The sequence below is a fragment of the Bufo bufo genome, chromosome 4 (assembly GCF_905171765.1).
Source record: "Bufo bufo chromosome 4, aBufBuf1.1, whole genome shotgun sequence".
Lineage (NCBI taxonomy): Eukaryota > Metazoa > Chordata > Amphibia > Anura > Bufonidae > Bufo > Bufo bufo.
The window spans coordinates 520,288,983-520,361,071 of NC_053392.1; positions in this window are offsets into that span (position 1 = coordinate 520,288,983).

Consider the following 72,089-nt stretch of genomic DNA (forward strand, 5'->3'; position numbering starts at 1 on the left):
TATTTCTGTCAGTCTGTAAAAGTGGCGTACAACTCGGACAACATGGTTCCCAGCAGCGACCTGGAAGTCCAAGATGCATCCAGACATGATCCCCATGCTGTTCCTGATCCATTTCGGTGGTGTTTCTGTCACTTTCTGACCTTTTCCAATGGATCAGGCACCCTCCCCTCTTCAGAGCAGGGGGTGCCTGGTTGTCTCCCATTGACTTCTATTATACTCGGGTGCTCAGCCGAGCACACGAATATAGCAATGTGTTCGGGCCGAACACCCGAATACTTTGGTGCTTGATCATCACTAGTAGTTACCCAGAAAGAGCTGGGTTCCTGGTATTAGACAGTTTTATCTAAAAGGCAACTAGCTTATGCATTTCTTTTCCAGAGAAGCATTATGTGGAGATGGAAGCACGGTAATAGATCCAAATTTTATTATGAAGAAAAATTGATTGAACAGCTAGAGCCTACCACCAAAAACTTACTGGAAAAAAATTAGGCACAATTGATAAAACACAAGGACATATATATTAATAGATATGCTAAATATTTTAGCAAATCAATTTGTAATTCACCCTGAATTTTCATATTACAGGTCAAAAGAGCAGAAGAGAAAACTTAACTGTAATATGAATGCATGAATTGTTCTAAAAAGCCACACCAAATAAACATGAATCTAGAAGTAAGACCCACTCCATTGAAACAGTCAATACCATTTTTCATCCAAATCACCTAAAACATCCCACCCAGGATGACACATCTCTCAATAAAACATATAAGTTTGTTTTCTTTCCTGAAAAATGAAAACTAGAATGTTTCAGGATAAAAATCAGCTTGCCTAGCTGACTGGCCTTGGGGAGTACTCATTGTGGTACTCTTTATCATCAGGGAGACAAAAAAATATTCATGATGAGTATTGTATGCCAGCAACACTGCTCTCATTAATTATGTTGGCATTAGAAAGGCTATCCCCCCTTTTTGTTTTGTGAGGTAAGCTAATTTGCATCCCTCTGGGTTCCTGGAAAAGATATTTAATTTATCTTTTCTTCCAAAAAAACGAATCTTCTCTCATTCCAGACAAATTAAGATAAGCAAATTTGCATATATTCTTCCTAGAAGATATGATATTGATGACTTATTCTATGGACTAATCTATCTTTTCATTTAAAAAAAATCTGATTTCTGACTAGAATTGGAGCCACTTCAGTTTGTGCACAATTGATTCGGATACAAATAGAATTTTTGAAAAAAAAATTGGATTTAGACAATAAAAAAATTCAAGAAATTCACTCACTACTATATATGTGTGTATGTATGCAGGGCCGGCGCCACCAGTAAGGCGACTTAGGCAGTCGCCTAGAGCGCCATTTAGCAGGGGGCGCCCGTTGCGGTGTGGTTATATAAGTTCGGCCGGCCGGCGGCGCCCCTCATGCTGCTCCTCTAAAGAATCTCCAGCCGCTGGCTCAGTGCTGGGCAGCCTGCCTGCGCCTGCTGTGTCTGCTCTGTGCTGTTAATGTAGTGTGGCCGAGCTCTGTTCGGTCCGCGATACAGGAGCTTTTGTTTCCTGTACCCGGCCGGACTAACAGGAAGTGCTCACTTAGTGTGCACTTCCTTTCAGTCCGGCCGGGTACAGGAAACAAATGCTCCTGTACTGCGGACCGAACAGAGCTCGGCCACGCTACACTAGAGGTGACAGGGGGGGGGGGAATGTAAATGAGAGTGACAAGGGGGGGGAAATGAGAGTGACAAGGGAGGGGGTGTAGAATGAGAGTGACAAGGGAGGGAGGGGGGGGTAGAATGAGAGTGACAAGAGAGGGGGGTAGAATGAGAGTGACAAGGGAGGGGGGGTAGAATGAGAGTGATAAGGGAGGAAGGGGGGGTAGAATGAGAGTGACAAGGGAGGGAGGGGGGGAAGAGAGTGACAAGGGAGTCCCCAGAGCCAGACCAAGAGCCAGACTGCAGCCAGAGACCAGATCATCTTATTGTCCTGGTGGTAAGTAGACAATGCAATATGTTTATTATGTAATTGTTTAGTTATTAATACTACATTGGAAACAAATTTACCTCACATTTAGGGTCCATTCACACATCCTTTTGTGTTTTGTGGATCCACAAAACACGGACAGCGGCAATGTACGTTCCGCATTTTGCGGGCCGCACATTGCCGGAACTAAGAATATGCCTATTCTTGTCCACTATTGTATGGGTCCGCAATTCCGTTCCACAAAAAGAGACGGCTACAAGAAGCTTGATTAACCGTAAGGGAAGCATAGCAGTTCTTTTAATTTAAAAGCTGAGAAAGGGGTGGAACATATGTGATGTCTGATAGGGGGGGGGGCGGCAATTTTTATCTTGCCTAGGGCGGCAAAAATCCTTACACCGGCGCTGTATGTATATATATATATATATATATATATATATACAGTACAGACCAAAAGTTTGGACACACATTCTCATTCAAAGAGTTTTCTTTATTTTCATGACTATGAAGGCATCAAAACTATGAATTAACACATGTGGAATTATATACATAACAAACAAGTGTGAAACAACTGAAAATATGTCATATTCTAGGTTTTTCAAAGTAGCCACCTTTTGCTTTGATTACTGCTTTGAACACTCTTGGCATTCTCTTGATGAGCTTCAAGAGGTAGTCCCCTGAAATGGTTTTCACTTCACAGGTGTGCCCTGTCAGGTTTCATAAGTGGGATTTCTTGCCTTATAAATGGGGTTGGGACCATCAGTTGCGTTGAGGAGAAGTCAGATGGATACACAGCTGGTAGTCCTACTGAATAGACTGTTAGAATATGTATTATGTCAAGAAAAAAGCAGCTAAGTAAAGAAAAACGAGTGGCCAACATTACTTTAAGAAATTTAGGTCAGTCAGTCAGCCGAAAAATTGGGAAAACTTTGAAAGTAAGGGCTATTTGACCATGAAGGAGAGTGATGGGGTGCTGCGCCAGATGACCTGGCCTCCACAGTCACCGGACCTGAACCCAATCGAGATGGTTTGGGGTGAGCTTGACCGCAGAGTGAAGGCAAAAGGGCCAACAAGTGCTAAGCATCTCTGGGAACTCCTTCAAGACTTTTGGGAGACCATTTCAGGGGACTTCCTCTTGAAGCTCATCAAGAGAATGCCAAGAGTGTGCAAAGCAGTAATCAAAGCAAAAGGTGGCTACTTTGAAGAACCTAGAATATGACATATTTTCTGTTGTTTCACACTTTTTTGTTATGTATATAATTCCACATGTGTTAATTCATAGTTTTGATGCCTTCATAGTCATGAAAATAAAGAAAACTCTTTGAATGAGAAGGTGTGTCCAAACTTTTGGTCTGTACTGTATATATATTTACAGTACATCCATTTTGCACAGTAACCTGAAAATCCATGCACTGTATCAACATATGGCAATACAATTATATTATTATTATTTATTTGAAAGTTCAATTAATTCTATGGCACTGTACATCTAGGAGGAGGTATATATGCATAATATAAAACAGACTGGTACCAGAGCTTACAATGTACAATTAAAACTACTATATAGATGGGGGGAAAAAAATCATGGAATCAAAACAGTGGGACAAATAAGGAACACTTGAGATATAAGTCTAAATATACAATTGAGTAAAATATAAATTTCACACAGTGTCAAAATGTGAAATGTCAAAAGTCAGCAAATTATTATAACTGATTAAAACCTAAAAAAACAACAAGGAAAAAAATTATCTAAAATTCCATCCTTGCCATAAGAAACACAATAAACACCAATTTCTATTGCATTTTCATTTGGCACAGCAGGTGTCAGTACATGTTTAGAAAATCAATAGAGATGCAGTAGCAGAAAACTGCAAACAAGATCTTACACTGTTAAGTCCTATTTGGTCAGTACTATAGGCAGAATTGGTACAAGAAAATCAAATGTTATCAAAATGTTAAAGCAAAGCAATGCAAAAATAGTATATTTGACAGAAACATTTTATGTCTAAGGGTACTTTCACACTTACGGCAGGACGGATCCGACAGGCTGTTCACCCTGTCGGATCCGTCCTTCTGCTATTTCGCTGTGCTGCCGGACTGCCGCTCCATCCCCATTGACTATAATGGGGACGGGGGTGGAGCTACGGCGCAGCACGGCAGTGCACAGCGAAAGGCCGCCGGACAAAAAGTCCTGCATGTCCGACTTTTTAGTCCGGCGGCTCTCGCCGTGCACTGCCGTTCTGCGCCGGAGCTCCGCCCCGTCCCCATTATAGTCAATGGGGACGGAGCGACGGCACGGCGAAATAGCGGAAGGATGGATCCGACAGGGTGAACAGCCTGTCGAATCCGTCCTGCTGCAAGTGTGAAAGTAGCCTAAGACATATGTTTTAATGTTTTCAGAAACATTTTAAAAAATGTCGTTTTTGTAAAAAATTATAATGATACTTATTATTAGTGATGGCCGAATATCGGCCAGGACGGTTCGCAAACACGCGTTTGAGATCAAATTTTCACGAACTGCGCATTTGCGCAGGGCCCCATTGACTTTAATGGCAGGCGAACCTGAAAAACCTTCAGGTCATATTTGTAGCCACTAAATACTTACTAGAAGTGCACAAATAGTCCCACAACATGGACAGTGACATACCAGAGGGGGATCATTGGCAAAAATTCCCACAAAAAATATGTATTTTAATCAGGGGCCATTTTTATGCGTCTTAAAGGTAAACTCTCAAAAAAGTGCCCTGCTAAAGCCAATTTTTTATTTATTTTAGGCCACGGGAGTAAAGGCCCCCAAAATTAGGCAGTCACCTGACAGAATATAACTTCTGATGATGTGGCTGGAGGTACATTAGGCGGTCACTGGATAAAAATTTTACAGTAGGCCAGTACAGGCCCCAAAAATTAGGCATTCACCTGACAGAAATGGCCTTTTATGCTGCTGTATATACATAAGACAAGGACTAGAGATGTCGCAAACACAAATTTACGTAAATGTTCACGAACAGGCGAACCGGGGCGAACCGCCTTAGACTTCAATAGGCAGGCGAATTTTAAAACCCACAGGGACTCTTTCTGGCCACAATAGTGATGGAAAAGTATTTTCAAGGGGACTAACACCTGGAACTGAGGGGGGTCCATGGCAAAACTTCCATGGAAAATTACGTAGTTGACGCAGAGTCAGGTTTTAATCCATAAAGGGCATAAATCACCTAACATTTCTAAATTGTTTGGAATAACGTGCTTTAAAACATCCAGTGTGTGTATACGATCAGGTATGATGTTGTATCGATCAGGTAGTGTAAGGGTTACGCCCGCTTCACAGTGACAGACCAAACTCTGACAGACCAAACTCCCCGTTTAACGCACCGCAAACAACCGCAAAGAGTTGTTAATAGTTGACACACTCATGACATAAATTTTATTCCTCTATGCGTCAATCTTGGTGTAGTGATGACTGTGCTCGTGCGCACGTTCGGGAGATTGCAGGCGATGGCGGTTTTTCAAGGCCTATGGTCATGCTGAGGTAGTTCAGTGACAGTTAAGTGACCCAGAAAACAATGATTCTGCAGTGTGGGCCCATTGTTGGCCTAGTAGGCTTTAATGGTCACCTTAGATGATCACAAAGAAAATGAATGTTTTTTCTATGAAAAATTATCCAGCCGATCGCTTTTGGTCTGTTCACAATTAAGCAACGACCTTATCATCTGGGGTGTGCCAACATTGCCAACACACTCATAGAGGTGATTGCTTCATTGTGATACGCAAGCCCCTTCACCACAACAAGGTAACGATCACGAAGGAGAATTGACACATGTATGTGCCTTTTTTTTTGTTTGGTTTTTGCAGCCACAGTGCAGCACCAGAGGCCAGAAAAATTAGGCATGTACACATGCCTGAAAAATTTGGTATTGTTGCAGCAGAAAGTGTACTAAAACATTGCAGCTTGAACCCTAGTTGGTGGCGGATAAGTCACGCAAGTCATCTGGCATGCAGAGATTAAATACAGCAGCGTGGGGACCATTTTTAGCCCAAGGCATCTCATCAGGTCTTTTTTAGTCAAATGCATCCCCCACTGTCAATCCCTTCGGGATCCATGCCTCATTCATCTTAATAAAGGTGAGATAATCTAGACTTTTTTGAACTAGGCGACTTCTCTTCTCAGTGACAATACCTCCTGCTGCGCTGAAGGTCCTTTCTGACAGGACACTTGAAGCGGGTCAGGCCAGAAGTTCTATCGCAAATTGGGATAGCTCAGGCCACAGGTCAAGCCTGCACACCCAGTAGTCAAGGGGTTCATCGCTCCTCAGAGTGTCGATATCTGCAGTTAAGGCGAGGTAGTCTGCTACCTGTCGGTCGAGTTGTTCTTTGAGGGTGGATCCCGAAGGGCTGTGGCGTTGCGTAGGACTTAAAAAGCTCCATCAACAACACGTCTGTAAAGCGTCCTGTCCTTGCTGGCGTGGTCGTGGTAGAAGGAGGTTTACTTTCACCTCTTCCCCTGTTAGATTCCCGTTGTGCTGTGACATCACCCTTATACGCTGTGTAAAGCATACTTTTTAACTTGTTTTGGAACTGCTGCATCCTTTCCGACTTCCGGTAATTGGGTAACATTTCAGCCACTTTCTGCTTATACCGGGGGTCTAGTAGCGTGGCCAAACAGTACAGGTCGTTCTTCTTCAGCCTTTTTATACGAGGGTCCCTCAACAGGCATGACAGCATGAAAGACCCCATTTGCACAAGGTTGGATGCCGAGCTACTCATGTCCCGTTCCTCATCCTCACTGATCTCATTGAAGGTCTGTTCTTCCCCCCAGCCACGTACAACACCACGGGTCCCAGATAGGTGACAACGAGCACCCTGGGATGCCTGCTGTGGTTGGTCTTCCTCCTCCTCAAAGCCACATTACTCCTCTGACTCCTCTTTCTCAGACTCCTCTTCCAGCGTTGCCGCAGGTCCAGCAAGCGATGCTGATAAGGCTGTTTCTGGTGGTGATGGTGACCACAACTCTTCCTCTTCACACTCATCTACGGCCTGATCCAGCACTCTTCGCAGGGCACGCTCCAGGAAGAAAACAAATGGGATGATGTCGCTGATGGTGCCTTCGGTGCGACTGACTAGGTTTGTCACCTCTTCAAAAGGACGCATGAGCCTACAGGCATTGCGCATGAGCGTCCAGTAACGTGGCAAAAAAATACCCAGCTCCGCAGAGGCTGTCCTAGCACCCCGGTCATAAGGCCCAGCTGCAAGCGCATAGTGTCACTTCAGCGCCATTCATATCTGGTGTCACATTCGATTCTATTTAAAGAAAAACAACAATTTTGACTGTGAATAAATAGCAGTCAGTTGCACACTCGTGTTTGTGTGTTTAAGGCCCAGCTGCAAGTGCATAGTGTCACCAGCGCAACTCATATCTGGTGTCACAGTAGCTTGCACGCATAGTACAACCTAACGAATCTAAAAAAAATGACAGGCAGAGGCAGGCCACCCCGCAGCGGCCGTCGTGGTCGTGGTGCTGTGATTCCCTTTGGCCCTAGAATAATGCCCAGTGTTCAGAGGCCACGTACCCTGAACTCTAAAGGTTTTGAGGACATAGTTGACTGGCTAACACAGGACACCCAATCTTCTACAGCTTCCTCTCGGAACCTTGACGCACCATCCTCCTCCAGCTCAGCTTTGGGCACCTCTCAAGTTACCACTTGCCCGCCTGCCGCCACCACCAACACTAGTACCACAGCCGCTTCACTTGATCTGTCAGAGGAGTTATTTACACATCAGTTGGAAGAAATGAGTGATGCACAACCATTATTGCCAGAGGATGTAGATAACAGGGATATGTCTCAGTCAGGCAGCATTACGCACATGGACGTACAGTTTGATGATGATGATGATGTTGTACCCGCTGCTGCTTCCTTTGCTGATTTGTCAGATACAAGTGAAGCGGTTGATGATGACGATGTGTCCGTGGATGCCACGTGGGTGCCCGCTCGAAGAGAAGAAGAACAGGTGGAAAGTTCTAATGGGGAGACAGATAGGCGGAGGAGACGAGTTGGAAGCAGAGGGAGGTCGTCGCAAGGAGCTAGTGGCACAGTCAGACAGCATGCATCGGCACCCGGGGTCAGCCAGACAGCACGCTAATCAACACATGCTTTTGACACCACCAGAATGCCGTCATTGCAGAGCTCAGTAGTGTGGCATTTTTTTTGTGTGTCTGCCTCTGACAACAGCGATGCCATTTGCAACCTGTGCCAAAAGAAACTGAGTCGTGGGAAGTCCAACACCCACCTAGGTACAACTGCTTTGCGAAGGCACATGATCGCACATCACAAACGCCTATGGGATCAACACATGAGTACAAGCAGCACACAAACTCAAAGCCGCCATCCTCCTCCTGGTCCAGCATCTTCAGCCACGTCAACCACTGCTGTCCTCCTTGCCCCCGCTTAACCATCCGCCACTCCGTCTCTCGCCTTGAGCAGTTCCTGCTCATCTGCCCACAGTCAGGTGTCTGTCAAGGACATGTTTGAGTGTAAGAAGCCAATGTCACAAAGTCACCCCCTTGCCCGGCGTCTGACAGCTGGTTTGTCTGAACTCTTAGCCCGCCAGCTTTTACCATACAAGCTGGTGGAGTCTGAGTAAAAATTTGTAGCTATTTAGACACCACAGTGGAAGGTACCCGGCCGAAATTTCTTTGCACAAATGGCAATCCCCAACCTGTACTCGATTGTGCAAAAGGAAGTAATGGCATGTCTGGCACACACAGTGTTGGGGCAAGGGTCCATCTGACCACTGATACCTGGTCTGCAAAGCATGGGCAGTGCAGGTATATCACCTACATAAAGTACCTGCACATAAAGTAAACCTGCTGACGGCTGCCAAGCATGGAATGCGTGGCTCTGCAGAGGAGTTGGTGACACCGCCACGACTTGCAGGCAGGCCTGCTGCCACCTCCTCTACTCCTCCTACTCCATCCTCTTCCATAACCTCCTCGGCTGAGTCCTCTTCTGCTGCTGCGTCTTGATCCACATAAACAGCACCCCCCAGCTCCCCAGGGGCTAATTCACATCCTGGATATGACAGTGTCACGCCGTCTTTGGGTTGACTTGCCAGAAAGCAGAGAGTCACATCGGACCAGCACTCCTGTTTGCCCTGAACGCACAGGTGGATCAGTGGCTGACTCTGCACCAACTGGAGATCAGCAAAGTGGTGTGTGACAACGGAAGCAATTTGTTGGCGGCATTGAATTTGGGCAAGTTGACACATGTGCCGTGCATGGCACATGTGTGTAATCTGATCGTACAACGCTTTGTGCATAAGTACCGAGGCTTACAAGAGGTCCTGAAGCAGGCCAGGAAGGTGTGTGGCCATTTCAGGCGTTCCTACACGGCCATGGTGCACTTTTCAGATATCCAGCGGTGAAACAACATGCCAGTGAGGCGCTTGATTTGTGACAGCCCGAGACATTGGAATTCAACACTTCTAATGTTCGACCGCCTGCTCCAACAAGAAAAAGCAGTCAACGAGTATTTGTATGACAGGGGTGCTAGGACAGCCTCTGTGGAGCTGGGAATTTTTTTGCCACGTTACTGGATGCTCATGAGCAATGCCTGTAGGCTCATGCGTCCTTTTGAATAGGTGACAAACCTAGTCAGTCGCACCGAAGGCACCATCAGCCACATCATACCATTTGCTTTCTTCCTGGAGTGTGCCCTGCGAAGAGTGCTTGATCAGGCTGTAGATGAGCGTGAAGAGGAAGAGTTGTGGTCACCATCACCACCAGAAACAGACTTATCAGCATAGTTTGCTGGACCTGCGGCAACGCTGGAAGAGGATTGTGAGGAAGGGGAGTCAGAGGAGGAATGTGGCTTTGAGGAGGAGGAGGAAGACCAACCACAACCAGCATCCCAGGGTGCTCGTTGTCACCTATCTGGTACTCGTGGTGTTGTACGTGGCTGGGGGGAAGAACATACCTTCAGTGAGATCAGTGAGGACGAGGAACGGGACATGAGTAGCTCGGCATCCAACCTTGTGCAAATGGGGTCTTTCATGCTGTCATGCCTGTTGAGGGACCCTCGTATAAAAAGGCTGAAGGAGAACGACCTGTACTGGGTGTCCACGCTACTAGACCCCCGGTATAAGCAGAAAGTGCCTGAAATGTTACCGAATTACCGCAAGTCGGAAAGGATGCAGCAGTTCCAAAATAAATTAAAAAGTATGCTTCACACAGCGTATAAGGGTGATGTCACAGCACAACGGGAATCTAACAGGGGAAGAGGTGAAAGTAATCCTCCTCCTCCCACGATCACGCCGGCAAGGACAGGACGCTTTACAGACGTGTTGTTGATGGAGGACATGCAGAGCTTTTTAAGTCCGCCGCATCACCACAGCCCTTCAGGGTCCACCCTCAGAGAATGATTCGACCGACAGTCAGCAGACTACATTGCCTTAACTGAAGATATCGACACTCTTAGGAGCGATGAACCCCTTGACTTCTGGGTGTGCAGGCTTGACCTGTGGCCTGAGCTATCCCAATTTGCGATAGAACTTCTGGCCTGCCCCGCTTCAAGTGTCCTGTCAGAAAGGACCTTCAGTGCAGCAGGAGGTATTGTCAATGAGAAGAGAAGTCGCCTAGGTCAAAAAAGTCTAGATTACCTCACCTTTATTAAGATGAATTAGGGATGGATCCCGAAGGGACTGACAGTGGGCGATGCATTCGACTAAAAAAGGCCTGATAAGATGAGCTGCCTTGGGCTAAAAATGGTCCACACGCTGCTGTATTTTATCTCTGAATGCCGGGTGACTTGCGTGACTTATCCGCCACCAACTAGGGTTCAAGCCGCAATATTTTAGGGCACTTTCTGCCTGGGAAACATAAATTTTCTGGCCGCTGCTACAGCAGCGGCTGCAACAATACCAAATTTTTCACGCATGTGTACATGCCTAATTTTTCTGGCCTCTGGTGCTGCACTGTGGCTTCAAAAACCAAGCAAAAAAAAAAAGGCACATACATGTGTCAATTCCCCTTCGTGATCGTTAACTTGTTGTGGTGAAGGGGCTTGCGTATCACAATGAAGCGACCACCTCTATGAGTGTTTTGGCAATGGCAATGTTGGCACACCCCAGATAATAAGGTCGTTGCTTCATTGTGAACAGACCAAAAGCGATTGGCTGGATAATTTTGCATAGAAAAACATTCATTTTCTTTGTGATCATCTAAGGTGATCATTAAAGCCTACTAGGCCAACAATGGGCCCACACTGCAGAATCATTGTTTTCTGGGTCACTTAACTGTCACTGAACTACCTCAGCACAACCATAGGCTTTGAAAAACCCCCATCGCCTGCAATCTCCCAAACGTGCGCACGAGCACAGTCATCACTACACCAAGATTGACGCATAGAGGAATAAAATTTATGTCATGAGTGTGTCAACTATTGACAACTCTTTGCGGTTGTCTAAAATCTATTCCATACACGTCCCCTGATAGGGAACGTAACAGGGATTAAACTGATAGGAATAGAACTACTTAACACACCACTCCTATCTGGTGGCACAGTAGATTGCACGCGCAGTGCCCCAAATTGGACGTAGGAGGACCGACCAAGCATCTTTTTCCATCTCCCGGTTCCTAAAAAGAGTTTGGTCTGTCACTGTGAAGCGTGCGTAACCCTTACACTACCTGATCGATACAACATCATACCTGATGTTTTAAAGCATGTTATTACAAACAATTTAGGAATGTTAGGTGATTTATGCCCTTTATGGATTAAAACCAGACTCTGCGTCAACTATGTAATTTTCCATGGGAGTTTTGCCATGGATCCCCCCCCCCCGGACTGCCACAGTCCAGGTGTTAGTCCCCTTGAAACAACTTTTCCATCACTATTGTGGCCAGAAAGAGTCTCTGTGGGTTTTAAAATTCGCCTGCCTATTGAAGTCTATGGCGGTTCGCCCGTTCGCGAACATTTGCAAAAATGTTATGTTCGCGACATCTCTAGTGGTGGCACTGGGCACTGGCAGTAGTGGTCACAGTACACTCTGTGGGCCTGACACACACGCTGGCAGGCAACTGCAATTAGATTACAGTGAAAAAATTGTTAGTTTTTTTTATTTTATGCAAGCTACTGTGACACCAGATATGAGTGGTGGCACTGGGCACTGGCAGTAGTTGGCACAGTACAATACAGATGTTGTAGATTGCCAAAAAAGTGTTTTTTTGGTAACAGAATATGAAAGCTGTATATATTAAACTTGAATTTAACATTTGCAGATCAGGAAAATACAGTTTTTTGGCAAGAAAAAGTGTGTTTTTAAAACCCCAGAAAATGATGGGTATATTTCTAGCTTAAATTACACACTGACTAATCCAGATGTTGTAATTTGCCAAAAAAAATTGTGATTTGCAATGTCCCAAAAGCTCAGATGCAGTGCTGGTGCACTGAGCTTGCATAAAATGGCTGCCGCCGCCACCCACCTATCTAACAGAATTATAAAAGTTAGTTTTTTCTTGTCAATGAGCTCAGCGCAGGGTAAAACGATTGTGCCCTGCACCCACACAACTATTTCTCTGTAGATCGCTGAGTTAGATTCTCTCCTATTCTCTCCTGAGCAAGGTCACTTGGGCAGCTGCAGCCATGCCCGCTGCTGTCACTCAGGAGGAGATAAGGCTGTGAAGGTGCTGTGAGCGGGCAGAGAGGGGCAGGAGCAGGGACAGGAGGGAAAGAGACGGGGGCAGGCGGGACAGGAGCAGGTGGATGAGGAGGACCCTGGAGCCTCCTCACTGCAGTCACCTCACCACTGGCCACTACTGCTGAGCAGTGAGCACGTCACTTCTCATTTCTCACCACACCGTGACGTCACGGGGTTGTAGTCATACCTGCAGCAGTAAGGTCATTGTGCTGAAGAGGCTGAGGGTTCCGCTCAGTGACCGCTATCTGCCTGGAGATTGTGCATGTAACCTGCCCAAATGATGGTGGTGTTGTCTGTATGGACAGAAACAGATGAGACACAGAGAGTGGAAATGGGAAGAGATAGACAGATAAAGGGATGTATTAGATGAATAAGCAGTAATAGACAGACCGATGTAAATCGATAGGTGATAGATATAGAAAGAGAGATAATAGCTAGACAGAGATAGATAGATAGCTAAATTTGAAATTTAACACTTTACATATACAGACTGCTGTGTATTGGGGTCACTATTTACACAGGGACACTGTTATGGGGGGGATCTGTGGATGACACATGTATAGCATAAGATTCTATGTGTCATCCACAGATCCCCTCCATAACAGTGTCATCCACAGATCCCCCATAACAGTGTGTCATCCACAGATCCCCATAACAGTACGTCATCCACAGATCCTCCATAACAGTGTGTCATCCACAGATCCTCCATTACAGTTTCATTCACAGATCCCCCATAACAATGTGTCATCCACAGATCCTCCATAACAGTGTCAACCACAGATTCCCTATAACAGTGTGTCATCCACAGATCTTCCATAACAGTGTCATCCACAGATTCCCCATAACAGAGTGTCATCCACAGATCCCCCATAACAGTGTCATCCACAGATGCCCCCATAACAGTGTCATCCACAGATGCCCCCATAACAGTGTCATCCACAGATGCCCCCATAACAGTGTGTCATCCACAGATCCCCTATAACAGTGTGTCATCCACAGATCCCCCGTAACAGTGTGACTGCGCACTGATGAGAGACAGAAAGGGGGAGGGGGGGTAGAATCCATGCAGGCAAGCAGAGGAAGGCACAGCAGATGACTGAATACAGTAGCTTCTTTTGTAAGTAAATTGTTTTATTATAAATGTAGTTAAGTTTAACCCCTTAAGGATCCATGTACCCCTTAAGGATCCAGCACACCATGTCCCATTTGAAGCCCCCCTGATGCACCCCTAGAGTAGAAACTCCATAAAAGTGACCCCATCTAAGAAACTACACCCCTCAAGGTATTCAAAACTGATTTACAAACGTCTTTAACCCTTTAGGTGTTCCACAAGAGTTACTGGCAAATAGAGATGAAATTTCAGAATTTCAATTTTTGGGCAAATTTTCCATTTTAATAATTTTTTTCCAGTAACAAAGCAAGGGTTAACAGCAAAATAAAACTCAATATTTATGGCCCTGATTCTGTAGTTTACAGAAACACCCCATATGTGGTCGTAAACTGCTGTACGGGCACACGGCAGGGCGCAGAAGGAAAGGAATGCCATACGGTTTTTGGAAGGCAGATTTTGCTAGACTGTTATTTTTGGACACCATGTCCCATTTGAAGCCCCCCTGATGCACCCCTAGAGTAGAAACTCCAAAAAAGTGACCCTATTTTAGAAACTAAGGGATAGGGTGGAAGTTTTGTTGGTACTAGTTTAGGGTACATATGATTTTTGGTTGCTCTATATTACACTTTTTGTGAGGCAAGGTAACAAGAAATAGCTTTTTTGGCACCGTTTTTTTTTTGTTATTTACAACATTCATCTGACAGGTTAGATCATGTGGTATTTTTATAGAGCAGGTTGTCACGGACGCGGCGATACCAAATATGTATACAATTTTTTTTATTTATGTAAGTTTTACACAATGATTTCATTTTTGAAACAAAAAAAATCATGTTTTAGTGTTTCCATAGTCTAAGAGCAATAGTTTTTTTCAGTTTTGGGGCGATTATCTTAAGTAGGGTATGATTTTTGCGGGATGAGATGACGGTTTGATTGGCACTATTTTGGGGTGCATATGACTTTTTGATCGCTTGCTATTACACTTTTTTTGATGTAACTTAACAAAAAATTGTTTATTTAGCACAGTTTTTATTTTTCATTTTTTAAGGTGTTCATCTGAGGGGTTAGGTCATATGATATTTTTATAGAGCCGGTCGATACAGACGCGGCGATACCTAATATGTATACTTTTTTTTATTTATGTAAGTTTTACACAATAATATCATTTTTGAAACTAAAAGAAATCATGTTTTAGTGTCTCCATATTCTGAGAGCCATAGTTTTTGAGTTTTTGGGCGATTATCTTAGGTAGGGTCTAATTTTTTGTGGGATGAGATGACGGTTTAATTGGCACTATTTTGGGGTGCATATGACTTTTTGATCGCTTGCTATTACACTTTTTGTGATGTAAGGTGAACAAAAATGGTTTATTTAGCACAGTTTTTATTTTTTACGGTGTTCACATGAGGGGTTAGGTCATGTGATATCTTTATAGAGCCAGTCGATACGGATTCGGCGATGCCTAATATGTATACTTTTTTTTATTTATGTAAGTTTTACACAATAACAGCTTTTTTAAAACAAAAAAAATGATGTTTTAGTGTCTCCAAATTCTGAGCCATATTTTTTATTTTTTTTTGGGCGATTGTCTCAAGTAGGTGCTCATTTTTTGCGGGATGAGGTAATGGTTATATTGGTACTATTTTGGTGGGCGTACGCCTTTTTGATCGCTTGCTGTTGTACTTTTTGTGATGTAAGGGGCCATTATTTTTTTTTATTTAGCACAGTTGTTATTTTTTACGGTGTTCATCTGAGTGGTTAGGTCATGTGATATGTTTATAGAGCTGGTCGATACGGACGCGACGATACCTAATGTCTATATGTCTTTTCCCTATTTTTTTTAATATTTTTTTTTTACTTTATTTCTGGAAAAGGACGCCTTTTTTTAATTTACTTTTAACTTTTCTTTTTTTTTGTAAAACTTTACTTTTTTTTCCCACTTTATTTTTTGTCCCACTATGGGACAGGGTCTGATCCTTGTTTCAATACAGCACAATACATCTGTATTGTGCTGTATTGAACTGTTAGTGTCTTACACTGTAAGACGCTAACAGTTGCCTAGGAGACCAAGCCTGGGGGCTGGGCCTCTTAGGCTTCCGTACATGACAGGCCCCAAGCCTTGGAATGGCTTGGGGCTGCCATGGCAACCATTGAGTCCCCGCCACAGCAGCGCGGGGACCCGATGAATGAGGTGAGGGAGCGCAAACCTCCCATATGCTGCAGTCAGCGCTGACCGCGGCATATGAGGGGTTAATCTACCGGCATCGCCGTTATCGCCGATGATGGTGGATGCAGCAGGGATCCGGCTGTCAGTAACCACCGGATCTCTGATGCTGATCGGGGAAACCGCACACGGGGGGAGGAACGACTGCAGGACGAGAGTGCTCGTCCTCGAGCGCTAAGTGCCGGCGATTGAGGAAGAGCATTCTCGTCCTGGGTCGTTAAGGAGTTAATCTCTGTTTTTGTCTTTTATTATATTCTGGCTTTTTCTTATTTTTTTTTTGTTATGTATAATGCTTTTTGATAATAAATAAATGTAAATGTAGTGGTACTATAATGTGGACCCCAGGCCTCTCTGAAGTCCTGCAGGCTGTTCTGGCTCTGTGGCAGCATACGGTTGGCCAGGCAGCAGAAAGGTGATGTGGGCGGCGCGGTATGTGGGTGGGGCTGTGCTTGGATGTGGCTTGAGGGTGTGCGGGCACAATCTGATAGACCAAGCGTACAGTATCTGGCTCAGCCGGTACCTCCCAGGATTCAAAATACAATAGACTGATCCCCTATAGGGGAGAGAGGGGGATAAAACTTAACATTTAATGAATGCGTTTAAAATATGTGACCGCGCTAGCCATGGATAGATACCCTCAATATGAAACAATAGACAAGCCCTTCAAGGGCCAAAACAAACACACACTGAATGGTAATAGTAACACCTTAAAAAAGGAACACTCTCACCCATCCATGGATGTAGATGTTGGTAGTCTGAACTTTCACGGTTGGGTGGGCTTCCAGGCAGAGAATTCTCAGGTCAGGTGCAGATGGAGAGATCAAGTAGACTGAAGTACCATTCAGAGAGATTGCCAACATATAGCTTTAATGTAGATATGAGTCAGGAGCGTAAGTCCCTAATTCACCCTATCAGGGAGGTAAGGACTGATGTCACTCTACCTATCTATACAAAGTACTTGCCCCGCAAGGGGCAACCCCGTCCGGATACCTTTCCCTGGTAACTGGCAGTATCCCTAGTACACCCTAGTAAAGTTAGGCTCCCGACGTGTCACGTTTCGTTCCACATGAACTCACCAGGGGAGATGTACGATTAGGGTAGCAAGCTTGCATTAAAAGGGGTAAATATAAACAGAAAATTGGCAGTGGCTGGGGCTTTCAAACTAAAAGAAAAGAAATACACCAGGGGAGAAGCCAGGCCAGTGGGACCATGGCCACCCAACAACCACAGGGGACCCTTACACCAGCGCACTAGTAGGTGAGGCCGGCTTGAAGTATCTATGGGTCCAGGTGAGGCCCAAGGTATAGGGTCAAAATATCAGGGCTGTCAGCAAACAATGCCTACCTGCAAGCACTTTTTAAAGGCATCGATGAGCGTGCCATGATCCAGGACCGCCCTCAGCGGTCACGTGATGCAGGGTAATGCAGACCACCTGACCCGTGGAACGCATGACAGACGTGGCACACATCGGCGCGGCGCCCCAATGGCTGATGAGAGGAACGCAGCGCAAGAAGCCGCCGTGCTCCACGTGACAAGGGTCACGTGATGGTAGCTAAAGAGCCATGGAGCGCAGCACCAGAAGACGCCGCGCTCCAGCACATGCAGCCCACAGAAGGGGCAGATACATTTACAATCTGGAGGCAGTACAGGTGCCTAGCAAACAGGACGCCACGTAGCGGCAGCCCGAGTATCGTAGATTGCAGTGGAGGCTCACAATAACTTGAGCTTCTAGTAACCATCAATATTAGAACAGAGCTTAGTCTTACAGGCCGAGGAGCAACAGGCCCTATCCAAGCTGCAACAGGCTGGTTATTATGTCAAAGACGGAAATATTATCAAAGTCACGGGCATGATTGTCAGATGAAGCAGCCAAAATGTACCGGCATGATTGTCAAATGAAGCAGCCAAAATTTAGCTGCTCATTCAAACCCGATGGGGCCATGGTTTTGAGATAATAAATCCAGTGAGTTTCACGCGGGAGAATAACTTGGTCCCAGTCCCCCCCACGCCGTGGAGGAAGGACTCTGTCTATACCCATGAAGGACACCCAGGCTTTACCATTATGGTGATGGTGAATGTGATTGGCCACTGGTGTGTCTTTGGCCTTAGAGATATCATTCAAATGTTCACCAATTCTTCTGCGGAACTAGCGGATGGTCTTACCAACATACTCCTTACCACACTCGCATGTAAGGCGGTAGATCATTCCACGAGTTCGGCAATTGATGTAATGATGAATAGTATATTTCTTACCAGTGATATTACTTTGGAACGTTTTCCCAATTTGCAAGCAATGCAGCCACTGAACCTATAACAGCCCTTGAAATTTGCTTGTAACCATGAGGAGCCAGTATGGGACGGGGGTATGTATTGGAAACAAGTCTGTCATGTAGGTTGCATCCACGACAATAGGTAAGGTGCGGGTATTCGCCCACAACTTCACTCAGATCTGGTTCCATCAGAAGAGTGCCCTAATTCCTACAAAAGACATAACAAATCTCAGGCGCCACCCTATCATATGTAGTGATTAGGTGGATGAGCTTCAGGGTCTGTACCTGATGGGATCTTAGGGTGAGGAAATTAGTTCTATTTTCCTGTAGTGCTGACTTAAAGGCTCCCCTCAGAACCCTATCTGGATACCCTCACTGACAAAATCTGAGACGTAAGTCATCTGCGTGTCTAAATAATTCACGTTTGGTGGAGCAATTCCTCCTAAGATGGAGGTATTGCCCCTTGGGAATACCCCTCTTAAGGGGAAGAGGATGACTACTCTCCAATCGAAGTAAAGTGTTAGTGGATGTGGGTTTTCTATATACAGACGTGTCAAGCTCACCTCCTTCAGTTTTAAAGATGAGAACATCAAGAAAAGTCAGGTGTTCACTGTCCACTTCACACATAAAACGTAATCCAATGGTATTCTTATTGAGTGCCTCAACCAGGGAACGGAATGAAGCATCATTACCATTCCAGATGATAAAAATTTCATCAATGTAACACGCCCACAGTCCTACAGGATCCATAATACTGGATTGTTCCTCCGTAAAGACCAGGGTCTCCTCCCACCAACCCAGAAACAGGCTAGCATACGATGGGGCACAGGGACTCCCCATCGCTGTGCCCCTGAGCTGGTGGTAGACTCTGCCATTAAAGGAAAACACGTTGAGGGTGTGCAATTGCCCGGGGGCCCCATGAGTTGTCAGTCCGCCCCTGAACCTACACTACACCCTGCACTGGACCCTATCAGCTAAACTACAGTATTCCTTACTAACCTACACTATCTAGTACTAACTATCTGGATTATATATTTCATCTAACTAACTCTATAACCTACACTATACGCTGCACTGGATCCATCTGCTACAATATGCCCTAACTAACCTCCACTATCTAGCACTAACTATCTGGATTATATATTTCAGCTAACTATCTCTATAACCTACACTACACCCTGCACTGGACCCTATCAGCTATTCAGCTACACAATTCCCTATTAGAGATGGCCTTGCGGTTCACCCGGTGGTCGTTTCACGGCAAACTTTGCGTGTTTGCGAATTCGCAGAACATGCGAATATATGGAGATATTCGCGCCTGCCATATTCTTTTACATTGTGAAGAACTTTGACCCATGACACATCCATCAGGTGGTACAGGACAGCCGATTGAGACGTTTCAGCATATGACATACCCCTTACCTTATAAATAAACCTGATCTGGCCGCCATTTTACATTCAGTGTTTTGCCAGTGTAGGGAGAGGTTGCTGTGTGGAGCAGGGACAGGCTATGAGGGACACCAAACGCTATCAAATAGGTCCACAAAAGTCCTTTTAAGGACTGGTATAGGTGTGCTATCGATAGGTGTGATACACAGAGGGGTGCGATATACTTATGATATACTTTTATAATGAGTCAAAAACAAATAGATCTATATTGTGATCACCTGGAAGTCAGGGGCCTAGGGGCTAGGGGCTTACTAGGGCCATTTTTATATAAGGTAAGGTTCCGGACGGGGTCGCTCTTATCAGGGCGGGTGGTCTGTGGTTAGGCTATCAGTGCCAGAATAGCACCCCCCTGTAGGGCAATATCAGGGATAGTTCTTTGCCCACCCTGTCCTTCAATACCACATCATCATCTAGCCCAGGGATAGATGTTTTTTGCTTTCCCTCCGGGATTCATGGATGTACACTGGAACCCCCCGGATTGTGGTAGGACATATGGTTTCTGATTTGGTGCCGCCGAGCACTTGTTATTGCCTACCACATCTATGCTTTTTGCTTAACTTTAATAATTAAATTTATTTTCATTTTGAGGGATATCTTTTCCATTCACACTTCCGCAAAATGGGTCCACATCCGTTCCGCAATTTTGCGGAAAGGGTGCAGATCGATTCATTTTAAATGGGGCCGGAATGTGCTGCCCGCATCCGCATTCACGGATCCACATCATTTGCGGATCCTCACTTCAGCATCCGTGCTTCCGTTTCCGCAAAAAATAGAACATGTCCTATTCTTGTCTGCAATTGCAGACAAGATTAGGCATTTTCTATTATAGTGCCGGCGATGTTTTGATTTGGTGCCGCCGAGCACCTGATTTAGTGCCGCCGAGCACTTGTTATTGCCTACCACATCTATGCTTTTTGCTTAACTTTAATAATTTCATTTATTTTCATTTTGAGGGATATCTTTTCCATTCACACGTCCGCAAAATGGGTCCGCATCCATTCCGCAATTTTGCGGAACGGGTGCAGACCTATTCATTTTCAATGGGGCTGGAATTTGCTGTCCGCATCTGCATTTGCGGACCCGCACTTCCGCATCCATGCTTCCATTTCCACAAAAAAATAGAACATGTCCTATTCTTGTCCACAATTGCAGACTAGATTAGGTATTTTCTAATATAGTGCCGGCGTTGTGCGGTCCACAAATTGCAGAATGCACATTGCCGGTGTCAGTGTTTTGCGGATCCCCATAACACTTACGGACGTGTGAATGGACCCTCATTGTAACATTATTAAAGGTTACGTTTTATCTTTATGTATATTCTAATGGATTGCCTTCCTTGCACAATGTTATAATATATTTTCTATGTTAGAAAGTATATTATAGTGCATTTGTATTGTGCGGCAGTTGTGTGCAGTTCTGCTGCGATACTGCAGGTATATAGAGGGACAAGCGTTATTGGAACAAATAATTTCTACTGGTGTGATATACCAGTCGCCCCCCCAAAACACTGATTGAAGCGGGGTGTTATATATCAATATTCTTTCTTTATAGTTCATTTGGGTACTGTACAGTCGTGGCCAAAAGTTTTGAGAATGACACAAATATTCGTTTTCACAGAGTTTGCTGCTAAACTGCTTTTAGATCTTTGTTTCAGTTGTTTCTGTGATGTAGTAAAATATAATTACACGCACTTCATACGTTTCAAAGGCTGTTATCGACAATTACATGACATTTATGCAAAGAGTCAGTATTTGCAGTGTTGGCCCTTCTTTTTCAGGACCTCTGCAATTCGACTGGGCATGCTCTCAATCAACTTCTGGGCGAATTCCTGACTGATAGCAACCCATTCTTTCATAATCACTTCTTGGAGTTTGTCAGAATTAGTGGGTTTTTGTTTGTCCACCCGCCTCTTGAGGATTGACCACAAGTTCTCAATGGGATTAAGATCTGGGGAGTTTCCAGGCCATGGACCCAAAATGTCAACGTTTTGGTCCCCGAGCCACTTAGCACTTTTGCCTTATGGCACGGTGCTCCATCGTGCTGGAAAATGCATTGTTCTTCACCAAACTGTTGTTGGATTGTTGGAAGAAGTTGCTGTTGGAGGGTGTTTGGGTACCATTCTTTATTCATGGCTGTGTTTTTGGGCAAAATTGTGAGTGAGCCCACTCCCTTGGATGAGAAGCAACCCCACACATGAATGGTCTCAGGATGCTTTACTGTTGGCATGACACAGGACTGATGGTAGCGCTCACCTTTTCTTCTCCGGACAAGCCTTTTTCCAGAGGCCCCAAACAATCAGAAAGAGGCTTCATCGGAGAATATGACTTTGCCCCAGTCCTCAGCAGTCCATTCACCATACTTTCTGCAGAAGATCAATCTGTCCCTGATGTTTTTTTTGGAGAGAAGTGGCTTCTTTGCTGCCCTCCTTGACACCAGGCCATCTTCCAAAAGTCTTCGCCTCACTGTGCGTGCAGATGCGCTCACACCTGCCTGCTGCCATTCCTGAGCAAGCTCTGCACTGGTGGCACTCCGATCCCGCAGCTGAATCCTCTTTAGGAGACGATCCTGGCGCTTGTTGGACTTTCTTGGACGCCCTGAAGCCTTCTTAACAAGAATTGAACCTCTTTCCTTTAAATTCTTGATGATCCTATAAATTGTTGATTGAGGTGCAATCTTAGTAGCCACAATATCCCTGCCTGTGAAGCCATTTTTATGCAACGCAATGATGGCTGCACGCGTTTCTTTGCAAGTCACCATGGTTAACAATGGAAGAACAATGATTTCAAGCATCACCGTCCTTTTAACATGTCAAGTCTGCCATTTTAACCCAATCAGCCTGACATAATGATCTCCAGCCTTGTGCTCGTCAACATTCTCACCTGAGTTAACAAGACGATTACTGAAATGATCTCAGCAGGTCCTTTAATGACAGCAATGAAATTCAGTGGAAAGTTTTTTTTGGGATTAAGTTAATTTTCATGGCAAAGAAGGACTATGCAATTCATCTGATCACTCTTCATAACATTCTGGAGTATATGCAAATTGCTATTATAAAAACTTAATCAGCAACTTTCCCAATTTCCAATATTTATGTAATTCTCAAAACTTTTGGCCACGACTGTATAGTGCATTTGCGCATGCGCGTACGCGAAAATTATATTGCCGATATTTCGCATTGAAAAAATTTATGAATGGAGATCGCAAATTCGAATAATACATCTGGTATGTCACTGTCCATGTTGTGAGACTATTTGTGCACTTCTAGTAATTATTTCTTGGCTGCAAATATGAGCTGAAGGTTTTTCAGGTTCGCCTGCCATTAAAAATGAAGGGGACCCGCCGCAAACTTGCGGTTCACGAACATTTGATCACGTTCGCGCGATCGCATTCGTGAACCGTCCCGGCAGATGTTCGTCCATCACTATTCCCTATTACTATCTAACACTATCAAGATTATTTATATGTGATTTGGAATGTAATTTGAAAAAGCACAGCACAGTATTCAAGCTCCTGTCTCTCTCACATGAAAATCCTCAAAATGGCTGCTGGGGAGTGTCTTAATTTATATAGTGAAGGGGTAGGCAACTTTTCTATTGGTTGCTAGGGTGTTGCTAAGCTGTGACAAAGCCTTCTCATTGGCCCACAAGCTAGAAGAAGGGAGGGATGATCACCTACCTTGTAAAAAAAATTATATGAATATTCGTCATTACGAGTATACTATATTCTAAATATTCACGAATTATCGAAGTGCCGATATTCGCGATAAAAATTTGTATTATGAATATTCGCGCTCAACACTATTGGAGACAAACAAAGTGAATCTGCCATGGAAGAGAAGGATGAGGAAGATGAGGATGAGGATCTGCTACTGAAATAGGAGGAGGTGGAGGAGGACGATGATGAGGATGGCACCAGCCAAGATACCCAGTCGTCTCAGTGGGGAGCAGAGATGGAAAAAAATGGCTTCTCAGGACGCTGGCTTGAATAGTGACCTGTATTCTCGCTTGCTTACACAGTGACAGGCATATCGTTGATCAAGCAGTGTGATGATTACTGGATATCCATGCTTTTAGACCTTCACTACCAAGGCAAAATGGGGGAATGATTTCCTCTGGCAGAAAGGGAGGGCAAAATACATATATACTGTGTACTCAGATTGCTGCAGCTTATAGCGAGCAGATGCCTTCCACCAGCATGTCTAAAATGGAGGCCCTCTCCACCCCCCCGCCCCCACAGAGTCACCCCCCCTCCCGCTGCCACGAGCAGTAAAAGCTGCAGCAGCCATTTCAATCTCCTCAACACGATGAAGCAGTTTTTACACGTGCAGCGCCCAGCTGAGGCCACTCAGTAGGTCGCCAGCAAAACTCAAAAGTTCAGGCCTACCTAAACTATGGTCAGTCTCTGTCACATACCCAGTTCCTTAACCACATGGATGAATGCAATCAACAGACCTCTCCTTGTTGCTGGTGCCCCATCTTGCCACTCTTTCTGTCTGTCTGCCTTCCTACCATTACGTCCTGTACGACTGCTGCTGCAGCCTGCAACATGCCACTTATGCCCCTTTCACACCATCCCATTTCCCAAAGACACCTTTTTATTTATTTATTTTTCTCATAACACAGTGTGTTCACACATCATCTGCCTGATAAGGGACAATTTTTGAAAAATTTGGAATATGAAAAAGTATGAGACATGCGCCGACGCAGTGTATTTTTTAAACATGCTGTATGATAACACTGTCAAATGTGCATTTACTCACAGATATGTATGTCAGTGTCACTCAGACATAATTTAGTATTGATGCCATTGTGTTCCAGAGCTTGGGGAGGGGAGGTAAAAACATTTATAAAAAAATAAACGAAAACAGATACAGTAAGTGTTCCTACAAATTCCCAGGGGTCTAAAGGGGGTTATATTCCAAACTTTAAACCAATTGGAGCAACTTCAGTCTGCCCAGTGATTAGCCACTATAATTATATTAAAAAAAATCACATTACATTTTATAGAATATTTTTTCTTTTTAAGGCAATAAATAGCAGTTCCCTTTAAACTTCAAGCTTACCTTATTAAATATATAATAAACCATATTTTATCTGTGTTCTTTCCTGTACTATCGATATATTTAAACTATAAGTGGTTTAGTCGATATTAAAAACAGAATCATTTAAGTAGTCAGTTTTATGTCTAGAATACTTTCACGTTCTTTTGCCTGCATGTAGAAACTATTCAATTATTTATATTTTGCAGAATGTATTGACTGTAATCACAGTTCACCGAATTTTGTCTTATTTCTTAAAAAGTTATGTTGTCTTATTGTTTATTGCTTTTTTCACTTACAAAATAGATTTTGAGATTTGTACAGATACATCAGTCGTACATTTAACTTTATTTTCCCATGAAACTGATTTGCATTTGAATAAGTCATTATTTAATATAACTGCAGATGCATCATTTCTGCTTTAGTAATGCTAGAAACTACATTTACCGGCTAAAACATTTTGATTTGTTTTCACATACTCACCTTGAGGCTGAGATACTACTGTAATCTGTCTATAATAGTGCAGTTAGGCTTTAACTACCTGCTGTGGCGCTGTGGTGCGACATTAGCACCCTGATTGTGCTTCACCTTCTGCCCACATATCCTGCATACCATCACGCTAATGTCCTCACACACTGATTTCCACACTGCCAAGTATGGAATTTTATCCTCACCACTCCATGCTGACTGCCTGTTGCTGCCTTTATAAACCTGTGTACCACTAGTTGATTCCTGACAGCTAGGCTTATGAGTAGCAGACGGTCTACTCCAGTCGTGTTTGACTCCAGATCTCCCAATGCGTTCACCCTGCTGGCTCACTAGCATGCTGCCACCCTGCTGCCGTCTCACAGGCCTGCTGCCACCCTCACCCCCGATGATAACGATGATGATGCCCCCTCTTCAACCGTCTCCCACATTCGATTGGCTACATCATCATCCACTAATGTCTGTTCATCACTTATGTCACCCTCATCAGTCTCGTGGCCATGTTCCTTACCGCTCACAACACACGCTCCCACCCAACTGTCATCATTGCTAGTTGTACACCTAAGGGAAAATGCAACAGACCTCTCCTCCAAGTCTGTGCTGGCCTGTAGCTGCTGAGTGTCTTTACTAAGCTCGTCCTCTCTGAGAAACGTAGCAGAGCGGTGCATGCATTAATTCCCAAGCAAAAGGAGAAGCCCAAAAAAAAACAGAAGTTGTTCCTGGGCCATGCCAACTAAATGTGATGTCAGAGGAACCCACTAATTCCTGGCTTTCTGTACCTGTTGCAACCTGAGATGATGTTGAAGAGCGAGTCAACCATTCCAGTACAGCTAGATTGTTGGTCAAAACACGACAGCTGTATTACAGTGGCAGCTCTGGCCTGTTGCTGTGGCTGCTGCTACCACTGCCCCTTCTTCTGCTGCTACTTGTGCCAGCTATAGAAACTGTCTGCTGGCCATAGTGTACAGTAACTGAATCAATAATGTAACAGATAAAATATGAATGGAGCAGCAGATAGACTAGAAAAATGCACTTATACATTACACCGCCTGTTGACAATGAGTCTGATGCACCGTAATTATTAATGGCACAGCAGATTAACTAGGTACACGTGCAAATATATTAGACCGGATGTTAATTCTGATGCACAGTCAGTCTAAGTATAACAGAACAGATTAAGTGTAACAGTGGCTGCTGTACGCCACTGTTCCCCCTTTTATTGCCACGGTCCTGTGGTCGGTGCTTCCCATTTCACCACTGCGGTCCTGGGCTTTATGTCTGTAGGTGTATTCCGCTCTGCAGCTTCCACTCAGGCCTGGACACATCATGAGGTCGGCAGGTTTCATGTTACACTGCTATAAGGGTGGAGTGCATCACTCCCTGGGCTGTGTGGGTTAGGTCAGGTAACCTCGCTGACCAACCATGGCTCTCCTACAGGTTTTTAAGTAGCTCAGTCTTCTTCCCAGATGCCTCAGTGTCAAGGTTCTTGAGTTTTCTGGTATCGATACTCTCGTGTGCTCCTGATTTATACTTTGTTCCTGGACTCTGCTTATTATCTGATCCCTGCCTGCTAGCCTTATCTCTCCTGTTACCAACCCGGATTGGCTGACCTGTACCTCTGCCGCTTGCCCTGGCCCTGTTGCTCCTGGTAACGACCCCGCCTGCCTGACTACGTGCGTACTTCTGGTACCTACCCAGGTATCTCCTGGTCCACCTGGACCAGCTGCCACTGACTCGGGATTGCTCTGGAGTAGCCCCTGGCAACTACCCTAACGGCTCAAGTCTATCCTCACCATCTGAGGCTCTAGTGAAAACTGCTTAGACACGCCCCTCCAGAGGATAGCCAGTCAGTGGCACAGTGGGTTCACACCCACTAATCCGTGACATTAAGCATAAACATAATCTGCTGACTGGCTGGCTGCACTGTATTATGGGTCATATCTCCTTCCTGGGCTTCTTACTTTCACTTTGTAACACGTGTAGCCACCATTTGAGGAAAAAATTGATTTGTTACAATGAGGAAATTATTATTCGTTGCATATTAAAATTTTCTTGAAATTCAGATTGAATATACATAAAATATGTAAATGGATGACTGAGGCATGATGCTCAATTTCAATTTAACACACATATAGGTGAAACTTGAAAAATAAGAATATTGAGCAAAAGTTCATTTATTTCAATCAGTTATTGGAAGCCAAAACCAGGTGTGGGTCAAAAACACAGAACAGGTGAATATCTTTCCATTAGACCTTATGTCTGAGTAGCCTCTACTCCTTGTTTTGGCTCAAAAAAACTGATGGAAATAACTGACCAAATAACAAATGTGTAAACTGGACCTTAGCTGTAAGCCATAATCATCCAAATTATGACAAATAAAGGCTTGAAATATCTCGCTTTGCATGTAATCTCATATGTTAGTTTTACCTTTTAAGTTGCATTACTGAAATAAATGAACTTTGCACAATATTAAAAATTTTCGAGTTTCACCTGTAGGTAGATTTATGCCACACAGTGAATATTTCTGCAGTAATCATGTACATATGCTACTTAATTAAATTGAAATATCCCTCCTAAAACAATTTAATAACCATGCGGAAACTGAATATACATAAATAGACGATTGAGACATGACACTTAATTTCAACTTAACACACACAGGTAGATTGCTGCCAAAATTTGGGTATTGCTGGTGTAATCACAGATATATGCTGCTTTATTAAATTGAAAAACCCTCCCAAAAAAATAATCATAAATTGAGACCTTATGGAAATTGACACAGACAGGTAGATTGTTGCCACGCCATGAGTATTGGTGCAGTAATCATGTAAATATAGTGCTTAAGTAAACTGAAAGCACCCTCCAAAAAAATAAACACTGGTATTTTGCTGCCGCAATGTGGGTATTGCTGCTAAAATCATGTATATGTGCTGCTTATTTAAATGAAAAGCCCCCCAAAACAATAAAATAAAATAAAATATGACCTTGTAGAAACTCAAAATACATAAATGAACGAATGAGGCTTGACATTCAATTTAAAATTGACACAGACAGGTAGATTGCTTCCACACCATGGGTATTGCTGAAATAATCATGTGTATTCTGCTTAATTAAATTGAACGCACCCCCCAAAAACAAAAAATAAATAAATTGTGACCATGTGGAAACTGAAAATACGGATGACTGTGCAATCTCCCTTCTCTCTTCTCTCCGCTGTATGTCTATAGAACAGCAGCAGCAAGCAGGAAGAGAGAAGGGAGACGTCACGTGCACACTGCATGTGCCGTTTCATCAAACAGCTGATATTAATGACCTATCCCGAGTATAGGTCATTAACATAAAAAAGGCTGGACCAACCCCTTTAATACAAACAGGTAGATTTCTGCCACATCATGTGTATTGCTGCAGTAATTATGTGTGTATAATATATATATATATATATATATATATGTATGTATAATAGGATAGGAGGGGCACACCTACATCTAATTCACATCGATCACTAGGCGATAATATATTTGTAAAAGAATTTATTAAATATACATATGGTACCTGATGAATCTAAAATACATAAAACTATGCTATAAATTAATATCAATACAGATAAAATGTGGTAATACTAAGGGTTAATAACGTCATGCACTAGATATATTATAATAAATGTCTCTAGTGAGATTGTTATAACTCGATCTAGTAATTGAAATGCAGTCACTATATTGGTCCGTGATATGGAATTCTTCCAAGAGAGAAGAAATATATAAATGCGTTAATCTTTCAGTATAGGAAAATATATTGTCCTTTATGTATGGTTACATACAATCCTTTTTGTAATGGTAACTTCGTTTCACAGTTATAGCTCCGCTAGTACACTGTGATACAATATAGCAAGTACTCACTGTTTGTAGAAATAGTGGAAGGAAGGAGTCGTGCTAACTCCGAAACGCGTATGGTGTAGACAAGTCTCAACAGAAAGAAGGAAACCGCAACATCATTTGCGCATCTCAACTGAATTTGCAACCAATCTGTAAAGAAACAAAATTCCTGCCGTGGAAAAAAGGATACAAAGCAACGGCGAATCTCAAGCAGAGCCGAATCTATACTGACTCTAGCTCATCAAACGGACTGTTTCTTCCCTTTTTTGTGCAAGTTCATTCAGTGCAAGTTTATAACTCACGACAAAGTAGATTGGGGGTATAATCATCTGCGCTGACAACACGTGGGACGCCACGTTAAGCGCAATGACCCGAACACTTCACTATTTCTACAAACAGTGAGTACTTGCTATATTGTATCACAGTGTACTAGCGGAGCTATAACTGTGAAACGAAGTTACCATTACAAAAAGGATTGTATGTAACCATACATAAAGGACAATATATTTTCCTATACTGAAAGATTAACACATTTATATATTTTTTCTCTCTTGGAAGAATTCCATATCACGGACCAATATAGTGACTGCATTTCAATTACTAGATCGAGTTATAACAATCTCACTAGAGACATTTATTATAATATATCTAGTGCATGACGTTATTAACCCTTAGTATTACCACATTTTATCTGTATTGATATTAATTTATATTCAGGGATAACTAGAAACAAATTAACAAACACACACTAAATATAGGTCACATGAAAAAATGAGTGTCCAATGTTGGTAAATTGGGTTCTAACTCAGGTTACTTACTGAAAGAAGATCGTTTTAGCCTCCTACTTTCAATCCGGATATGTAGTAAGTCGTATCCGAGCCTTAGCATGAGAAGTGTCCCATGCAAGTGCTGTGTCTCACCTCAAATAGTGGTGATTTGGGTGTTTGTTAATTTGTTTCTAGTTATCCCTGAATACTTCTGTGAAGTCCCCTGATGAGGTCTGGAGTCTAGGACCGAAACATGGCATGTAGGGCTTTGTAATTAGGGCTAAGTATAGCACAAGGCCCATACTGAGGGACAGGATCGGTATGGGTCGCCCCTGTCGGGGCGTGTGATCCATGTGTGCTAGGCAGGTGCTCAAACAGCCCCTTACCCCTATATAGGTAGGAAAGACATAACAGGGTTGTATAGGAGTGCCATATTGCCTACAGACATCAGCACCTTGGTCACACTGGTTCCGGTTGTTCATCTATTACCTGAACCATCCTCCACAGGCCGTGGAATCCATGAGACGTGGTAAGATCCACCCTTTATTTACCTTTATGCTGTAGTGGAGGTGTATGTTTTTGATGTTTCTCACCAAGTGGTATTTATTTTAAATGATCTAGTAAATGTTATGTTTTAATACTCCTATTCACAATACAATTCAGCTAAATATGCATGTAAGAGTATAGTGTTCCAGAAGAAGTTTTTCCAACATATACGTCTAATCACATGTATGTCTTTAACATATTTTTGGTAGGTATGAATCAGTAGTGATGGCCTTGTGGTTCGCCTAGCGGTCTGTTCGTGGTGAAATTTGCGCGTTTGCGATCTACCGAACATGCGAACATATGGCGATGTTTGAGAGCGCCATATTCTTTTGCATTGCGCCGAACTTTGACCCATGACACATTCATCAGATGGGACAGGACAGCCAATTGAAACGTTTCAGCACATGAACACACCACCAACCCTATAACATAACCCAATCTGGCAGCCATTTCACAGTGTTTTGCCACTGTAGGGAGAGGTTGCATTTTGGAGCAGGAACAGGCTGTTAGGAACTTAGGGACACCAAACGCTAGCTTATAGGGCCACAAAAATCCTTTTAAGGACTGGTAACGTTGTGCTATCGATAGGTGTGATACACAGAGGGGTGTGATATACTTATAATATACTTTCTAACATAGAATGTATATTATAGTGCATTTGTATGCTACCAGAAAATACTGATTGAGAGCTGCAACCTATCTGCTTCCACAAAATAGTGATTGAGGTTTTCCATATTCCTGTGTCCACAAAATTACTGCTTGAGGGTGATATACCAGCTTCAACTAACAACTGATTGAGGCCTGGCATATATAAGTAGTGATGGATAAACATCGCCCGGGACGATTTTTCGAACGCGATCAAATGTTCGCGAACCGCAAGTTCGAGGCGGGCCCCATTCACTTTAATGGAAGGCGAACCTGAAAAACCTTCAGGTCATATTTGCAGCCACCAAATACTTACTAGAAGTGCACAAATAGTCCCACAACATGGACAGTGACATACTAGAAGGGGATCAATGACAAAAATTCCCACTAAAAATATGTATTTTAATCATGGGCCCTGCTGGAGCCTAGAAAATTTTTATTTTAGGCCACGGGAGTACAGGCCCTAAAATTAATTGTGATTATGTGGCTCGAGGTACATTATGCGATCACTGAATAGACCAGTGAGTCTGACATCAATAGTAGGCAAATTAATGGAAACCCTATTAAAGGATAGGATTGTAGAACATCTAAAATCCCATGGATTGCAAGATGAAAAACAACATGGGTTTACTTCAGGGAGGTTATGTCAAACAAATCTTATAGATTTTTTTGACTGGGTGACTAAAATAATAGACGGTGGAGGTGCAGTAGACATCGCATATCTAGATTTTAGTAAGGCTTTTGACACTGTCCCACATAGAAGACTTATCAATAAACTGCAGTCATTGAGCATGGACTCCCATATTGTTGAGTGGATTAGGCAGTGGCTGAGTGACAGACAACAGAGGGTTGTAGTCAATGGAGAACATTCAAAACAAGGTCATGTTACCAGTGGGGTTCCACAGGGATCTGTACTGGGACCAATTTTGTTTAATATCTTCATAAGTGATATTGCAAAAGGCCTCGATGGGAAGGTGTGTCTTTTTGCTGATGACACAAAGATATGTAACAGGGTTGATGTTCCTGGAGGGAAACGCAAAATGGAAAAGGATTTAGGAAAACTAGAAGAATGGTCAGAACTCTGGCAACTGAAATTTAATGTGGATAAGTGCAAGATAATGCACCTAGGGCGTAAAAACCCAAGGGCAGAATATAGAATATTAGACACAGTCCTGACCTCAGTATCTGAGGAAAGGGATTTAGGAGTAATTATTTCAGAAGACTTAAAGGTGGGAAGACAATGTATTAGGGCAGCACGAAATGCCAGCAGAATGCTTGGATGTATAGGGAGAGGTATAAGCAGTAGAAAGAGTGAAGTGCTTATGCCGCTGTACAGAACACTGGTGAGACCTCACTTGGAGTATTGTGCGCAGTACTGGAGGCCATATCTCCAGAAGGATATAGATACTCTAGAGAGAGTTCAGAGAAGAGCTACTAAACTAGTACATGGATTGCAGGATAAAACTTACCAGGAAAGGTTAAAGGACCTTAACATGTATAGCTTGGAAGAAAGAAGAGACAGAGGGGATATGATAGAAACTTTTAAATACATAAAGGGAATCAACTCGGTAAAGGAGGAGAGCATATTTAAAAGAAGAAAAACTACCACAAGAGGACACAGTTTTAAATTAGAGGGGCAAAGGTTTAAAAGTAATATAAGGAAGTATTACTTTACTGAGAGAGTAGTGGATGCATGGAATAGCCTTCCTGCAGAAGTGGTAGCTGCAAATACAGTGAAGGGGTTTAAGCGTGCATGGGATAGGCATATGGCTATCCTTCATATAAGATAGGGCCAGGGGCTATCCATAGTATTCAGATATATTGGGCAGACTAGATGGGCCAAATGGTTCTTATCTGCCGACACATTCTATGTTTCTATGTTTCTATGAATAACAATTTTACTGTAGCCCACTGGAGTACAGGCCCCAAACATTAGGCATTAACCGGACAGAAAAGCTCAAGTGATTATGTGGCTGGAGCTATATTAGACGGTTAGTGGATATCAATTTTACTGCAGGCCAGTAGAGTACAGGGCCTAAATATTAGGCATTCACCATACAGAAAATAACAAATGATTATGTGACTGGAGGTGCATTTGGCGGTCACCGTCTAACAATTTTATTTTTGGCCAGTTAGATTACAGGCCCCAAAAACTATGCATTCATCGTACAGAAAAGATTTAGTGATTATGTGGCTGGAGGTATATTAGACGGTCAAATTATATCAATTTTATGCAGGCCAGTGGAGTATAGGCCCCAAACAATAGGCATTCACCGGACAGAAAAGATCATGTGATTATGTGGCTGGAGGTATATTAGACGGTCATTGGATATCAATTTTACGGCAGGCCAGTGGAGTACAGGCCCCAAACATTAGGCATTCACCGGACAGAAAACATTAAGTGATTATGTGGCTGGAGGTATATTAGACGGTCATTGGATAACAGTTTTACTGCAGGCCAGTAGAGTACAGGGCCTAAATATTAGGCATTCACTGTACAGAAAATAACAAATGATTATGTGGCTGTAGGTACATTTGGCGATCACCGTATAACAATTTAATTTTTGGCCAGTTAGATTACAGGCCCCAAAAATTATGCATTCATCATACAGAAAAGATTTAGTGATTATGTGGCTGGAGGTATATTAGACGGTCATTGGATAACAATTTTACTGCAGGCCAGTGTAGTACAGGTCCCAAAAATTATGCATTCACCGTACAAAAAAGAACAAGAGATTATGTGGCTGGAGGTATATTAGACGGCCATTGGATAACAATTTTACTGCAGGCCAGAGAAGTACAGGGCCCAAACATTAGGCATTCACCATACAGAAAAGAACAAATGATTAATTATGTGGCTGGAGGTACTTTAGGCGGTCCCCGTATAACAATTTTACTGTTGGCAAGTTAGATTATATGCCCCAAAAATTAGGCATTCAGCGTACAGAAAAGATCAAGTGATTATGTGGCTGGATGTATATTAGACAGACATTGGATAACAATTGTACTGCAGGCCAGTAGAGTACAGGGCCAAACATTTGGCATTCACCAGACAGAAAAGATCAAGTGATTATGTGGCTGGAGGTATATTAGATGGTCATTGGATAACAATTTTACTGTAGGCCAATACAAATACATGTCAAATACATATGTTTAAAAGAACTAAAAATATAAAATTGGCTGCGCGCTCTATGTAAGATAGGGCTATTTCCTTATGGTAGCTTTCTGGGTTTGCTTTGCAACCCTTTTTGGCTCACTCAGGGATCCGTTGCTCCTTCTCCTCAGCTGTTCCTTGTCCAGCACTCCCAACCTCCTTATATTCCCCTCTCACACTTCTCTGGTTGCCAGATATAGAGCTTCCTGCCTGGACATCTATTCTGACCCTCTGAACGCTACCCTCCGGATCCCTGTTGGACCTTTGTGGTCTGCTAAGGTCGCCCACCTGGGTGTATGTGTTTGTCTGTATTGTCTGTCCTCTCCCTGGTGTTTCCCTCTTAGTGTCAGTGGTGCGGACTAGCGATCCCACCGGCCCGTTCACTATCTAGGGCTCATTTTAGGGAAAGCCAGGGTTTAGGCACGTGATCGCCGCGCGGGTGAGGAACCCGTCTAGGGACGCCAGGGCAGTCAGGTGCCAGCCGCAAGGTGAGTCAGGGGTCACCACCTTTCCCTCTCCCTTGGGCAGGGCTTTCCCTTTTCCCTCCCTGTGCTTGACGCCGGTCATTACATAAATGTGGTCGTCATAGGTGTTGAATTCCTCCGAGATCCATGCCTCATTCATTTTAAAAAATGTCAGTTATTCCACACTGTCGTGAGCTAGGCGAGTGCGCTTATCGGTCACGATCCCCCCCTGTTGCGCTGAACGTCCTTTCGGACACTCGACAAGGGGCAAGCCAAGAGTTCCATGGCAAATTGTGCCAGCTCTGGCCACAGGTCAAGCCTGCACACCCAGCAGTCCAGGGGTTCCTTGATTCTCAGAAAGTCTACATCGGGCGTTAACCCGATGTAGTCGGACACCTGTCTGTCTAGGAATTCCCTGAGGCTGGATCCGGAGGGCGGTTGTCGATGGGTTGGCTGCAAGAATTATCTCATATCTGAAGTGATTACAAAAAAGTGGGAGGGGATCTAACCTGGGTAAAGGTATTTGTATACACATATATATTATCATTATTATACTGCCATTTATCATTATGTCGAATTAAAAGTAAAGTTTTATTACCCACTTTATACCTGGGTCAAGATAGGTCTAGGCCATTCTTGGCATTAATATATATATATATATATGTATATCCGAAGTGACCAACACATCTTCAAACCGCCCTCTTCTTTTATGTGCGGTAGGATTTGTAACCGCAACTGTTTCTCTGTGGATGGAAATTCCTTTGACAGCGCCTGCAACAACAGAATGCAGCATCTCTCGCAGCAAGGCCTGTAAATGCTGAATTCTCACAAACTCTCTGTGATGCTGGTAACATGTCCGCCATTTTGTGTTTGTACCTGGGGTCTAAGTACGTTGCCACCCAGTACTGGTCCTTGCCCTTTATGATTTTTATACGGGGGTCCCTCTTGAAACACTGGAGCATGAAGGCCCCCATTTGCATTAAATTAGAAGAGGTGGAGCGCTCTGGCTCCTGCTCATCGCTCAGGAGAATGTTGTCCTCGGTCTCCTCCCCACGTCCACGGACAACACCAGGGATCCATGAAAAATGTAAAGCCTGCTTTTCTTGCTCCTTCTCCTCCTCCCCCAGGCACCACCCTACTCTGACTCCTCTTCAGACTCCTGCTGACTTGTCATCAGATGGAGTAGCCTATCCTGGGAATTCATTCAGCATTGCGACTTCCTCATCTTCCAGCTCCTGCTCCTCGACTGCTTGATCAATGACATGACGCAATGCACGCTCCAGAAAGAAGGCTTAAGGCACGATGTCACTGATGGCGTCCTGGCTGTGACTGACCAAATGGCCGCAGAAGTCTGCATGCGTCGCGCATGAGCAGCCACTGGCGCGTTGACAAGATTCCAAGCTCTCCAGAACCTGTCCTGCTGCAGAGTTCGTACAGGTAATTGTTAACAGCACGTTGCTGCTGGAGCAGCCTGTCAAGCATATACAAGCTGGAGTTCCATCGCGTCGGGCTGTCACAAATCAGACGTCTGAACGTCAGCAAGGCGAGCCATGGCCGTGTAAGATCTTCTAAAATGGACAGAGATTTTCCTGGCCTGCCGCAAGATGTTCTGGACCCTGGGGTATTTGGCAATGAATCGCTGCATGACTAAGTTCAGGACGTGTGCCACGCACGGCACGTGTGCCATTTTGCCCTGTTTCAACGCGCTCAGCAGATTGGCACCGTTGTCGCACACCATTTTACCAACTGTCAATTTGAGCGGGGTTTACCACTGATCGGCCTGTGACCGCAGAGCTGAAAGTAGTGCAGGATCGGTGTGGCTCTTGGCTTCCAGGCACAACAGCCACAGCACAGCATGGCAACTTCTCAACCAGCACATCAAATAGGTTCTGGGGAGCTTGGGGGGTGCAGCAGAAGAGACGGTAGGAGTGGAAAAGGAGGAGTCGTCAGATCTCTGGGTGGCGGCTGTTTCTACCATCTCTTCATGATCCGATGACAAGAATGACTGTGCATCGGTAGGGTCTGGAAATTAATGGGAAAATAATTCCTCTGACTCGAGTGGAGGTGCTATGGTGGTGGTGTCTTTAGGGGTGCACACAGCAGAGAGTGAGGAGGGTGCTGATACAGAGGATGAAGAGGGTGCAGAAGTGGAAGGCTGAGTGAGCCACTCAACCATCTCTAGTGCGACCTTTGACGTAATCGCACACATCTTTTACAACTTTCCAATTAGGCTCCGGCCTGGTGCACCTGCCCAACCCCTACTACCCTTGCAGAATGGCCTGCCTCTTTCTCTGCCTATCATTTTCAAAATGACCCTGTGACAAAGTACCTATAGAAGAGCAGTATTTGTGGAAGTAGGTATATTGCAGGCCTCAATCAATATTTGGTGCTAGACGGTATATCAATACCTTCTATCAATATTTTGTGGAAACAAGTATATAGAACCCCTAATGAGTATTTGCTGGAAGCTGGTAAATTAAACCACTTAATCAATATTTGGGGAAAACTGGTGTATCGCAGGCCTTAATCAATATTTGGTGGAAGCCGATATATCAATAACATCTATCAGTATTTTGTGGAAACGGGTATATTGAAACCCTTAATGAGTATTTGCTGAAAGCCGGTATTTTAAACCCCTTATCAATATTTGGTGGAAGCCGGTATATCAATCCCCTCTATGAGTATTTTGTGGAAACAGGTATATAGAATCCCTTAATGAGTATTTTCTGGAAGCTGATATATCAAACCCCTTAATCAATATGTGGCGGAAGTCGGTGTATTGCAGGCCTCAATCAATATTTGGTGAAAGCCGGTATATCAATCCCCTCTATCAGTATTTTGTGGAAACAGGTATATAGAATCCCTTAATGAGTATTTTCTGGAAGCTGATATATCAAACCCCTTGATCAATATGTGGTGGAAGTCGGTGTATTGCAGGCCTCAATTAATATTTGGTGAAAGCCGGTATATCAATCCCCTCTATCAGTATTTTGTGGAAACAGGTATATAGAACACATTAATGAGTATTTTCTGGAAGCAGGTATATCAAACCCCTTAATCAATATTTGGTGGAAGCCGGTGTATCGTGGCCTCAATCAATATTTGGCGGAAGCTGGTATATCAATCCCCTCTATCAGTATTTTGTTGTAACAGGTATATAGAACCCCTGAATGAGTATTTGCTGGAAGCTGGTAAATCAAACCCTTTAATCAATATTTGGTGGAAGCCGATGTATCGCATGCCTCAATCAATATTTGGTGGAAGCCGGTTTATCAATCCCCTCTATCAGTATTTTGTGGAAGCAGGTATATAGAACCACTTATTGAGTATTTGCTGGAAGACAGTATATCAAACCCCTTAATCAATATGTGGTGGAAGATGGTGTATCGCAGGCCTCAATCAATATTTTGTGGAAGCCGGTATATCAATCCCCTCTATCAGTTATTTGTGAAAACAGGCATATAGAACCCCTTAATGAGTATTTTCTGGAAGCTCGTACATCAAACCTCTTAATTAATATTTGGTGGAAGCCGGTATATCTATCCTCTCTATCAGTATTTTGTGGAAACAGGTATATAGAACCCCTTAATGAGTATTTGCTGGAAGCTGGTATATCAAACCCCGTAATCAATATTTGGTGGAAGCTGGTGTATCGCAAGCCACAATCAATATTTTATGGAAACCGGAGTATCACACCCCTCAATCAATATTTAGTGGAAGCTGGTTTATCACACAACTCAATCAGTATTTAGTGGAAGCAAGTATATCAAACCCCTTAATCAATATTTTGTGGAGTCAGGTATATCGCACCCTTTAATCAGTTTTTTTTGGGGGCAACAGGTGTATCACAGTTGCAATTAGTTGTTTAAATAGCGTTTGTCCCGCCATCTAGCTGTGGTATCTCAGCAGAACCGCACAGAACTGCTGCACTATACAATTGCACTATAATATACTTTCTATGTTAGAAGGTATATTATAGGTATATCACACCCCTCAATCAGTTTTTTTGTGGGGGGGGGGGGGGGGGCAACAGGTATATCACACCAGTTGCAATTAGTTATTCCAATAGCGTTTGTCCCTCTATCTAGCTACAGTATCACAGCAGAACCGCAAAAAACTGCTGCGTAATACAAATGCACTAAAATATACTTTCTATGTTAGAAATTATATTATAAGTATTTCACACCCCTCAGTATGTCACACCTATACCAGTCCTTAAAAGGACTATTGTAGCATTTGCTGTCCCTAACAGTCTGTCCCTGCTCCACACAGCAACCTCTCCCTACACTGGCAAAAAAACTGAATGTAAAATGGCTGCCAGATCAAGTTTATTTATAGGGTAGGGGGGTGTCCATGTGCTTAGTTGTCTCAATTGGCTGTCCTGTCCCACCTGATGGATGTGTCATGGGTCAAATTTCTGTAGAAGGGGACGTTTCTAACCTCCACTCAAACCACAAGTGGAGTGGTGGGAGAGAAAAAAGGGGCACACAATAAGATAGTACGTTCGAGCAAATTGAGGTATTATAAAGAGATAGAGGCTCACCTTGTTGAGTTGTGCTAGTGATAGGCACAACTTTATTGTAGATATGAATAAAATCCTATTCCACAGGACTGCAGCCGCAGGGAATGTCTCTCCTGGAAAGGGAGTCCAATCCTCCAGAGAGTGCTTGTCACGAAAGAAAATGCTGCAGTGGCGCAAATTCACTGATGGAAATGGACATGAAACTTTAAGTGGGATATTTCTTTTTTATTCAAAGGAAGCGCATGACCATGTCAACAACGTGTTTCGGAGACAAACAGTTCTCCTTCATCAGGTTAGGTAACAATACATAAAAGTGAGTATTTATGGTAAGAGTATTTATGGTAAGATTGAGGCCTATGTCGCACCTATGTACCACCCACAGTGGGAGGGGTTGGCACTAGGTGTCATCTTGATGGCAGTGTAGAAAAACCATATAAAACAGGGGATAACAGATGCTAAAAGGAATTTATATATATAAGAGCAGTTATATAAAATGTTTTGGTTGCTTCTGATGATATTACAACATAATAATAGATCGAGTAGAAGAGTCATGTGACCGCTGGTGCGGTCACATGGTGTGTTACGTCCCTGGGGAGGGCTCGGATATGCTGGCCTATTTATTCTTTAGCTGCTAGGGTAGGTCACATGGTGCGGTCACATGGTGTGTTACGTCCCTGGGGAGGGCGGGGATATGCTGACCTGTTCGTTCCTTAGCTACTAGGAGAGAGGGCATGTGATCACAGGGGGCGTGACCACGAGACCATCTCCATGGTGAGGGGGACGCTACTTACGTAATGTGAGTGCCGGCACCCCAGTACCGGTGTCAGCGCTTGCTAGCAAGCATGATCACTAGTCCGCAAACCTACAAAACGAAAGAACTCAGAAGAGGATGCAGAGCACGCAGAAGCAAAAATAAAAGTCAAAATCTACGGAATTGATACACATTGGGGATCTAACAAAAGAGTCGGGCATATTCAACTTGTCCTCATACAATCTCACTAGACCAGAAATTTTGGTGTTATCAAAGGGCCTATCCTTCTGCCCTACGAATAAAATTAACAAATTTGATTTGTTTTTGGACCTTAATCGTTATATAAAAAAGTTAACACTTAAGAGAGACATTATAAGATTCTTGAAAACTCCATAACTAAGTCCACAACTGAGCAACAGCATACAGTACCTCCGAAGGAAGAACACGCCGAGGGAATCCCGTCAGGTTTGAAACCACCATCCAATTTCTATCCCGTTCACCACAAGGGGAATTTCTTGGATACATTCTATTCTGTGGTCTCTAACGATTTCAGACAAATTAATAAAAATCCCAACCGCAAATACAATCTCAAAGCAGCTGAGAAAACTGCTTTGAAAGGTCTCCAATCAAATACCAATATTTTCATCAAGAATGTAGACAAGGGGGGAGGCATCTATCCAAGATAGGGAGGATTATATTAAGGAAGCTCTCAACATACTTTCTGATGTAAAATACTATCTAATGTAGAGCAATGATCCATCTAGACAGGATAGGGAAGAATTAAGTCGGCTGGATCGATCCTGAACAAAAAAGAAAAGGAATATATCCTTGTAAAATATGTACACTAGCCACATTCTACCACCTCCCTAAAATTCATAAGAATGAGAAGGACCCACCCGGTAGACCAATTATCTCTGGAGTTTCCGCTCTCACTCGTAATCTATCCCATTATATCGATGTCCACCTCCAGAAGTATGTCATAGGTTTAACATCTTACTTAAGGGACTCGACTTCCCTTATAACATCATTAAAAGACATTGAATGGAAGACCAACTATTTGTGGCTAACCCTTGACGTTTCGGTTCTTTATTCCAACATATCGCATGAATTAGGTTTTGTCACGGATGGTGTTGCAGAAAACAAGAAGTAACAAATAAAGATCCGACTAACTTGATCCCAAACTAAGGAACACAAGGGCAAGCCCTATTAAAGCCCTATAGCTCTCCCTGGCTGCTCAGCCCATGCAAAGATCTCAATAATAGAAAGTTGCATGTCCATGTACCTCGACTGTGTGACACCTGAACACCCTATAATAGTGAGGGGACACGACCACCGGCTCCCTGCACTTAATACGGATGGAGTCAGGGTCACCTAAAATCAAGTCAACAGGAAAACACAATACAGAAATAGACTTATCTTGAGGAACCAGCAGTAGCAACTTCAAGCAGTGAAACCAATCCAGGAAGTAGTATAAACCGCAAGGTGAGGCAGTATGGGGGGAGATATATAGGGAGGCAATCACTGCTAATAGATGACAGCTGGGAGAGGGAGAAGAGATGTCAAAGCGAAAGCAAAACAAAAGAACATCATGCAGGAGGTACTGAAGAACGTCTGTCAGAACTCCTCAGAGATCTGGCGGTGACAGTACCCCTCCCTCTACGAGTGGACTCCGGACACTCAGAGCCCACCTTCTCAGGATGGGACCTATGGAATGCCCTGAGAAGAGGAGTGGCCTTAATGCCCGCCACTGGAACCCACATCCTCTCCTCAGGATCATAACCCTCCCAATGAACGAGGTATTGAAGAGAACCACGGACAATACGAGAGTCCACAATCCTAGAGACCTGAAATTTAAGATTACCATCAACCACAATCGGAGGAGGAGGCAAAGAGGAGGGTACAGTGGGTTGGACATAAGGTTTTAATAGGGACTTGTGAAAAACATTATGGATCTTCCAAGTCTGAGGAAGATCAAGACGGTAGGCAACGGGATTGATGACGGACAAGATTTTGTAAGGCCCGATAAACTTAGGACCCGACTTCCAGGAGGGAACCTTCAATTTGATATTCTTAGTAGACAACCACACCAGATCACCAACATTCAGGTCCGGACCAGGCACATGTCTCTTATCCGCCACACGCTTATATCTCTCACTCATGCTCTTTAGATTATCCTGAATCTTTTGCCAAATAGATGACAAAGACGAGGAGAATCTCTCCTCATCAGGTAAACCAGAAGCCCCCTCTCCAGAAAATGTCCCAAACTGCGGATGAAACCCATATGCACCAAAAAATTGTGACTTATCAGAGGACTCCTGACGACGGTTATTTAAAGCAAACTCAGCAAGGGAGAGAAAAGAACACCAATCCTCCTGATTTTCCGCCACAAAACAGCGCAGATATGTCTCCAGATTCTGATTGACGCGCTCTGTCTGGCCATTTGACTGCGGGTGGAAAGCAGAAGAGAATGACAACCGAACCCCAAACGAGAACAGAAAGACTTCCATAATCTGGAAACAAACTGCGTGCCCCTATCAGAGACTATGTCTGAAGGAATACCATGCAATTTGACAATGTGATCAATAAATGCCTGCGCCAGCATTTTAGCATTGGGCAACCCAGGAAAAGGAATAAAATGTGCCATTTTGCTAAAACGGTCCACCACCACCAGAATCACAGTCTTCCCTGAGGAACGAGGCAGGTCCGTAATGAAATCCATGGACAAATGTGTCCAAGCACGGGAAGGAATGGGTAATGGAAGGAGAGGACCTGATGGCCGTGAATGAGGGACTTTGGCACGAGCGCAGGTCTCGCAGGCTGCCACAAAACCCTCAACCGACTTACGAAGAGCCTACCACCAGAATCTCCGAGCAATGAGATCCACTGTGGCGAGAGGCACAAACAACCTCCCAGGAGGACAAAGATCAGGAGCCTCTGCCTGGGCTGCCTGAACCTCTGCCTCCAATTCAGGATAAAGAGCAGACACAACCACCTCTTCAGCTAAAATGGGACCCGGGTCTTCAAAGTTCCCCCCTCCCAGAAAACAACGTGACAGGGCATCCGCCTTCACATTCTTAACCCCAGGGCGGAACGTGACAACAAAATTAAACCTTGAAAAAAAGAACAAAGACCATCTGGCCTGTCTCGGGTTCAGACGCATGGCTGACTTCAAGTAGGCCAGATTCTTATGGTCGGTAAACACGGTAATAGGGTGTCTGGCTCCCTCTAGCCAATGGCGCCATTCCTCAAAAGCTAGCTTGATGGCCATCAACTCCCTATCTCCCACATCGTAATTTCTCTCTGCGGAGGAGAGTTTCTTCAAGAAAAAGGCACACGGTCGCCATTTGGCAGGAGAGGGACCCTGAGACAAGACCGCACCCACACCCACCTCAGAAGCGTCCACCTCAACAATGAAGGGTAGAGAGATATCAGGTTGTACCAAGATGGAAGCGAAAGCAAAACTCTCTTTGATACTAGAAAAGGCCTTACGCGCCTCTACCGACCAGGAGGAAAAAATCTACCCCCTTTCTAGTCATATCAGTCAGTGGCTTAACAACAGAGGAATAATTCAAAATGAACTTCCTGTAATAATTGGCAAAACCTAAAAAGCGCATCAGCACCTTCTGATTCTCAGGAAGCTCCCAATCAAGCACAGCGCGGACCTTCTCAGGGTCCATTTGAAAACCAGAAGCGGAGAGAGGAAAACCCAGAAATTGAATTTCTGGAACCGCAAACACACATTTCTCCAGTTTAGTGTACAATTTATTCTCCCGCAGAATGAGCAAGACCTGACGTAGGTGGTCCCTATGAGTTTTGAAATCAGGAGAAAAAATCAAAATGTCATCTATATAGACTAGTACAAATTTCCCCATTAAATGATAAAAAATGCTGTTCACAAAATGTTGGAAGACGGCTGGAGCATTCATCAAACCAAAAGGCATAATCAAATTCTCAAAATGGCTCTCAGGGGTATTGAAGGCCATCTTCCATTCGTCCCCTTCTCTGACCCTGACCAGGATGTATGCCCCTCTTAAATCCAACTTGGAAAAACAGGTCCGGGATCAGAGGAAGCGGATAAGGCTCACAAATTGTGATACTGTTCAGCTCCCTGAAATCCAGACATGGTCTTAAAGAACGATCTTTTTTCTTAACAAAAAGAAACCAGCGGCAACAGGTGACTTTGAGGGTCGTATGTGTCCCTTTCTCAGGCTCTCAGAGATATAAGAATGCATAGCGACCCTTTCAGGTTGGGAGAGATTGTATAAACGAGATTTAGGCAGCTTGGCGCCTGGGATGAGATTAATAGGGCAATCGTACTCCCGGTGAGGGGGCAGCTCCTGAACACCACACTCAGAAAACACATCCAGAAATTCAGAAAGAAAAGATGGTACAGTCTTAGTAGAAACCTCTGAAAGAGACGTCGAGAGGCAATTCTCTCTGCAAAAGTCACTCCAACCATTTATTTGCCTCGCTTGCCAATCAATGGTGGGGTTATGTTTAGTGAGCCAGGGTAGCCCCAACACTAGAGGAGTAGATAACCCGCCTAGGACAAAACATGACACATCCTCAACATGAGCATCAGCCACAATCAAACGGATATTGTGAACTATGCCCTTTAATGATTTTTGAGAAAGTGGAGCGGAATCAATAGCAAAAACAGGTATGTCCTTTCCCAAAGTGCATACCTGTAAACCATGTGTTATAGCAAATTGATTATCAATGAGATTGACAGCTGCTCCACTATCTAAAAAAATCTCATAAACAATATTCTTTAGCGCCACCCTGGCAGGTAGGACAAAACGGGAACTACAAGCAAACGGAAAACCTTCAATTTCCACATCAACCTTGCCAATAGTAACAGATGGAATGTTTTTAGAGGACTTTTTTTTTTTTGCTTCATTATTACCCTCAAAAAACTCCCTGAATCTCCTAGAGGGACAAACATTTACCAAATGATTTATACCTCCACAACAGAAACAAACCCTCCTCTAAGAGCTGAATCCTCTATTTTTAGAGGCAAGCAAACCCAGCTGCATGGGCTCCAGCTCAGAGAGGATTGAGAGAGACTGAGGCTCCTGCGCACTGAATGAGACCACCCCACTGTCCTTGGACTGAGTATGGCATGAAGGAGTGATCTCTCCTCTCTCTCTAAGACGCCTGTCAATACGAACAGCCCGAGACATGGCAGACTCCAAGGAGGTAGGTCTCTCATGAAAGGCAAATGCATCTTTCAATCCCTCTGAAAGACCATGGCAAAATTGACTTCAGAGTGCAGCATCATTCCAACCAGTATCAGCTGCCCATCTCCGAAATTCTGAACAGTATATCTCTGCGGACTGTTTACCCTGGCATAAAAGACGCAGTTTAGATTCAGCCAGAGCAATACGATCCGGATCATCATATATCTGACCCAGGGCTACAAAAAATGTATCCACTGAACAGAGGGGCCGTGCCCCTACCGGCAGCGAAAAGGCCCAGGACTGGATGATGATCCCCACCCTCCGCTCCTCATCACCAGAGGAATGGTGAAGTAGGCGAAAATGGAGTTTGCAAGCCTCTCTAAAACAAACAAAATTCTCACTACCCCCGGAGAACGTATCCGGAAGCGAGATTTTAGGCTCAGAACAAATTCCATGAACGCAAGCAGAAACGGTCACCTGAAACTGAGAGACAGTTTTACGGAGATCTGCTACCTCCAATGAAAGACCCTGCATGTGGTCAATCAAGGCTGAAACCGGATTCATGCTTAAGACGGTTTTGGCGGTTTATAATGTCACGGATGGTGTTGCAGAAAACAAGAAGTAACAAATAAAGATCCGACTAACTTGATCCCAAACTAAGGAACACAAGGGCAAGCCCTATTAAAGCCCTATAGCTCTCCCTGGCTGCTCAGGCCATGCAAAGATCTCAATGATAGAAAGTTGCATGTCCATGTACCTCGACTGTGTGACACCTGAACACCCTATAATAGTGAGGGGACACGACCACCGGCTCCCTGCACTTAATACAGAGGGAGTCAGGGTCACCTAGAATCAAGTCAACAGGAAAACACAATACAGAAATAGACTTATCTTGAGGAACCAGCAGTAGCAACTTCAAGCAGTGAAACCAATCCAGGAAGTAGTATAAACCGCAAGGTGAGGCAGTATGGGAGGAGATATATAGGGAGGCAATCACTGCAATAGATGACAGCTGGGAGAGGGAGAAGAGATGTCAAAGCAAAAGCAAAACAAAAGAACATCATGCAGGAGGTACTGAAGAACGTCTGTCAGAACTCCTCAGAGATCTGGCGGTGACAGGTTTAAAGTGCACGTCCATCTTTCTGGAAAAAGATCACGATATGCCCGTGCAACAAAAAGATTTCATCATCAGAAGTATCAAGTTCATTCTTACACATGATGTCTTTCTTTTCCAGAAACAAATGTATAAACAGATAAGAGGGACCGCGATGGGGACGCGCTTAGCGCCAAGTTTTGCCAACCTCTTTATGGGAACGTTTGAGGAATCCTTAATTTAGCAAACCACCTTTTGGTCTAAAAATATTGTCTTTTTTCAAAGATACATAGATGACTTAGGATGGGGACCAAACATCTATTGAGAAGTTCTTTTCACACCTCAATAAAACTAATTGGGAAATTTTGTTTACAGGCACATACAATCCTTGTAAAATCGAGTTCCTAGACCTCGAAATTTACACCCATGGGATTGAAATCAGGACACAGACTTTCTTTAAGAAGGTTGATAGGAATAGTTATTTGGAATTTAAGAGCACCCATTATAGGAAATGGAAAACTAACATTCCTTTCAGCCAATTTAAGAGAGTTTGGCGTAATTGTACAACCGATGAGGATTTCATTAACCAGTGCGACGCACTCGCTACCCAGTTCAGTCAGAAAGGATATCCAACAAATATTGTCTCAGGTGCTAGAAAAAAAAGCTTCAGCACTCTCACAATTAGAGTGCCTAGCACCCATACGGAAAAAAGAAAAGGATACAGATAGTAATCCTTTTCTTTGTCATTTTATAACCACCTACAACCAAAATCATGATAGCATTAAAACAATACTGGAGAAACACTGGCACATCCTGAGAAGGAATCCTATACTGAATCAAATCATTCCAAATGCCCCCCGCCTAACTTATAGAAGAGCGTGAACCTTGAAAAACATTCTTGCACCTAGTATAAATTAAGATCAACTGACGGTCCAATTAAAAATCATAAAAATCATGATCCGTCCATTCCTATGGGCAGCTATAAATGCGGCCACTCAAGATGTTTATGTTGCAGAATGATTTGCCAAAAAACAACTTTCCAAAGTTAGAGCAGTGGGGAATTCTTTCTCATTTTTAGCAATCTGAGTTTTGAATCCTCTCACGTGATTTACCTGTTAGAATGTCCATGTCATCTACAGTACGTTGGCCGCACTATGCAAACATTACTTAATAGAGTGAATAAACACCGGTCAAATATCAAGAAGAAATACCTTAAACACAGTGTCTCAAGACATGCAGCGCTTCACCATGAGGGGAGTTCATGTGGCTTCACTGTTACACCTATAGAGCAAGTACCAGCTAACCTAAAAGAAGACACACAATATATTAGGCGACGGGAAATGTTCTGGATATTAGTCCATATGGGTTAAATGAAGCCTTTGAGGTTAACTTATAAACTCAATATGTTCTCCTTTACACATTCTTGTGGCCCCTTACATCAAAAGTTAAATATAGTTTTTCTTCAGTATATATTACATGTAGGACTCCCATCACCCATACAAATTTGCCATATAATAACTCGTCATATAGTCTATTCACTTTGGGAAAATTGCCCTACCTATTGATTTTTCATACGTCTCCTAATGTCACTCATAACGTAATTTTTATTATCCATTTTATCACTTATTGCCATGTAAATTCCCATAGTTGTTTACTTACTCTGGGCATCTATCTATTTATTATCAGTCTTTTAATTCATCTACAGTGCTATTTTATTATTCACATTTTTTATTATCTTCATAATTTTTCATCCATATTAATATTTTTATTTTCAGTATCGATATCGAATATAAGATCTTATGTAGCTATAAAACGCCAGCGCTATAATTCCCAAACCCCTTCCCTCATAGCCCGGCATATAGAGCACTTATAGTGATAGTCACTGTGAGCGCTCCCATCCACAAACCACATGATCGCAAGTTAGCGATCATGCTTGCTAGCAAGCGCTGACACCGGAACTGGGGCGCCGGCACTGGCATTACGTAAGTAGCTTCCCCCTCACCATGGAGATGGTCACGTGGTCACGCCCCCTTCGATCACGTGCCCTCTCTCCTAATAGCTAAGGAACGAATAGGTCGGCATATCCCCGCCCTCCCCAGGGACGTAACACACCATGTGACCGCACCATGTGACCGCCCCCTAGCAGCTAAAGAATGAATAGGTCGGCATATCCCCGCCCTCCCAGGGACCTAACAAACCATGTGACCACACCAGCAGTCACATGACTCTTCTACTCAATCTATTATTATGTTGTAATATCATGAGAAGCAACCAAAACATTTTATATAACTTCTCTTATATATCTAAATTCCTTTTAGTATCTGCTATCCCCTGTTTTATGTGTTTTTTGTACACTGCCATCAAGATGACACCAAGTGCCAACCCCTCCCACTGTGGGCGGTACATAGGTGCGTTATTTTTGGCGTTTTTTTACCTTTACCCTTCTCTTATTATAAATACTCACTTTAATGTATTGTTACCTAACCTGATGAAAGAGAACTGTTTGTCCCCGAAATGCATTGTTTGCATGGTCATGCGCTTCCTTTGAATAAAAAAGAAATATCCCACTTGAAGTTTCACGTCCGTTTCCATCAGTGAATTCATGCCACTACAGCATTTTCTTCTTGTGTCAAATCTCGGCGCTATACAAAAAAGTATGGCGCGTGTGAATATCGCTTGAGAGTGATATACCAGCTTCACCTAACAACTGCTTGAGGCCTTTCATATATCAGCTTCCACAAAATTGTGATAGAGGTTTTCCATATACCTGTGTCCACAAAATTACTGCTTGAGGGTGATATACGCTTCAACTAACAACTGATTGAGGCCTTTCCTATATCAGCTTCCACAAAATAGTGATAGAGGTTTTTCATATACCTGCATCCACAAAATTACTGCTTGAGGGTGATATACCAGCTTTAATTACTGATTGAGGCCTTTCATATATCAGCTTCCACAAAATAGTGATAGAGGTTTTCCATATAACTGCGTACACAAAATTACTGCTTGAGGGTAATATACCAGCTTCAACTAACAACTGATTGAGACCTTCCATATATCAGCTTCCACAAAATAGTGGTTTTCCATATACCTGCATCCACAAAATTACTGCTTGAGGGTGATATACCAGCTTAAACTAGCAACTGATTGAGGCCTGTTATATATCAGCTTCCACAAAATAGTGATAGAGGTTTTCCATATACCTGCATCCGCAAAATTACTGTTTGAGGGTGATATACCAGCTTCAACTAACAACTGATTAAAGCCTTTCATATATCAGCTTTCACAAAATAGTGATAGAGGTTTTCCATTTTCCTGCGTCCACAAAATTAGTGTTTGGGGGTGATATACCAGCTTCACCTAACAATTGATTGAGGCCTTTCATATATAAGCTTCCACAAAATAGTGATAGAGGTTTTCCATATACCTGCGTCCACAAAATTACTGCTTGAGGGTAAAATATGCTTCAACTAACAACTGATTGAGGCCTTCCATATCTCAGCTTCCACAAAATAGTGGTAGAGGTTTTCCATATACCTGCGTCCACAAAATTAGTTCTTGAGGTTGATATACCAGCTTCACCTAGCAACTGATTGAGGCCTTTCATATATTAGCTTCCACAAAATAGTAATAGAGGTTTTCCATATACCTGCGTCCACAAAATTACTTCTTGAGGGTGATATACCAGCTTCACCTAACAACTGATTGAGGCCTGCCATATATCAGCTTTCACAAAATAGCGATAGAGGTTTTCCATATTCCTGCATCCACAAAATTACTGCTTGAGGGTGATTTACCAGCTTCAACTAAGAACTGATTGAGGCCTGCCATATAGCAGCTTTCACAAAATAGTGATAGAGGTTTTCCATATACCTGCATCCACAAAATTACTGCTTGAGGTGATATACCAGATTTAATTGCTGATTGAGGCCTTTCATATATCAGCTTCCACAAAATAATGATAGAGGTTTTCCATATACCTGCATCCACAAAATTACTGCTTGAGGGTGATATACCAGCTTCACCTAACAACTGATTGAGGCCTTTCATATATCAGCTTCCACAAAATAGTGATAGAGGTTTTTCATATTCCTGCGTCCACAAAATTAGTGCTTGAGGGTGATATACCAGCTTCAACTAACAACTGATTGAGACCTTCCATATATCAGCTTCCACAAAATAGTGGTTTTCCATATACCTGCATCCACAAAATTACTGCTTGAGGGTGATATACCAGCTTCAACTAACAACTGATTGAGGCCTTACATATATCAGCTTCCACAAAATAGCGATAGAGGTTTTTCATATACAGTGCTGCTCATAATTATTCATACCCCAGGCAAATTAAAGTTACTTTTATTCAACCAGCAAGTAATTTTTTGACGGGAAATGACATAGGTGTCTCCCAAAAGATAATAAGACCATGTACAAGAGGCGTTATTGTGGGAAAAAAAAAAAAAAAAACATTTCTCAGCTTTTATTTACATTTGAGCAAAAAATACAAGATGTTCCGCACTGTGGAAAATCTCAGAGGATGTGGTCGGAAGCCAAAAGTGACACCTGTGCTGGCCAGGAGGATAGTTAGAGAGGTGAAAAAGAATCCAAGGATCAACACCAAGGCCATCCTGGTTAATCTGGCCTCTGCTGGTGGCAATGTCTCAAGACAGACAATCCAACGGACACTGCACAATGCAGACCAAGGAGGATGCCACTTCTCCAGATAAGGCACACAAATGCTCGCTTGGCCTTTGCAAAAGCTCATCTGGACAAAGAAGAAGACTTCTGGTCTTCCGTGTTATGGTCAGATGAAACAAAAATTGAATTGTTTGGTCACAATTATGTTTCCTTCATTTTGCTTAAAAAAGGAGAAGTCAAAGAACACCATCCCCACTGTCAAATATGGTGGTGGGAACCTAATGCTTTGGGGGGGTTTTTCAACCAATGGACCAGGGAACCTAATCAGAGTAAAAGGCACCATGAAAAAAGAGTAATACATGAGGATTCTCAACGACAACAACAGGCAGTCAGCAGAGAAACTTGGCCTTGGCCACCAGTGGACATTTCAGCATGACAATGACCCAAAACACACAGCAAAAGTGGTGAAGAAATGGTTAGCAGACAACAACATTAACGTTTTGGAGTGGCCCAGCCAGAATGCAGACTTGAATCCAATTGAGAATCTGTGGAGGGAGCTAAAGATCAGGGTGATGGCAAGAAGACTCTTCACCCTGAAAGATTTGGAGCTCATTGCTAAAGATTAATGGGCAAAAATACCTGTGGAGACATGCAAAAAGCTGGTCTACAATTATAAGCAGCGTTTGATTGCTGTAATAGCCAATAAAGGCTTTTCTATTGATTATTGAGAAGGGTATGAATAATTTGGGACTGGACACTTTTTGCTCAAATGTGAATAAAAGCTGAGAAATGTTTTTTTCCCACAATAATGCCTTTTGTGCATTGTCTTATCTTTTGGGAGACACCTATGTCATTTCCCGTCAAAATATTACTTGCTGGTTGAATAAAAGTAACTTTAAGTCAAAATTTGCCAGGGGTAAGAATAATTATGGGCAGCACTGTACCTGCGTCCACAAAATACAGATTGCGAGTTTTGATATACCTGCAAAATTACTGCTTGAGGGTGATATACCTGCTTCAACTAAAAACTGGTTGAGGCCTGCCATATTTCAGCTTCCACAAAATAGTGATAGAGGTTTTCCATGTACCTCAAGCCACAGAATCCAAAGTTCTTTGCTGTCAGGTGAAAGCCTATTGCCTAATTTTTAGTGCCTTTACTTGCAGACAGTTACATATTTATCCTGTGACTGCCTAATGTACCTCCAGCCACAGCATCCAAAGTTATTTGCTGTCAGGTGAATGCCTATTGCCTCATTTTTGGGGCCTGTACTTGCCGACATTCACCATAATGACCTTCTAATGTCACAGGGTCATGTGACTGTGCCCCCCATCCCGTACTGTACCCCTTACCCCGTACTGTGCCCCCTTATTCCCTGTACTGTGCCCTCTTATACAATTTTATCCGGTAATGGTATGGCGGTGTTATTCGTTCACTGTACAGAGGTGTTATCTGGTCAATGTATGGCTGTGGTATCCAATAACTGGATGGCCATAACTGTATCTCTTTCCCTGCCCACGCCATCCCCTTTTAGACCTGGCATGAGCAGGAAAAATATGCAGATTGCGGTGCTAAGGACCTTTGCGCCACAATCTGTGTCACAAATAAGCCTAACATAGACATATTTCTATATAATAAATGATCACCTAATTGTATTTTTATTCGGGGGTAGGGCTAATATCTTTATACTATATAGATTCTAGTGTATTATACTGTGCCCTGTATTTCCCAGTAGAAAATGATGCTTGGGAAACACATCCTCATCCCTGACCACCAGTACCAGGTAGCCCTCTGTCAGTGCATGGTGGCCTCCCCTCTCCGCCACGCTGCTCCGCTGTGTACTGGTGCTTATTCTGACACTAGGGCTGGGTTCAATCCTATTTTTGCCATCAATTTAATGCATACCAAAAATTTATGCGTTAACAGATGCCCCAGACTGATGCCGTACAGTGGCGTCCGTTCACCATACAGTTCCATGGTAGAATAAAAATTTACGTTAACGTATGCATTTTTTTTATGGACTCTGCAGGATACAAAAACGTGGAGTGCTGCACATTTGTATACATCAAACCGATAGGAAATAAAAAAAATTCTAGGCTCCAGCAGGGCACATTTTTGAGAGTTTCCCTTTAAAAATAAATATAAAAATGGCCCCTGATTAAAATACATATTTTTTGTTGGAATTTTTGCGAATGATCCCCCTCTGGTATGTCACTGGCCATGTTGTGGGACTATTTGTACACTCATAGGGCCAGATTTATCATTACTCTGACAGCTTTTCACTCCACTTTCACATATGGCTAAAGTCAGTTTTAGTCAACCAATATTAACCGGACAGATTAATATCAAAAACATCAGACCCCCAAGGAGTCATAATAATCACCAAAAAAATGAATGAAAATAACTTACAGTACATATGTATGAAGATCCAGACAACTTTATTGTAAGTATATATAAACATATAAACAATACATACATATATAATAAAACAGGCAGCACAAGGTGGGACACACAGATGAGTAGCAGGACCCAAGGAGAGGCCGGGAGATCGATGCACGAAATAACAGGGAAAAAGAATGCTAGCTGAAAGAGCATACCTCAAAACCTCATAGCAACAACGCCCCAAACAAAGTGCAAAGGAGGCGATTGTAGAGATTGAGGTTGAAATAAAAAGGACAAAGTATAAACATACCCTGGATGGTGCAGAGATCTCTCGGCCGACTCCTGACCCAACGCCGTTTCGCCAGCAGATCTGGCTTCATCCGAGGACGTGCATCGATCTCCCGGCCTCTCCTTGGGTCCTGCTACTCATCTGTGTGTCCCGCCTTGTGCTGCCTGTTTTATTATATATGTATGTATTGTTTATATGTTTATATATACTTACAATAAAGTTGTTTGGATCTTCATACATATGTAAGTTATTTTCATTCATTTTTTTGGTGATTAAAGTCAGTTTTAGCCAAGTCAGATTTATGATCGGCCCTTTAAGACTATAATAAATGTGGTTTGAAAGTAGCAGTTTATCCGTCAGTAAGCAGCTTTAAAAAAGTTGCACGTCTTTTTGAAAAAGTCGCATGTTCTATTCCCTTACGTCCTACCAGCAGCACAGATGGGGTTAACTGCCCCTGTGGACTGGTAGGACCGGCGTAATTTTTAATGAGCCCATGAACCAATAAACGATCTTCAGCTCCCTGAAAGGGAGGAGATCACCCCCCAGCCCACCGTGTTTTTTTCTGTCCTTTGGAGAGGTGGACTGGCGTATCGCTCCCCTTCAGGGAGCTGAAGAGTGCTTGAGGGGCTCTTTTTTTCCCCTAAATCTAGGAAATTGCCCCTTTGTTGCCTTTATTTTAGGCGTTATCGTGGCTATTTTTTCAAAATACAGGGTACCGTCGGGGGAGGGGTGGGCCCCCTCTCTTCTTCCGCCTTGATTTCGGCGTCTCTACGGTGTCCCGTCCTCTCCTTGCCGCAGGTGTGCGGCGCCATGGGCGCCGCCATCTTCCGGAAGTGACGCGCACCAGGTGCGCTACGTCACTTCCGGTTTTTCGTATCCGAATGCGGTGGGGTTTAAAATAAATCGCACCGCTCAATTCTGCTCTCCTTATAAACATCCTGGTTCAGGATAGCCTGGGGAGACATATAGGGTCAATCTGAGCCTAGTATAGGCTCTATTACTCTCTGGGCTGGTTCCGATTGAGGCCCCGTCAGGGGGCAGGGCTTCCTCTTTTTTAGCGTCCAGAGCCTGTCATTCAGTGCTCTGGTTGCACCGCTTTAACAAGCTAGCTCCAGAGTTCCCTGTGCTTGATATATATTCTAGTAATATATTGTCTTGGCTTGGGTTTTTTCTTCACAGCTCTATTTTCTTCAGTGCTGGTGGGCGCCCATATGGTCTCGTTTTCACCTCCACTTGGTGTTTGTAGGTGTTATGACCTGTTAGTTCTTTTCTTACAGTTATGGCTTCCCCTAAGGATTCTGATCAGCGGAAGTCCGGGGCCAAAAGGAAGCATTTGGCCTGTTACGATTGTAACACACCTTTAGACGACAACTGCCCTTACTCAAGGTGTGAGAGTTGCCGCACACAGGCATCCACTGAACCCACGATGCAAGAGATGTTTCAGTGGACAAAGACCTACGTGGATGATTCCATTAAGGGAGTGGTGCGCCTGCTTAATGAGAGGCTACCAGGATCCTCTCAGACTCCCATGGAAGTGGCTGCACCGGTCGAGAGACCTACTCCCTGTTCGGTGGGGTCTTCTTCTGAGGAAGAAGAATTAACTTCTTTCTTTTTTCCCCCAGAGAAAACGCAGAAGTTGCTGAAGTCCATCAGGTCGGGGGACCAAGATGTTGACATGGGGGAGTCCTCCGATCCCGCCGGACGGACACAGCGTGTCTTTAGAGCGGATGAGACCCTCCTCTCTGTGATGCGTACAGAGTGGAGAAAGCCTGAGAAAGGCCCAGTCCTTACCAGGAAGTTTAAGCTCATGTATCCGATGGCTAAACCCTTGGTGGAATCGTGGGGTTCCGTTCCCAAGGTGGACATGGCAATAGCCAAGTTGTCCAGGCGCACTCTGGTCCCTGCAGACGATGGGTCTAGTCTGCAGGACCCTCTAGACCGGAGGGCAGAGTGCACGCTCAGAATGGGTACGCGGCGGGCTGCTGCCTCCGCATCAACATCAATTGCGGCCACTGAAGTAGCCTCCTTTCTACGCTCCAAACTCAACCAGATCCAGATGGACGTGGACCAGAGCGTTTCCAGAGACGACATCTTGGCAGCTTTTAAATCAGCCAATCTGGCTATGGATTTCTTGGTCGATTCCACCCAGATGCAGCTAAAACTGGCCGCCAAAACAATGGCTCTAGTTTCAGCTGCCCGCAGACCACTTTGGCTGAAGCCATGGATCGCGGACAACGCGTCCAAATTCAAATCTTTGTGGGCTCCCCTTCGAGCCGGATAGGCTGTTCGGGTCCGAATTGGACAGAATCATGGAGGGACTCTCCGACAAGAAAGGGAAGAGTCTCCCCAGCAGCCCTTTTGGGGGTCGCCCCCAGGCAGGATAAAAAAGATGGAGGCCGTTCAAGGCAGCAGGCTAGGCGCAGAGATTGGGGGGGCCGTCTCGTAGATTCTCGAGACGCCCCCCGCAAACCTACCAGGGAGGCGAAACCCTCTGACTATGGGCCTTCCCGAGGCTCTTGGATAAGCCCTGCTGCCCCTGCAGTATCTCCTCTAGATTATTCCCGTACCCCTCCCCCAAATTCCCGTGGGCGGGGCCGTCTCTCCACATCAAAAACTTTTGGGCCCAGCAGATTGCAGACCCCTGGGTTCAGGATATAATTTCTGCCGGTTACCGGGTAGATCTCATCTCCCCCCCTCCGGAGGAAGATTCAACGCCACGCGAACTTCGGGCCTGCCAAACAACAGATCCTAGAGTCTTATATTCAGGGACTATATCTCCAAGGGAGCCCTGGAGAGGTGCCGGCAGGGAGAGAGGCCTAGGGATTATTCTCCAGTGTTACTGGTTCCCAAGAAGACAGGAGATCTCCGGATGATCATCGACTTGAGATTCCTCAATCGATTTATAAGGTAAACCAGGTTTCAGGATGGAAACCATAAGTGTGAGTCAGCCATATCCTCAACAATGGAGACGTCATGGCTACTCTGGAGCTCAAAGATGCGTACCTTCACATCCCGATCCATTCCGCTTCCAGGAAGTTCCTCAGGATCGCGGTCCAGATTTTAGGGGTTTGCAGGCACTTTCAGTTCGCCGCGCTTCCCTTCGGAATCTCTTCTGCCCCCCCTTATCTTCACCAAGGTGGTGGTGTAGGTGGTGGCAGCTTTGAGACTTCAAGGACTGACCATTATTCCTTATCTGGACGATTGGCTTTTCATAGCCTCTTCAGTTCCGATCCTTACCCACCATCTTCAGATCGCAATCTCCTTTCTCCTCCGCTTGGACTGGATTATCAACTGGCAGAAGTCGAATGTGAGCCCATCGACTTCAATCCATTATTTAGGTTTCGTGGTCGACTCTGTGGAGATGTCCCTCCGGTTGACTCTAGAAAGGAGGAGCGCGGATTCAGGACCTCGCAAGAGTCCTTTTTGTCCCTCGTCGAGTCTCTATCCGGACTCTCATGAAGATGCTGGGGCTCATGTCAGCGGCTGCGGACGCAGTCCCTTGGGCGTTATGGCACCCTCCGTCCTCTTCAGTCGGAGGTCTTACACTTATGGAAACGGCAGCCCTGCGTGGCTAGATTCCCTGTGCTCCTGTCCGGTCAAACCCGGAATTCCCTCAGATGGTGGTTTCAGCTACCAGCAGGGAAGTCTATGACCCAACCAGCTTGGGTCATATTGGACTACAGACGCGTCCCTTTGTAGGGCTGGGGCGCTCACTTGGACGGATCCCCAGTACAGGGATCTTGGTCTCCTCTGGAGCGGCGGTCTCTCTTCCAATCTTCGCGAGATGCGATCTATCCGGCTAGCCCTCCTTCACTTCGCCCCTCAGATCCGGGGCAGAGCAGTGAAAGTCCAGTCAGACAATATGACTGCGGTTCTCTATATAAAAAAGCAGGGAGGCACAAGATCATTGCCCCTTCTGTCAGAGATCGGGGTAATTCTTCGGTGGGCAGAGACAAACCTTTCCCATCTATCTGCCACTCATTTTCGAGGCTCCCTCAATATGATAGCGGACCGCTTAAGTCGAGGATTATCGACCATGGAGTGGTCTCTGCATCCGGAGATCTTCAGGCAGTTAGTTCACAGATGGGGTATGCCAGAGGTGGATCTCATGGCAACCCGATTAAACGCCAAGGTGCTGAGGTTCTGTTCCCTGTACAGGGAAGACAACCCCCTGGCGATAGATGCTCTGTCGATACCGTGGAGGTTCAGGCTGGCTTACATCTTCCCTCCTTTTTCCTGATACCGAGGGTATTGATGAAAGTCCGTCAAGATCAAGGCCTCGGTAATAGCCATCATACCGTTCTGGCCCAGGAGATCCTGGTTTACCCAGCTCATTCAGATGAGTCGGGGACAATACAGGAGACTCCCCCGGAGCAGACCCTGTGTCGTGGACACTCACTCTGCCAGATCTGCACAGGTTCAAACCTGACAGCCTGGAGGTTGATCAAGTCCCTTCCCCATATAGAAGGGCTTTCCGAGTGGGTCCTGAGAACTTTGTCGCATTCCAGAGCAGAGTCTACGAAGAAGGCCTACTCCAGGATCATGAGAATTTTCACGTCATGGTGTGATTCCAAACAGGTGGCGTCTGCAGATCCGCCCCTTCCAGCGATATTGCAATTCCTTCAAGATGGATTAGATAAAGGTCTTTCTCCAGCTACCTTGAGGGTACAGATTTGTGCCATCTCGGCCTGTCTTAACAGGCCACACTCTCGGGACCCACTCATCAAACGCTTCCTGAAGGGAGCTGAAATACTAAAGCCTACTATACTGAAACCCATTCCCCAGTGGGATCTTTCAGTAGTGCTCAGGGGGCTAGCATCTCCCCCCTTCGAGCCATTGGAGGAGGTGGAATTCAGATTTTTGACTTTAAAGATGGTTTTTCTTCTGGCTGTAGCTTCAGCCAAAAGGATCTCTGAATTGCAGGCTTTTTCTGCAATTCACCCTTACATTATCTTCCTACAGGACAGAGTACTCCTGAAGTTTTTACCCTACTTCAGGCCTAAGGTGCCTACCTTCCAAAATATCAACCAGGTAATCTCTTTACCAGTTCTGTTTTCAGCCTCCTCCTCTGAAACTCAGCAAGAGACCCGCTGGATATTTCAAGGTGCCTCCAGGTCTATGTGGATAGATCCAGAGAATTCAGGATAGATGAGAATCTCCTTATCCTGTTTGCCGGTAAGTCTAAAGGCCGTAAAGCGTCTAAAGCTACCATTACTCGCTGGATCAAGGAGGCCATTAGGGAGGCTTTCGTCTCCCAATCCCTAGATCCTCGGGAGTTTGTGAGAGCCCATTCTACTAGGGCTGTCTCCACCTCTGTTGCGGAGAGAAGACTTCTTCCCTTAGAGTTGATCTGTAAGGCGGCCTCCTGGAGCTCTGAGTCAACCTTCACCTCCCATTATAGGATAGATGCTAGGATGGCAGAGTTTTCGGCTTTTGGGCAGACAGTTCTTAGTTCTGCCAGGCATGAGGACCCTCCCTAGGGGATTCTTCTTACAATCGCCCCATCTGTGCTGCTGGTAGGACGTAAGGGAATCGTTAATTTCTAACGATAATTTGTTTTCCCTTAGTCCTAACAGCAGCACACAAATATCCACCCTAAATACATTATGCTGTTAAAAACACGGTGGGCTGGGGGTGATCTCCTCCCTTTCAGGGAGCTGAAGACGTTTATTGGTTATCGGGCTCATTAAAAATTCCGCCGGTCCTACCAGTCCACAGGGGCAGTTAACCCCAACTGTGCTGCTGTTAGGACTAAGGGAAACAAATTATCGTTAGAAATTAACGATTAAAAAGTCGCATAAGATAAGCATGGTCCTCACTGAAGTGAAATTGCGTATTTTTTTGGGGCTTTTAACACCTCAGCCCTATAGCTTAAACACCCTTAATGACCAGGCCACTTTTTACACTTCTGACCTACACTACTATAACCGTTTATTGCTCTGTCATGAAACTTACCACCAAATGAATTTTACCTCCTTTTCTTCTCACTAATAGAGCTTTCATTTGGTGGTATTCATTGCTAGCTGACATTATTAACTTTTTTTGTTATTAATCGAAATTTAACGATTTTTTTTTGCAAAAAAATGACATTTTTCACTTTCAGTTGTAAAATTTTGCAAAAAAAACGACATCCATATATACATTTTTCTCAAAATTTATTGTTCTACATGTCTTTGATAAAAAAAAAATGTTTGGGTAAAAAAAAAAATGGTTTTGGGTAAAAGTTATAGCGTTTACAAACTATGGTACAAAAATGTGAATTTCCGCTTTTTGAAGCAGCCTCTGACTTTCTGAGCACCTGTCATGTTTCCTGAGGTTCTACAATGCCCAGCACAGTCCAACACCCCACAAATGACCCATTTCGGAAAGTAGAACCCTAAGGTATTGCTGATGGGCATAGTGAAATAAAAATCTCATTTTCCACTAACTTGCGACAAAAAATAAAACTTCTATGAACTCACTATGCCCATAAGCGAATACCTTGGGGTGTCTTCTTTCCAAAATGGGGGTCACTTGTGGGGTAGTTATACTGCCCTGGCATTCTAGGGGCCCAAATGTGTGGTAAGTAGTTTGAAATCAAAATGTGTAAAAAATGGCCGGTGAAATCCGAAAGGTGCTCTTTGGAATATGGGCCCCTTTGCTCACCTAGGCTGCAAAAAAGTGTTACACATCTGGTATCTCCGTACTCAGGAGAAGTTGGGCAATGTGTTTTGGGGTGTCATTTTACATATACCCATGCAGGGTGAGATAAATATCTTGGTCAAATGCCAACTTTGTATAAAAAAATTGGAAAAGTTGTATTTTGCCAAGATATTTCTCTCACCCAGCATGGGTATATGTAAAATGACACCCCAAAACACATTGCCCAACTTCTCCTGAGTACGTAGATACCACATGTGTGACACTTTTTTTGCAGCCTAGGTGGACAAAGGGGCCCACATTCCAAAGAGCACCTTTCGGATTTCACCGGTCATTTTTTACACATTTTGATTTCAAACTTCTTACCACACATTTGGGCCCCTAGAATGCCTGGGCAGTATAACTACCCCACAAGTGACCCCATTTTGGAAAGAAGACATCCCAAGGTATTCCGTGAGTGGCATGGCGAGTTCCTCGAATTTTTTATTTTTTGTCACAAGTTAGTGGAATATGAGACTTTGTAAGAAAAAAAAAAAATCATCATTTTCCGCTAACTTGTGACAAAAAATAAAAAATTCTAGGAACTCGCCATGCCCCTCACGGAATACCTTGGGGTGTCTTCTTTCCAAAATGGGGTCACTTGTGGGGTAGTTATACTGCCCTGGCATTCTAGGGGCCCAAATGTGTGGTAAGAAGTTTAAAATCAAAATGTGTAAAAAATGACAGGTGAAATCCGAAAGGTGCTCTTTGGAATGTGGGCCCCTTTGCCCACCTAGGCTGCAAAAAAGTGTCACACATGTGGTATCTACGTACTCAGGAGAAGTTGGGCAATGTGTTTTGGGGTGTCATTTTACATATACCCATGCTGGGTGAGAGAAATATCTTGGCAAAAGACAACTTTTCCAATTTTTTTATACAAAATTGGCATTTGACCAAGATATTTATCTCACCCAGCATGGGTAAATGTAAAATGACACCCCAAAACACATTGCCCAACGTCTCGTGAGTACGGAGATACCACATGTGTGACACTTTTTTGCAGCCTAGGTGGGCAAAGGGGCCCAAATTCCAAAGAGCACCTTTCGGATTTCACCGGTCATTTTTTACACATTTTGATTTCAAACTTCTTACCACACATTTGGGCCCCTAGAATGCCAGGGCAGTATAACTACCCCACAAGTGACTCTATTTTGGAAATAAGACACCCCAAGGTATTTCGTGATGGGCATAGTGAGTTCATGGAAGTTTTTATTTTTTGTCACAAGTTAGTGGAATATGAGACTTTGTAAGAAAAAAATAAAAATAAAAAATCCTCATATTCCACTAACTTGTGACAAAAAAAAAAAAATTCTAGAAACTCGCCATGCCCCTCACGGAATACCTTGGGGTGTCTTCTTTCCAAAATGGGGTCACTTGTGGTGTAGTTATACTGCCCTGGCATTCTAGGGGCCCAAATGTGTGGTAAGAAGTTTGAAATCAAAATGTGTAAAAAATGGCCGGTGAAATCCGAAAGGTGCTCTTTGGAATGTGGCCCCCTTTGCCCACCTAGGCTGCAAAAAAGTGTCACACATGTGGTATCTCCGTACTCATGAGAAGTTGGGCAATGTGTTTTGGGGTGTCATTTTACATATACCCATGCTGGGTGAGAGAAATATCTCGGCAAAAGACAACTTTTCCCATTTTTTTATACAAAGTTGGCATTTGACCAAGATATTTATCTCACCCAGCATGGGTATATGTAAAATGACACCCCAAAACACATTCCCCAATTTCTTCTGAGTACGGCGATACCACATGTGTGACACTTTTTTGCAGCCTAGATGCGCAAAGGTGCCCAAATTCCTTTTAGGAGGGCATTTTTTTGACATTTGGATACCAGACTTCTTCTCACGCTTTGGGGCCCCTAAAATGCCAGGGCAGTATAAATACCCCACATGTGACTCCATTTTGGAAAGAAGACACCCCAAGGTATTCAATGAGGGGCATGGAGAGTTCATAGAAAAAAAAAAATTTGGCACAAGTGTCACGACTGACTGATCCAGACAGGTCTGGGAGGAGAAGGTCGCAGCGACTTGCTACTCGCGATAGCTTTTGAGTTTGCTCCGTGGTTCAGGGTATGTCATCTGGGTTTTGCCTTGTGAACCTTTTTGTCCTGACTGGGAGTTTGTAGGCATCCTTCTCAGGTGAGTCCTGTCTGCCACTCCCAGCTACTATATTAGTTTCACTTTCACTTGCAGTCATTGCCAGATATAGTCCTTACTTCCAGTGCTACTCTGACCTTGGAAGGAGATCGTTTGATGGTGTTGCTGTGGAGCTCTTGTCCGGCGTGGACTGTCGTGTTTGGGATCGCCTTCTCTGCTCGTGACTGGATAAGTCTATCTCTGCTGTTGTTTGTTTGTTGCTGTCTTCCCCTGTTGTTTTCCTAGACATGAGTGATGGTGACTAGCGCTCCCATCGGCCTTTCCCCAGTCCAGTCTTGTTAGGGCGACTGAGGGTTTAGGCATCCTGCTCGCCGCACGGGTTCACACCCCGTCTAGGGTATCAGGGCAGACAGGTGCCAGCTTAGGGTTAGTCAGGGGTGGCCTTTCTATTTCCCATCCGTAGATAAGGGTCCCCCTTCCCCTCCGGCTGGTGCGACACGACTGCTGCTGGAATAGTGCTCGTGACAACAAGTTAGCGGAAATTGATTTTTTTAGTTTTTTTCTCTCAAAGTCTCCCTTTCCGCTAACTTGGGACAAAAATTTCAATCTTTCATGGACTCAATATGCCCCTCAGCGAATACCTTCGGGTGTCTTCTTTCCAAAATGGTGTTATTTGTGGGGTGTTTGTACTGCCCTGGCATTTGAGGGTCTCCGCAATCATTACATGTATGGCCAGCATTAGGAGTTTCTGCTATTCTCCTTATATTGAGCATACGGGTAATGAGATTTTTTTTTTCCGTTCAGCCTCTGGGCTGAATGAAAAAAATGAACGGCACAGATTTCTTCATTCGCATCGATCAATGTGGATGAAAAAATCTCTGCCAACAAAAAGAAAAAGGAGGGGAAAGGCGTCTGCCAGGACATAGGAGCTCCGCCCAACATCCATACCCACTTAGCTCGTATGCCCTGGCAAACCAGATTTATCCATTCACATCAATCGATGTGGATGAATAAATCATTGCCGGGATTTTTTTTTTTTTTTATATATACAAAGTGTTTGCCAAAGCATATGAACACCGCCACCTCCTCAGCTCATATGCCTCGGCAAACGTATCTTTTACTGCAGAGGAGAAATCTCGTCTTGCAGCACCGCATACACCGACTTGTGTGTAATCTGACAGCAGCGCAATGCTTCTGTCAGAATGCACATCAGTGCTGCAGCTGGTTCATCGGTTGGTCCACCTGGAAGGTAAAAAAAAACAAAACAAAAAAGAAAAAAACAGGCCGCAACACAATAAATTTTATTAACTTTATAATAACTTTTGAACAGAACATAAACTTTTTTTTTAACTTTTTGAACTGAAGTTAACTTTTTTGCTTACCTTTTTTTTTTTTTTACCTTTTATAGGACAAACCTCTCCTTCCCCATGGGACAATGTGCAAAGCCGCAACACAATAAATTTTATTAACTTTATAATAACTTTTGAACAGAACATAAACTTTTTTTTTAACTTTTTGAACTGAAGTTAACTTTTTTGCTTACCTTTTTTTTTTTTTTACCTTTTATAGGACAAACCTCTCCTTCCCCATGGGACAATGTGCAAAGCGCAAATCGCCCAAAGATGTGGCGAAGTACATTATGCACTTTATCCCAGGTGAAAGGAGAGGTTTGCAGTAGCTGAGAGTAAAAGGGCCCTAATAGCCCTGTGTGCCTGTCCTGTGAGATGCAATCCCTATGCTAAGTGTACCTGTGTGTGGTACTTCCGGAAACACTCTCCAAAGCATAGGGCAGGGTGGTCAGGACAGTCAGGACAGAAATAGCGGGTGTCACGCCTTATTCCACTCCTGCTACAGACACGACATCTTTTTCGGGGTGACGGTTGGGTTGAGGTACCAGGAACGACACTGGGGAAATGTCGCTCGTGTAGATGGCTAACTACACTGGTGGATGGGGCCACGGAACCTTCTGGATACAGGAGGTTCTCGATGATCTCTTCCTGGAATTTTAGGAAGGATCGTGTTCTCCCAGCCTTACTGTAGAGAACAAAACTATTATACAGAGCCAATTAAATCAAATATACAGACACCTTCTTATGCCAGCGTCTGGTTCTGCGGGACACTAAATACGGAGACAACATCTGGTCATTGAAGTCCACCCCTCCCATGAGCAAATTATAGTCGTGGACACAGAGGGGCTTTTCAATGACACGGGTTGCTCGCTCAATTTGGATTGTCATGTCTGCGTGAATGGGGGAGAGCATGTAAACGTCACGCTTGTCTCTCCATTTCACCGCGAGCAGTTCTTGGTTACACAAGGCAGCCCTCTCCCCCCTTGCAAGACGGGTGGTAACGAGCCGTTGGGGGAAGCCCACGCGACTAGTTCGCGCGGTGCCACAGGCGCAAATCTGTTCTAGAAACAAATGCCTAAAGAGGGCCACACTTGTGTAGAAATTGTCAACATAAAGATGGTACCCCTTGCCAAATAAGCGTGACACCAAGTCCCAGACTGTCTTCCCACTGCTCCCCAGGTAGTCAGGGCAACCGACCGGCTCCAGGGTCTGATCTTTTCCCTCATAGATCTGAAATTTGTGGGTATAGCCTGTGGCCCTTTCACAGAGCTTATACAATTTGACCCCATACCGGGCACGCTTGCTTGGGATGTATTGTTTGAAGCCAAGGCGCCCGTTAAAATGTATTAGGGACTCGTCTACGCAGATGTTTTGCTCGGGGGTATACAAATCTGCAAATTTCTGGTGGAAGTGGTCTATGAGGGGGCGAATTTTGTGGAGCCGGTCAAAAGCTGGGTGGCCTCTGGGACCGGAGGTGGTGTTGTCGCTAAAATGCAGGAAACGCAGGATGGCCTCAAATCGTGCCCTGGACATAGCAGCAGAGAACATGGGCATGTGATGAATCGGGTTCGTGGACCAATATGACCGCAATTCATGCTTTTTAGTTAGACCCATGTTGAGGAGAAGGCCCAGAAAAATTTTAATTTCGGAAACTTGGACTGGTTTCCACCGGAAAGGCTGGGCATAATAGCTTCCCGGGTTGGCGGATATAAATTGTGTGGCATACCGGTTTGTCTCTGCCACGACTAAGTCCAAGAGCTCCGCAGTCAAGAACAGCTCAAAAAATCCCAGGGCCGAACCGATCTGAGCCGTCTCAACCCGAACTCCAGACTGGGCGGTGAAAGGGGGAACTAATAGTGCGGCTGAAGTTGGTGACTGCCAATCAGGGTTTGCCAGCACCTCAGGGATTCTAGGGGCTCTACGGGCCTGTCTGTGCGGTCGCTGCTTCGGGGTAACTACTGCACGTGCCACCGTACCAGCTTCAACTGCCCTTCTGGTGCTCGCCACTTCACCATGTTGTACGGCAGTGCTGGTACTAGGTCCAGGGAGGGCTGCGCTGCTGGTGTATGCCTCACCACGTGATTCGGCAGCGCCAGCCCCACTCTGCTGCTCTTGAAGCGGATCCTGCATAACCTGTGGTCTAGCGACACGGGGCCGGGTACGCCTGGTGCTATCAGGGACCTCAGCCTCCTCGTCCGAACTTTGGGTCAGAGAGCCACTGCTTTCTACAGGTTCATATTCTGACCCGCTAGATTCGTCAGATGAGGGTTCCCATTCCTCATCCGACTGGGTCAGAATCCTGTAGGCCTCTTCAGAAGAATACCCCCTGTTTGACATTTGGACTACTAAATTTAGGGGTATTCCCTGAGACTACCCAAGAAAAAAAGCAAGCCTGTCTTACAAAGGGGAGGCTAGCGAAGTACCGGAGGCCACTGCGGTTGATAAAATTATCAAAACTGATTTTTTTTATCGCCGCAGCGCGTGTAAAGTGAATGTGCAGTGATCAAAAAATATATATTTTTTGTCACTGCGGTGGGGCGGGCGTGGGTGAACGCACGTGCGGGCGACCGATCAGGCCTGATCGGGCAAACACTGCGTTTTGGGTGGAGGGCGAACTAAAGTGACACTAATACTATTATAGATCTGACCGTGATCAGTTTTGATCACTTACAGATACTCTTAAAGTACAAATCTGATAAAAATATGCCTGCGCAAATGTACCCCAACAATTGCACTGTATGTTTTGCTGTATGTCAGTATGTTTTTTTGTTCCTTTTATGATGTATTGTTAGTCATTTTTGTTTGTCTTGTATTTCATTGTGGCATGTATATGGGCTACCAGTGTCGCTAACGTGATTATGTATGGTGTTAACTATGTAGCCATCTGTGTTTCTTTTAAGGATAACAATGTATGTCTTTTCTAAAACTAATAAAAAGTATGGAAATAAAAAAGTACAAATGCTGATTAGCGATACGCTAATCAGCGAATACGGGACTGCGGTGTGGTGGGCTGGGCGCTAACTGATCCCAAAACTACCTAACCAAGGGGCCTAAACTATCCATAAAACGTAACAGTCAATACCAGTGGAAAAAAAAAAAAGACAGTTTACACTGATCACTTTTTTCCTTTCACTAGTGATTGACAGGGGCGATCAAAGGGGTGATCAAAGGGTTAATTGGGGTGCAGGGGGTGATCTGGGGCTAAAGTGTACTGTTGGTGCTACTCACTGTGAAGCCTGCTCCTCTGCTGGATCCAACCGACGAAAAGGACCAGCAGAGGAGCAGACAAGCCATATAACAGATCATATTTACTAATATGATCTGTTATATGGCTTGTGATTTGTTTTTTTGAAAATCGCCAACCTGCCAGCCAATGATCGTGGCTGGCAGGCTGGTGACGAACTTGTCCTCTAAATTTTGCCGGCCCGCGATGCGCAGCGCTGCCACCTCCGGAACGCGATCCTGCGTTAGGCGGTCCGGAGGCGGTTATATTGTCGAAATAGTAAATCTGTCTAGAGGATCATTTGCATAGGAACACAGGCCAACATTTAGAAAACTGGCGAGCATAGTGCAGAGCCAATAAAAGTTGAAATTTTTTGCGCAGTTTAAGCGATTGCGCATAAATTTGCGACTTTTTCACTCCATTATTCTGACTTGAGCTAATAATAAATCTGGCCCATATTTAGTATTTGGTGGCTGCAAATATGACCTGAAGGTTTTTCAGGTTCACCTGCTATTAAAGTCAATAGGCGCGATGCGAACACGCGGTTAAAGAGCATTTGATCGCGAACGTGCATTCCTGACCGATGTTCATCCACCACTATGAATCAGTATGCCTATATCTCAAATGTACTGAGAACAGTACTTCACTATGATACTCAATATATTAAGAAGCCTTGCTGAAGTCTGTCTGAGACAGATTTAATTGGATGGTAATTCCATTATGAGACGTCCATTCTTTAGTGGCCTGGCTGAAATCAATCATTGAGAAGTTGGCATACTCTTCTTGAAAAAGACATATGCGTTTAGCATTTTCTTAAAAGATAAATGTACTCTGGAATAACTGGAAGCCATCTTAAAGAGAAAGAGCATCATTTGCATTTGAAGGTAGGTTTTGGCGATTTACAGTATACAGCACCGACTGAAAATTGCAGAGGCTCTGATGTGAAATAAAACAAGAAAGTGACCCCATTGGTGAAAGCACCTCCCCTGACAGTATTTACTAAGGAGTGTACTGAGCATTTTTTACCCAACAGGTGTGTTTTGCAAACATTAACAGCAGATGGGGGAATGTGAAAATTTCAATTTCTGCACAGATATGACAATTCAGTGCTCAATATGTTGTGTCGCATCATGTGACAGTGTGAAAAAGCAAGCTTTTATGGTATCATGCTGTGCTCCTTGGTTTTATATAAAAACCCTACATGTGGCCCTCTTCTTTTCCTGAATGTATAACAGGGTTCAGCAGTAAAAGAGCACTATGGGCTTTTGAGGCACTACACCACTTGTGCTGACAACTGTACAAAACACTAGGGTGAAATAATAAATAGTATCCTCAAGAGATGTATCTGTTTTGGAAACTCCAAGCCTCAATTCATTTATTAAGGCATGGAGTGAGCATTTTGATGCCACAGGTATTTTGCAGAAATTAATGTGCAACAGAACATGCAAAATGAAAATTGCAAGTTTTACATGCTGGATTTTGCACAGAAATATGGTATCTCAGTGCGCAAGATTTTACACCCAGCCTTACTTATTGAATTCATAGGTAGTTTCTGAAGAGTACATAAATGTCATCAATCTGGACGTAAGCTGCTGTGTGGACATATAGCAGGGCTCAGAAGGGAAGAAGCACCGCATGGCTTTTGGAACATGAATTTTGCTGAAATGGTTTTCAGCTCATACATCACATTTACAGAGCCCCTGAGGTACCCGTAAAGTGGATACCCAATAAAAATGACACAATTTTTCGAAAGTACACTCCTTTAGCTATTTCTTAAGTGAGTATTTTGAGTGAAACCACAGTTGTTTCACAGATATTGCATTTCAATGCCCAATATGTTGTGCCCAGCTGGTGCAATCTAAGACACACCACACCCTTTAAATAGTGTAGGGAGCGAATATTGGAATCTCAAATCTTAATCGCGAATATCGCCACTTCGAGAATTCATGAAGATTTTGAATATAATGCTATATATTCATATTCGCGAATATTCTAGATTTTTTTTTCATCAGTAACCTCCTGTTAGCGTTTTTTTCTCCAGGCAGGTTTATGATGGTTATACGATGAGGCATCAGACCTCCAACCCGTTAATATTTCCCTGTGCAAAGAATATCCGATTTGCTCTGGCCAGGAGATAAGACAGCCCAGACTGAACTTAGGTTGTCAATATCTAAAATCTTTATTCCACAGCACATGCTTATAAGGCTTTGGGGGTGGGAACATAGTGTCTGGCAAGATAAAAGTGAAACTTCGTTAAACAATACTGGTATCTGCTATATACAATACATGAAAGGGTTATTTTACATATTGACCAAGGTTAATCTCAATGCCAAAAGGTTGAATGACTTGTCATAGGTTGTTGTCATTGTATATGAGATGTGATTTTAAATAGCCTTATGTTAAGGGAGGAAGGTGCTATTGTGTTCACCAACTTGCAAAGGGTGTGAGATGTGCTAATTTGGGATACTATATTCCACAAGAGATGAGGCTTGTAGACCTTGTATAATCTGTGATGTATCAATAGTAAAATTATGAAAAATCCCTTTCACCTCCCTTCTTGCTTGTGGGTAAAGTTGAGCGAACACCTGGATGTTCGGGTTCGAGAAGTTCGGCCGAACTTCCCGAAAAATGTTCGGGTTCGGGATCCAAACCCGATCCGAACTTCGTCCCGAACCCGAACCCCATTGAAGTCAATGGGGACCCGAACTTTTGGGCACTAAAAAGGCTGTAAAACAGCCCAGGAAACAGCTAGAGGGCTGCAAAAGGCAGCAACATGTAGGTAAATCCCCTGCAAACAAATGTGGATAGGGAAATTAATTAAAATTAAAATTCACGTCAGCAGAGAATCAGTCTCTTCATGCCATAGCAAAGAATCTGGCTTCATGTCAGCAGAGAATCAGTCTCTTCATGCAATAGCAGAGAATCTGGCTTCATGTCAGCGCAGAATCAGTCTTCATGTCATAGCAGAGAATCAGGCTTCACGTCACCCACCACTGGAACAGGCCACTGTCACACATTTAGGCCCAGGCACCCAGGCAGAGGAGAGGTCCCGTAACAGAGAATCTGGCCTTATGTCAGCGCAGAATCTGTCTTCATGTCATAGCAGAGAATCAGGCTTCACGTCACCCACCACTGGAACAGGCCACTGTCACACATTTAGGCCCCGGCACCCAGACAGAGGAGAGCGGTCCCGTAACAGAGAATCTGGCCTTATGTCAGCGCAGAATCTGTCTTCATGTCATAGCAGAGAATCAGGCTTCACGTCACCCACCACTGGAACAGGCCACTGTCACACATTTAGGCCCAGGCACCCAGGCAGAGGAGAGAGGTCCCGTAACAGAGAATCTGGCCTTATGTCAGCGCAGAATCTGTCTTCATGTCATAGCAGAGAATCAGGCTTCACGTCACCCACCACTGGAACAGGCCACTGTCACACATTTAGGCCCAGGCACCCAGGCAGAGGAGAGAGGTCCCGTAAAAGAGAATCTGGCCTTATGTCAGCGCAGAATCTGTCTTCATGTCATAGCAGAGAATCAGGCTTCACGTCACCCACCACTGGAACAGGCCACTGTCACACATTTAGGCCCAGGCACCCAGGCAGAGGAGAGAGGTCCCGTAACAGAGAATCTGGCCTTATGTCAGCGCAGAATCTGTCTTCATGTCATAGCAGAGAATCAGGCTTCACGTCACCCACCACTGGAACAGGCCACTGTCACACATTTAGGCCCAGGCACCCAGGCAGAGGAGAGAGGTCCCGTAACAGAGAATCTGGCCTTATGTCAGCGCAGAATCTGTCTTCATGTCATAGCAGAGAATCAGGCTTCACGTCACCCACCACTGGAACAGGCCACTGTCACACATTTAGGCCCCGGCACCCAGACAGAGGAGAGCGGTCCCGTAACAGAGAATCTGGCCTTATGTCAGCGCAGAATCTGTATTCATGTCATAGCAGAGAATCAGGCTTCACGTCACCCACCACTGGAACAGGCCACTGTCACACATTTAGGCCCCGGCACCCAGACAGAGGAGAGGTTCATTCAACTTTGGGTTGCCCCGCAATATAATGGTAAAATGAAATTAAAAATAGTATTGAATGAGGAAGTGCCCTGGAGTAGAATAATATATTGTTAAGGGGAGGTAGTTAATATCTAATCTGCACAAGGGATGGACAGGTCCTGTGGGATACATGCCTGGTTCATTTTTATGAACGTCAGCTTGTCCACTTGGCTGTAGACAGGCGGCTGCGTTTGTCTGTAATGACGCCCCCCCTGCCGTGCTGAATACACGTTCAGACAAAACGCTGCCGCCGGGCAGGCCAGCACCTCCAAGGCATAAAAGGCTAGCTCTGGCCACGAGGACAATTTGGAGACCCAGAAGTTGAATGGGGCCGAACCATCAGTCAGTACGTGGAGGGGTGTGCACAGGTACTGTTCCACCATGTTAGTGAAATGTTGCCTCCTGCTAACACGTTCCGTATCAGGTGGTGGTTGCAGTTAGCTGTGGGTGTTGACAAAAACTTTTCCACATCTCTGCCATGCTAAACCTGCCCTCAGAGGAGCTGGGCGTGACACAGCTGCGTTGGCGACCTCCTTGCTCCTCCTCTGCCTTCGCCTTGGGCTTCCACTGGTTCCCCTGTGACATTTGGGAATGCTCTCAGTAGCGCGTCTACCAACGTGCGCTTGTACTCGCGCATCTTCCTCTCAAGCTCAGTGTAGGAAGTAAGGTGGGCACATTGTCTTTGTACCGGGAGGATCCAGCAGGGAGGCAACCCAGTATTCCGCACACGTTAAAATGTGGGCAACTCTGCTGTCGTTGCGCAGGCATCGCAGCATGTTGTCGCTCATGTGTGCCAGGCTGCCCAGAGGTAAGGGCAAGCTGTCCTCTGTGGGAGGCGTATCGTCATCGTCCTGTGTTTCCCCCAGCCACGCACCAGTGATGGGCCCGAGCTGCTTTGGGTGCCACCCCCGCTTGTGAACATGCTTCATCCTCATCCTCCTTCCACCTCCTCCTCATCCTCGTCCTCCAGTAGTGGGCCCTGTCTGGCCACATTTGTACCTGCGCCTCTGGTGTTGCAAAAAACCTCCCCTCTGAGTCACTTTGAAGAGACTGGCCTGAAAGTGCTAAAAATTACCCCTCTTCCTCCTCTTCCTCCTGGGCCCAAATCCTCTTCCATCATCGCCCTAAGTGTTTTCTCAAGGAGACATAGA